Consider the following 65,560-nt stretch of genomic DNA (forward strand, 5'->3'; position numbering starts at 1 on the left):
TGAAAACAAAATAAAAAGAGTGTGTAGATAAGTGTGCTTTATTTTCCTACTAAGTTTAATCTCTAGAAAAAATAAAAAAAGACAAAAAATATGCATGATGGAAATGATGAATAGTTGCTCTGTTTGCTTACTTACAAGTACCTAGCTTTTATATTAGAGTTCTTCCAGGAATTACTAAAGCTAAAATTACTATCTTTGGGAAGCATAACACTAAAGTCTAGGTAAGAGAAAGGCATGATATAAAGTTGAGCTGTTGTTTATCTTGTTCCTACTACACTAAGTTCTGGAGATTTATTTTGAAAACTTACAAATCACATGATGAGTTCCTAGCATACAAAACTACCTACCACAACCATACTTGCTATAACATCTTTTACTATATTTACATTGAGTTTGATCGAGCTGTGTAGACCCTTAGGAGCTTTTCATGTGGTTAAATTAAGATATTCACTTGCACACATCTACCACAGCATTCATCATTAAAATTGCTGAAAAAAATATTATCACTCACTGTCCCGAATATTGTTATTCTCTCTCTCTAAAAAGATTCAATGCAGAAGAGGCATGGGTTATGCAAAAATATACGAGGGAATAAAAAGGGGCAAGTGCCCGGAACCTCGATAAAGAAAGAAAAAGAGTGAGACGAGAGGTAAAAATGGACAAGTGTCCGGAGTAGAATTAGGGGTACAAAGATGCCCACTTGAGCGGAAAAAATGGACAAGTGTCCGACAGTAGAATTAGGGGTATCTACTACCCACCTGAAAAAAAAAGAAAGAGAAAAAGATAGTCCATGTTCTCCCAAAGCAAAGATCAAAGAAGAGGAGAGATAGCAATATAAGGAGCAATGAGAACTAAATTTTATTATTATCACTTATGCATTTTCACCATCACTATCATTTACTCCATCACACATGCACATCTTGATTTCATTATATGCTGAGTTCCTTTGGATCCATGGCTCGATTAGACAATATATGTATGAGCTGTTTTTCCACTCCTATGAGCTCCACTTAAATATTCCATTAGCTATAGGTAAGTGACATTATGGTAAGGATCCACAAATACCACATATAGAGAGACTTGAGAGATTATTGCTGGGAACTCTGAGTTTTATTTTGAAAACTTATGAAAAACTCTAGAACAAAGGTGAAGTATAGACAGGAGGGATAGTGCTTGACTTAACTATTTTGTCTTTCGATTACTTAAGATTTAAGTGCATGTACTAAACTTCATAACACTTCACTTTAATCTGGAAGAGTTTTTATGTAAAAGCATGTGTGCCTGTCAGGAAAGAAAACATCGAAGCAACTCCTGATCCGTCTGAGTTTAGCTGTTTGCTCAGGGACGAGCAAAGGGTAAGCTTGGGGGAGTTTGTTGACGGTCCTTAAGTACTAAAATTAATAATCAAATAAACATGAAAAAGGATCAATATGAAACAAACATCTAGAATTAGGGTTTTATCTGACAGAATTCCACGAGCTTTGGTGTTTATCTATTTCTGCAGGGGTTTATCAGAAAATATGGAGAGAAGGCCCACATGTCATGTTTACAACGAGATAATTACGTGCCGCAAAATTTTCCTCCATCTAGAAGGATCCAGAAGCCACGGGAACGAACGGGAGGCGATTCGGGCTCGGGGGTTGGGCGCCCGCCCACCCCCCTTGGGCGCCCGCCCAGGTCAGGAGGCCAATCAGGACTCTGCTTCGGGACTACGCTCCACCGACCTAAAGGATCAATCTAAACCATACAATCTATGTCGGTTTGATCTGACGGCCCACGCTCACTTGAGGGGACTATAAAACCAGACCCCCTGGCCCCTGGAGGAGAGAGGAGAAATCATTATTCAGAGGTAGCCATCAAAGTTAGGGTTTAGAGCTTCTCTCCCACAGAGAATTAGAATTAGCTACTCCCTAATCCTTCAAGTTTAGAGGTTGATTAGATAGCAATTAGAGAAGTAGAGCACTACGCTCTGGATTCGGATCTTCGGTAATAAAGATTGGTATTATTCATATCTTTCTCTAATTCTTTGTTCTAATTGCATTATGTCTCTAATTATTATGTTCTTAGTTTGCTCTAGTTCTATATTTGATATAGTTCTAATTGATAATGAGTTTATGTATAAGTTTGCAAAGCGCTTAGCTCTTGACGCGAGGGAGTTAGGTGATAGATCACATGTGAGTGTGGTGCTTAGATGTTATTTATCTGCAAATGTATCCTATTGGCCGAGTCGTGTGGTAGTTCGCAATAGTGACAGCTTCGTTGATTCTTATATAGTCCACCCTCCGTTGATAGGACAGGCAGAACCGGTATTGTGGAGTAAGTCATGCGATGTTCTGATTTACTTTATCAATGTTCCTTATACATGAATGAAGAGTCTTTTATGCTATATATGATCTTGTAGATAACTAGAGTAGATTATGACTTAGTAGTTAGTAGATAACTTAGAATCCATTCTCTAGCTAATCCGACATCACCTACATATATGAGGAGTAGTCTATTTTCTAATCGCTGTGCTATCTACCCATGAACTTATAATTCATTATCATTATCTTTATGGTTTACCTCCTGCTAAAGTATGTGACTGTGTGACGAGTTTCTCATTAGTAATCATGTTCTTGCAAGTTTATCTCTAGACTATGCCTTGATAGATTTTTCCCTTTGATTTAATTCCATTTTCTTGAGATCCCTTGAGCAAAATTATAAATAACGATACCTGGAATACTTATCCTGGTGAAATGCTACAATTAGGTGTTTTATCTGTGCGCTTGCGGATAGAATAGATTATTTTCTAGAGAGCCTTAACATTTATAAATACCTTTGCACACTCTGGCGCCATGCTAGGGATGACAACCTAGTATCTAAGTGGTGTTAGCTAGTGTCAACAGCAAGGCTTTAGGTTTAGGTGTGGTGCACACTTGGTAAACCTAGCACTAGGCAGCTCAGAGATAGTCCTTAGATCGAGAGGAACCAACTTTGTGGGGGTATAAACCCCTATACCCTTACGGCTAGACTTGGGTCAGGAGGCTTGGCCCATTACGAGACAAGCTCAAGGCTTGATCCGACAGCTTGGAGTTCCGCGCAAGGAAACAAGACGTGGAGATCAAGCAGGATTCTAGTCGGTTAGAATAGGAATTGATATCGAACTATCTATGGCAATTGTAACCGACTAGGATTAGTTTCCAGATCTGTAACCCTGCCCTCCGGACTATATAAGGAGGGGCAAGGGACCCCCCTAAGGGACACATTATTCTCAATCCAATACAATCAGACGCAGGACGTAGGTATTACGCCCACACGGCGGCCGAACCTGGATAAAAAGCTTGTCCGTGTCTTGCGTCACCATCGAGTTCGTAGTTTGCGCACCGTCTGCCGATAAACTACTACCGTGGGCATACCCCAAGGTAGACTGCCGACTAGCTTTCGTTGACAGTGGCGCGCCAGGTAGGGGGTGTGCGTGCAACTTCTCCGGCGAACAAGATGGTCACAATCCCAGCTTCCGCGGCCGTTCCTGAAGGCCTCACGTTCACCGTCGGCCAGATCACGTGGACGACGCGCGGCGGTGGTCTCATGACCACGGTTTCGGAAGAAACCCAGATCCAATCTGGGACCACGTCGCCTCCGATCACTCCGATGACGGCACCGATCGCCCGACCACCACTCCCACGCTACAAGGGAAAGAAGATCGACTGCTCAGACCTTCTCCGAGCACTTGATCGCGCCAATTCCAAGCTACTCGAAGCTTCCCAACTAGCAGATGGGATCTTACGCCAGCCTGATCAAGCCGCCCCAACGGATTTTTTCAAATCCCACCGACCAACTCGTGTCGTTACACACGAACGTCTGGGAACATCTCTGGCGATAACCTCGACTCCCTCAGGACGATCTGTCAAGACCAAGGTCAACCCGGAGGAGGATTACCCTTGAGGTCTGAACAATTCGGCCTCTCTCTACTCACGGCACGTCTAATCCCTTTTCAACAAGGCGAGTTGGCTGCCAAAACGGAACGGTCGACCAACTCGTCACTACGTCAACATGGCGACGATCCGAGAACTACGGGACGACCAGGCCTCCAGCACAAACTCGAGCACTGGTTCCGTCCCCACCGAGGTCATAAACTCCGAAGATGAGTTCTACGACCTGGATTTGCCTTCGCATCCTCCGGGCTTCCCTCGTTTCCCGGTCTTTCCACCGCGGCGAGGAGACATTGTTTTCAATGTCAGCGCCGACGAGCCGGTCGTCGACGGAGAAACAGACGAGCAGAGGCAGCTCCGCGAGCAGCGTAACACCGATCGCACCCGACGACGCGCGGACAAGGAACATCAAATCCCACCGCATAATCTCAGCGACGCTTTCGACATGGTCGGGGATCAGCCAGTTTACAAAACGCCGAGCGCCAACGTGGCTGTCGCCATGGCCAATTTAGATCGGCTCCCTGATACTCCCGAGTGCCAGGGCGTCCGAACCAGCGTTCGAGCACATCTGATCGCCGCAATGGGACAGACAGCCACTCTGCTCAAAAGAGCCCAACCCGTCTCCTATACGGAGGCCACCTCCGACCAGACTCACCGCAGCCGGACCTCACCGCAGCCCAGCAGGCACCACCGCAGCCGTTCCCCTGGCAATCATCGAAAAGACTCACGGCGTGGCGATGGCGGTTGGGATGCTGGCGGTCGCCGCGAGCAGAATCATGGACGTGGTCAGGAAGTAAACCAGCACAGGGATCTTCGATACAACATCCCTCCCAAAGACGCCCGAGACCGCATCAACAGGCGCGCCACGGATAGAGCAGTCCACGAAAACCTGCGTCGTATCGAATATGACGCAACACACGGCCCCCCCGGGCCTGAGGCAGTTCTCCTCACACCTCCGCCAGGTCGTGTGGCCTCGCAATTTCAAGCTCGAAAAACTCAAAAAATACGACGGCAAGGAAAATCCAGAAAACTGGATCACCCTTTATGAGATCGCCGTCCGATCAGCAGGAGGAGACGAGCACGTCATGGCTAACTACTTTCCAGTAGTCCTCGACCAGGCTGGTCACCAGTGGCTCCTTGGCCTGCCCGAGGACTCCTTCGACTCTTGGGAAGAGCTGCGCCAGGCTTTCATCGACAATTTTATCACCACATGCGAGCAGCCTGGAAACAAGTACGACCTCGAAAGGATAAGGGACAGGAAGAACGAGCCTCTGCGCGATTACATCCGACAATTCTCGGATATGCGCCTTAAGATCCTGAAGATTTCTCACGATGAGGCCATATCTGCTTTCATCAAGGGGCTGCGCTTCCATGAAGCACTAAGGAACAAGCTGTTGCGCAAAAGGCCAACAACGATGGCCGAGCTCCTAGCCACGGCTAAAAATTACGCCGACGCCGATGACGTAGAAAAACTCATCCGGGACGATGCGAGAGGTCTCGACCAGCCTCCCCGGCGAGATGATAGCCGCGGTCGTTTCGACAACAGGAGCCACCGCCGTCCCGACAACCGTGATCACAGGGAAGGTTGGGATAGGCGGCGCGACAATCGCGACGATTTCAAAGGAAAGCGCCCCCGCGACCATGACCACGAAGTGAATACAGTCAAACGCCCCAACGGGCGGCGGGACTACTAAGAAGACTACAACAAAACGTTGAAGGGACCGTGCCAACTGCATCCAAAGTCCAACCATACCATGGAAGAATGCCACGTCCTCAAAAACATCTACACACGGCGGGCCGCCCAAGACGACTCCGCCAAGAAGAATGGGAAGCAAGACGGACGCGACCACGAAGATGAGGACGAGGACCAAGATAGGGACCCACGACACCAGTATGTCAGTCCCACCGACGTGGTCTATTCCATCTTCGGGGGCAAGGTCTCCATCGAATCTAAGCGAGAAAGAAAGCTCCTAAAAAGAGCCTGCCTCAACATAGACAGCTCGGATGACCTGGTCGCAGACCCGAAATTCCCCCCGTGGTCACACAGAGAGATCTCCTTCAGCAGGAAGGATCAGTGGGCCGCTATCCTAGAGCCAGGTCGTTTCCCTCTAATCCTGGACCCTTGCATCAACAGCATCAGATTCGAGTGGGTGCTCGTAGACGGAGGAAGCTCCATTGACATCCTCTTCCGCAACAGCCTGCCCGCTCTCAAGATATCTCCGGCACAGCTAAAACCCTACGACGCTCAATTCTGGGGATTTCTGCCCGGTCAGAGTTCAGTGCCCCTCGGACAGATAACATTGCCTGTCCAATTCGGCACATCCGACCACTTCCGAACAGAGTTCGTCAACTTCGTGGTCGCTGACTTTGACGGGACCTACCACGCTATACTGGGCCGACCATCGCTAACAAAGTTCATGGCAGTCCCGCATTACTCATACTTGGTCCTTAAAATGCCCACGGAGAAAGGCGTCCTAACCGTCAGGGGCAATGTCTACACCGCATATACTTGCGAGGAGGAGAGCTTCAAGATCACCGAAGCAATTGATCTCTCAATCCGCATGGCAGAGACAGCAACCCAGGCTGCACAGCTACCTCCCGACCAGCTTCGACTACCTGAGCAGGAGACCGCTAGGAAGAACTCAAAATCAAAGGAGCACAAGTGCAGCTGGTCGAAGGCAGCCCCGAGAAGACGGCCCTCATCGGGGCCAACCTGGACCCTAAATAGGAAGACGCGCTCGTCAGGTTTCTAAGGGACAACATAAGCGTTTTCGCATGGAAACCCGCAGACATGCCCGGCGTCCCACGAAACCTGATCGAGCACTCCTTAAATGTCTCGAAGACCGCAAGACCCATCAAGCAAAAGCTGCGATGGTTCGCTCGTGACAAAAAGGAGGCTATTAGGACAGAAATAACGTGGCTTCTAGCAGCCAGATTCATAAAAGAAGTGTATCATCCCGATTGGCTCGCCAATCCGGTTCTTGTACGCAAAAAGAACAATGAATGGAGAATGTGCGTTGATTACACTGATCTCAACAAACACTGTCCTAAAGATCCTTTTGGTCTCCCTCGCATCGACGAGGTGGTCGACTCAACGACCGGATGCGAACTCCTTTCTTTCCTAGATTGCTACTATGGTTATCACCAGATCTCGCTAAAGGAAGACGATCAGATCAAAACATCTTTCATTACTCCTTTCGGTGCATATTGCTATACGACCATGTCCTTTGGACTCAAAAACGCCGGGGCCACCTATCAAAGGGCCATCCAGCAATGCCTCCACGACGAGATTCGCGACGACCTCGTTGAGGCCTATGTAGACGACGTCGTCGTCAAAACAAGGGACGCCAGCACCCTAATCAACAACTTAGATCGAACCTTTAAGGCGCTGAATAGGTAGAAGTGGAAGCTTAACCCCAAAAAGTGCATCTTCGGCGTCCCTTCCGGTCTACTACTCGGCAACGTCATCAGCCGCGACGGTATACGGCCGAATCCTTCAAAAGTAAAAGCAGTACTCGGCATGCGACCACCCAAAAACATCAAGGATATTCAGAAGCTCACCGGATGTATGGCCGCACTCAGCCGCTTCATCTCAAGATTAGGAGAAAAAGGCCTCCCTTTCTTCAAACTCTTGAAGGCGTCGGAAAAATTTTCTTGGACAGAGGAAGCCGATGCTGCGTTCACCCAGCTTAAAACTTTCCTCACTTCACCGCCTGTTCTTACAGCGCCTCAGCCTAATGAAGACCTACTCCTTTACATTGCTGCAACCGACAGGGTTGTTTCCACGGCAATAGTGGTCGAGCGAGACGAGCCAGGTCATGTCTACAAGGTCCAGAGACCCGTTTACTTCATAAGCGAAGTTCTAAACGAGTCCAAGGCCAGATATCCACAAATACAGAAGCTTATATACGCCATTCTAATAACATCAAGAAAGCTAAAACACTACTTCGATGGCCATCGAGTCTTGGTAACCACCAGTTTCCCTCTTGGGGACATTCTGCGCAATAAAGACGCCAACGGTAGAATTGTAAAATGGGCAATGGAATTATGCCCATTCTCCCTGGAATTCCAGAGCCACAACACAGTCAAGTCTCAGGCCCTGGTCGATTTCATTGCAGAGTGGACGGATCTCAACGAGCCTCCCGTTCCCGACGTCTCCGATCACTGGTCGATGTTCTTCGACGGGTCCTTGAACATCAACGGCGCCGGTGCGGGGATTCTTTTCGTGTCGCCTAACAAGGACAAACTGCGTTACGTCCTTAGGAACCTTTTTCTGGCATCAAACAATGTCGCCGAATACGAAGCATACCTGCACGGCATCCGACTAGCCGTTGAGTTGGGAGTCAAACGCCTTTATGTTTATGGCGACTCCGCTTTAGTTATCAACCAGCTCAACAAGGAATGGGACGCAACCCACGAGAAGATGGATCTCTACTGTAAAGAAATTTGCAAATGGGAAACCAACTTCTATGGCATAGAGTACAGCCAGGTGGTCTGGGATAAGAACCAGGCAGCAGATGCGTTGTCAAAGTTAGGGTCATCTCGGGCCCAGATCCCGCGAGGTGTTTTCATCCAGGACATCCATGAGCCAAGTGTGGGCAAAGACCCGCCCGAAAAGCAACCTATTGAGGCAATGCTCATAAACGACGTTACTCCGACAACTAGTAACCGCGATTGGCGCACCCCATTCATCAGATATATATCGGACGGGTCAGGCTTTCAGGATAAAACAGAAAACGAGCGCCTCATTCGACGATCAAAGAATTACATACTGGTGGACGACAAACTTATGCGAAAAAATGCAAGTTCTGAAGTGCTGCTCAAATGCATATCCCAGGATGATGGCATCAAGCTCCTAGACGACAAACATGCCGGATCCTGCGGAAATCATGCTGCCTCCAGAACGCTGGTCGGGAAAGCTTTCCGAGCAGGTTTTTATTGGCCAACCGCGGTCAACGACGCAGAAAAACTGGTCCGACATTGTGAGGGATGTCAGTTCTTCGCTAAAAGGACCCACGTACCTGCTCACGAGATTCAGACTATACCGTCGTCCTGGCCCTTCGCCTGCTGGGGGCTCGACATGATCGGGCCATTTAAACCGACCCCTGGTAACTTCAAGTTCGTCTTCGTATTAATCGACAAGTTTTCAAAGTGGATCGAATACATGCCACTGGTAAAAGCAACCTCCGAGAAGGCCGTGGAGTTCCTCAATCAAATCATACACAGATTTGGGATCCCGAACAGTATAATCACCGACCTCGGTACTCAGTTCACTGGCACCACATTTTGGGACTTCTGCGATGACAGAGGCATAGTCATAAAATACGTGTCAGTAGCTCACCCACGGGCAAATGGCCAAGTTGAATGTGCAAACGGAATGATCATCGACGCCCTAAAGAAAAGATTGTACACCGAGAACGACAGAGCACCTAGTCAATGGATGAAAGAGTTGTCGGCCGTGGTCTGGGGTCTCCGAACACAGGCTAGTCGGAACACCGGGGCGTCACCCTACTTCATGGTTTACGGCACCGAGGCAGTGTTGCCACCTGATATAACCTTCGAATCTCTAAGGATTGAAAACTTTGACCAGTCAACGGCCGACAGCACCAGGGAACTTGAAATCAACTGCATGGAAGAAAAGCGTCTAAATTCGTGCCTTCGAACAGCAAAGTATCTTGCGCCAATCAGACGATACCATAACAGGAACATTAAAGACCGTTCCTTCATGGTCGGCGATCTGGTACTCAGGTGGAAAACAAGTCAAGAAGGAATGCACAAGCTATCCACTCCCTGGGAAGGACCCTTTGTGGTCGCCGATGTCACACGACCCACGTCCTACAGATTGGCATATCCAGACGGAACACGCGTGCCTAACTCTTGGCACATAGACAAACTGCGCCGATTTTATCCATAAGTTCTAGTAACTTTTTGCTTGTAAATTACTTATAGCTGTCAATAATAAAGGTTTTTCTTTTTTGCCTATATTTTGTTACACGCAGAACTCGGAAAGTCTTCTGCGACGGAAAGCTCTTAGCGACTACAAAATCAAATACAGTGGCACGTCACTCAGATAATTGTACAGCGCTCAAAATAGTAGTCATGACAAAGGCAAACTTTATTACAAACTTTACATACAAAGTTTACAATAAAAACCCAGACGGGCGGACACTAGTCTACTTCTACAGACTATACTACTGGCCTACTGCTCGGGCTGATCACCCGCCTGGCCTTGCTGCCCGGACGAAGGGGTCGGGGCCACCGGCGCCTGGCTGGTCGAGACCGCAGGCGTCGACCGCCCATCTCCCGCAATAGACGCGCCCGATAGCTCCCTGGCCGCTCTGTCTGAACCCGGCTGGTCAGGGGGAGTGGCCGTTCCGCATATATTGATGTCGCCGATAACCGTCGACGACAAGTCCAGCAGACCACCCCGAAGCTCGTCCGCCTCCTGCGGACCGACCTCCTTGGGATACCCCTTCTCCAGCCTGGTCAAGTCGACCAGGGGGTAGTGGGCGCGCACCATGCTAAGGATATGCGCGCCAGCAAACTCCCCGGCGTCCTTCACAAATTGCTGGAGCCAGTCCCACGCCCGTTGCGCCTTTTCAACTGGCGTCAATCTCGGCGCGCGGGGCTGGCTCTCCGGGAGCTCGGGACTGATCAAGTCCAGGACCGGGGCCACTCCTTTCCAAATCCTACAACAGTTAATCTTCCAGGAGTCCCGATCCTTGATCAGCTCGTCCAGGTGCTTCTTGGCGTTCACCTTGAGCACTGCAAATCAAGGAAGATGTCAGACTCAGCATATCAAAAAGAACGACAGGCGGTGAATAACGGGGGCAGCACGTGATACCAGACAACTCCCGGTCCCTCTTTCCCAGCTCCTCCCCTGCTCGGCGATCGGCCTCCAGCGCCCCGACAAGCTCTTGGTTGAGCTGCTCTTTCTCCTGACGAAGACGCGCGACCTCCTCCTCCATGTCTACACGAATAACCCAGGTCAGCAAAGTCAACCAACGCGGTCACGTACAGCCGCCTAGAAGTACGAGACTAACCTTCTCGCTGCCGATACTGGTCGGCTAAACGTCGGGTAAGCTCGAGACGGTGCTCTTCCTAGGCCCTCATCTCGGCCACCTTCTCTCCAACCTCCGACCGCAGAAGGTCCACCTCTGGGGACAGGGCCTTGTTCTCGGCCACAATGCCTTCTATTTGGTCGAAACACCTCTTTCGGTACTTCGCCGTTTTCATTGCGTCCTACAAGAAGAACATGTGTCGACCCATCAAGACAACACAACAAGTGTTGAGCAGCGCAAAGGATCACTTACCTTGACTTCATCCACGAGACGCTTGGCCGCGCGCTCCACCCTGGCGGCCTCCTCCGTCTCCGCGAGCTCCTCGTGCCCGATGAAGTGGTCCCCGCGTTGGCGCCACACGTATACGTGCTGGCGGCCATCACGGGGGCGACCTTCAATCTCCTCCACCTCGTCGTCGGAGGCCGCCTGGGTTTCCTCTTTCGAAGCACCGCCACCAGGCTTGGTCGCAGGCATCACCGGGCCCTGGGCCAGGCCCGGGGCACCTGCGGACGAAGAGGCCCCTGCCCGGGGTGGCGTTGGGACCCTCCTTTCTTCGGCAGGGGGAGGGGTCGGGGCTCTGTCTTCCCCTTCCGCGACGCTACTCGGGGGAGCGGTCCTTCCTGCCTCCCCATCCCACGGCGGAGTGCTCGCCGCCGCACTCGCCGGGGCAGACTCTCCCTCGACGCCTGTAGCAGCAGCCGTCGCCGCAGGCTGATCTGTGGTCTGCGGCGTCGCGTCCTCAGCAGCACAAGCAGGCTCGGCCGCCCTTTGTCCGACGGCGTGGTCGGGGTTGACGTCCGACGCCGCGCTAAAGAACAAAGCAGCATTTTCAAAAAAAAAATCGCCAAAATACGTAAGTCGAACACTTACAGGTCTCATCGACGGTGGGTCGCAGTGAACCTCCTCCTAGCCCGGCCGGTCGGCGCCTGGGCCCCCATCTCTGTGACGCGCAGCGCAGGAAGGTCGCAGGCCACCCGATCAGTAGTGGCCGGTGCACTGTCCGGATGGCTACGAGGCCTCCGGACCAGCGACGGTGCGGCCTCCTCCTCCTCGTCGTCGTCATCGGTGATCCGGACGAGCCGACAGCGCTTTGGCGCTTGGCTGCTCTCTGTCGGCAGCGTGAAAGCAGGCGAAGGATCTGCTGCCAACGGCCTTTTCCCCGCCACTCTCTCCTCAGTGGTCGGGACAGGGCGGGCCTGGTCCTCCTCACTGCTGGTGTAGCGAGTACACCGAGCAGCGTCTTCCTCAGGCGGATCTTCCCCCGCAGGATTCTCCATCCCAGGTGCCAGTGACACATACACTGTGCACCGGTCAACATCTCCGATCTGCAAAAATAACAAAGACAAGTCAGCAGCAGACAATAACAAATGCTAAGGTGAGATAATCAGTAAGATACCTTGGGTGCCGGTCGCCCCAACTTGAAGGCTTGCACCCGATCACTGCCACGGACGAAGCCCCCGTCCGCAAAGTTGAACAGCTCGTTCAACAGCTGCTGTACCTCTGCCTTCTCCAAGACCTCAGGCCGCATTCTGGTCGGGTCCAGGCTCCCGGCATACTCGTACGCCGAGTGCACCCTCTTCTGGCAGGGCATCACCCGACGACACACAAAGTTGCCGACCACGCCTAGCCCGTCCAAGCGCGACCAGTCGATCAGTTTCATCAGGTCCGCCACTTGGCCGTCGAACTCTGGGCGGTCGGTCCAGCTTATCCTCTTCTCGGGGATGTACCCCACGTCGCAGAACGTGGAGCTGCCCGGTTCTTCCCTGATGTAGAACCACTTCTTGTACCATTTGGTCAGGGAAGTGTTCCAGGGACAGTGTAGATAACGGTTCTTCATCCCGTCGCGAAGGTTGAGGTATACTCCACCTGCAACCTTGGAGCCTCCAACCGCTCCCTTCTTTCTCAAACAAAAAAGATAGCGAAAAAGATCGAAGTGCGGCTCTATGCCAATATAGGCCTCGCACAGATGGATAAAAGTGGAAATGAGAAGGATTGAGTTCGGATGCAGATTGCAAATCCCGATCTCATAATACAAAAGAAGACCTTGAAGAAAAGGATGAACAGGCACCCCAAAACCCCTCTTCAAGAAATCCTCGAACACTACGATCTCACCGGCGCGGGGGTCGGGGTAGCTCTCCCCCTCCGGCGCCCTCCAGCCGCCGAGCTCCGGGCTGTGCAGCAGTCCCATATCGACGAGGTCACCGAGGGACTTCGCGGTGCTGCGGGATTTCTTCCATTCCTTGGCCATCAGCTCGGCCCTCTTCTTGGAGTCGCTCTTCGCCATTGGAGATGCGGGAGTGGTTTCGAGCTAGGAGGATGCGGGTGGTTGAAGAAGGCGAGAGCGAAAAGCTTGAAGGCAATGGCAGGGTAAGCAATGTGGGGTTAATGTTAGGATTTTATAAACCGCAACTCCACCCCTCCCACTTCCCGCATTCTGGGGAAGTGGGCGAGCCATACGGCGGACGAGACGCTTCGGTTTTCAATGATTATCGACAATTAATGCGGCGGAGTTTTCGTACAAATTAATGGTTTCCTTTTCTCAAACCGCGCAAAGGGCGGCTGTACAGTTGCCAAGCGCAACTTTTCATGCTGTCATCTGACATCTCGTCAGGAAGTCTCGTCACGTCAACCTTTATGTGGTAAAATTTTTCAAAGCAAGCAGACAAAAATTGTCAGAGACTCAACAATCCAAGGACTACACCGACCACCGAGCACTCGATGCTCGGGGACTGGTCGCCCGGTCTTTCAACTCGGAACTTCAAGGACTACACCGACCACCGAGCACTCGATGCTCGGGGACTGGTCGCCCGGTCTATCAACTTGGAAATTCAAGGAATGTACCGACCACTGAGCACTTGATGCCCGCGGACTGGTCGTCAAATTTATTAGGGCTGCACCGACCACCGAGCCCTTGATGCTCGGGGACTGGTCGTCCAGTCCATTAGTTCGGGAATCAGAGGGCTGAATCGATCTCCGAGCATTGTACACCCGGGGACTGGTTGACCAGCTCGTCAAATCGATATGTCTATTCGATGGCTAGCGAGCATGAGATGCTCGGGGACTGGATAATTTTAATTTTTCTAGACCTTGCTACAAGGCTCACACTTCGCCTTCCAGCAAGCTCGGGGACTACATCGGTACGATGCATCTGGCGATGCATCCCAGGTTAAAAACTACTTTGGGGAATTTTCTTTTGACCCTGGCACCACGTGCCTACGTCACCTACTACCAAGCTCGGGGACTAAGTGGGCACACTTCACCTTGCGGTGAATATGTTTGCTTTTTTGAGGATTAGTACTTTTCACAAAAGTAAAGTGGGCACACTTCACAAAAAAAAAATATTTTTTCTCAAGAGCACCATGCATTCTTCAAACAATTGGCTTCTTCGATGTCAGTGTTGATCAAATAAGTTTAAATTTAGTCAAAATACCGTCGCAATTGTCTGGGCAATTTTCATGCTGATTGAAGATGTCAAAATTTCAATGGCCGAAGAAGCTCAAGATGGCGTGTTACTTCACAATACATGGTGCTCGGAGACTAGCTGTGGGGGTATAAACCCCTATACCCTTACGGCTAGACTTGGGTCAGGAGGCTTGGCCCATTACGAGACAAGCTCAAGGCTTGATCCGACAGCTTGGAGTTCCGCGCAAGGAAACAAGACGTGGAGATCAAGCAGGATTCTAGTCGGTTAGAATAGGAATTGATATCGAACTATCTATGGCAATTGTAACCGACTAGGATTAGTTTCCAGATCTGTAACCCTGCCCTCCGGACTATATAAGGAGGGGCAAGGGACCCCCCTAAGGGACACATTATTCTCAATCCAATACAATCAGACGCAGGACGTAGGTATTACGCCCACACGGCGGCCGAACCTGGATAAAAAGCTTGTCCGTGTCTTGCGTCACCATCGAGTTTGTAGTTTGCGCACCGTCTGCCGATAAACTACTACCGTGGGCATACCCCAAGGTAGACTGCCGACTAGCTTTCGTCGACAAACTTCGTTTTGGAGCGATCGCGTTTCGACGAAGTTTGGGTGCCCAAAGGGGCACCGGACGCTGCACCGGACGCTCTGTGAGTGCGTCCGGTGAGGTCTTTAGCCGTTGGGACAGTGCCGTGCTTAGGGTTAGGCACCGGACGCTAGCACCGGACGCACCGGGTAGCGTCCGGTCCCATACCCAGGAAGGTTGCAATCCTTCCCTGAGCACCGGACGCTAGCACCGGACGCACCGGGTAACGTCCGGTCCCATGCGCAGGGAGCATGTAAAGTTTCCCCGAGCACCGGACGGTGCACCGGACGCTGGGAGTTAGCGTCCGGTGATCTGTCAGAGAGAAGTACAATTAGCCGTTATGAAGCACCAGACGCTCGGTGCAGTGCGTCCGGTGCAACATAATGTGCGTCCGGTGACCCCGTTTTCAGTGGAAAACGGTTGGCCGACATTGGACTTCGTGGATAGTATTTATACTCCTCCACCTCGTCTATGAGAGCACTCTTGCCCATTTGAACATCAGAGAACCTTGTTGTGGAGCAAGAGAGTTGCAAGAGCATAGAGAGGATTGAGATTTGAGTGATTTCTTGAGAGAATCCTTCTCTAGTGAGTTCCAAGAGTCAAGTGTGCATCCACCACTCTCTAGAGCCTTGTTTGGGTCAAGTGAGAGTTCTTTGCTTGTTACTCTTGGTGATCGCCATCACCTAGACGGTTCGGTGGTGATTGGAGGCACGAAGACCGCCCGGAGTTCTTGTGGGTGGGGCTCGTGTCAAGCTTGTGAGCGGTTTTGGGCGATTCACCGCGACGGAGTGTCGAAGAATCAGCCCGTAGAGAGCACTTGGTCCTTGCGCGGACCAAGGGGGAGCAAGACCCTTGCGCGGGTGCTCCAACGAGGACTAGTGGAGAGTGGCGACTCTCCGATACCTCGGCAAAACATCGCCGAGCATTTTCTTCCACTACTCATTTACTTTCTAGCATTTACATTGTGCTTTTACATTCTTAGAATTGCCATGCTAGAATAGGATTGGAACTAGGTTGCAAAACTTTTATCCGGTAGCTCTCTAGGTCACACTAGGCACAAGGGGTTGAATTGGAGCTTGTAGGTTGCTTAAATTTTTAGAGAAGCCCAATTCACCCCCCTCTTGGGCATCTTGATCCTTTCAAAGATAATGTTAAAAAAAGAGCAAAATTGAAGATCTAATTGACGGGCACCAAAGAGAAGGAGGTTTTTGGGAATTTTTGTTGCTATAACATAAAACGCCCAAAACATGCATGCTGGTGTTGTGGACATGCTAAGGGATTACTGATGGTGCCTCACGTCAAGAAATAATGTTAGTTTGCAGGTCGCAATTTCAATGCAAATGAAGACAACACTTTGAGATGATTTTGTATATGCTATGCTTTCCACTATGGATTTCTTGGGGCTTATTTTTGAAGAGATCGTCTTCTTTATTAGAACAGGAGTTCTAAAACTTACATTAAGGGAAGGGAAAAAAAACATTTGCTTCAACACGTGCAACAGGCAGCTGTTAGTAATGCAACGCGTGCATGTTTTTATATGCTAGCTATATTCAACGAGCATATGCACCGGGATCGGCCATATGTTTCAATGTTTGTCCGCCTGGCGCCTACGGAACCAACGACAATTCCGGGAGTAGGTAAAATTTTACTTTAATACCACTGTATACTAGATAATTATTCATGTAAAAAAATATTTTTTAAGAAAAAAGAATAATTCCGGCCACGTACACAACCAATATCTTAGAAGATTTTTTTAGCATAAATGCTGATTAATAACAAATAAAGTGAAAGATCACACTTTAGAATGAAATTTTTTTGACCGAAGTCAGCAGAAAAACCCAAACCTAATTTAAACATGCATGTACATGTAGCTAGTCATCTTACCATGTAAACTAAATTGATCAAAGGAAAAATTTAGCCAGAGCTGTAAACTAAATTGATCAAAGGAAAAAAATTTAAATGTGCCTGCGACACGTAAGTGCAAAGAGTATCAGGGCACTCACAATGCTAGAACTACATGTAGTTTCTATACCTATTAATTTCTATAGACACTATATATAAAAACTATGGTCTAAGTGGATAGTTTCTACATAATATTTTTTTATCCAATCACATTCATTCTCTCTCCATTCTTAACCAATCATATCACTTCATGTCTTAGATCTCGTATAGACATGGTTTCTGTCGAGGGTATCGGTAAGGGGTACCCTCAGCAATACGCATTATGAGATTACCAGTATGAAGGTCGAAACCCCTAACTCGACGCTCTAATCTTACGTATGCGCCGCCATCGACGGTCGCAGCCTCGAAGACGGAAATAGCCTCGAGCGAATCGGTTCAGGACTCGAGCGACGACTGCCGTCGATGACGGAAGCGGGCTCGAGCGAATCAAGAGGAGTCGGGCGCGAGGACACTGTCCGCCGCCTGACGCGCGCACGCGAGCTGGAGCATTAAATGCACCTGACGCTTCCCACCTAACACACAGGTCATGGGAGGCGTGATAGGGAGCAAGCTTCTGTCCCATCGTTCTTTTTGCAGCTTTCCCACCGAACAACCCAGGGCGTGTCAGGACGCAAGAAACAAGGATGGAACGTCTAATCGGGACCCCCTCGAGATATCCAAGGTCAGCGCTCCAGATACCAGCGTACTACACGGCGTCCGACCCTCGACCAAACAAGGCCCCTACCCAGGAACAAGTTGGGCGTCGACTAACTTCATCACAGCTACGCCGTCGGGTCCGCCACCATACCATACAAGCATGCGACCTCAGGACCGGCACAAGGCGGCTGGCAGGGCAGAACGCAGGAGCACGCGTGATCATCACCAAGCTATCAAGATGGGACGGCTCGAGGCCACGCCGTACGGAAGCCTCGAGTAGGTCAGCGCTCCATGCGGCTATCGATCCCTACTCTAACATCTATGTATGTACCCTGTGTCTCTCCTTGGAGCTATAAAAGGAGGGACTCAGGAATAGAACAGAGACACACACACACGTAGTAGAGCGGCACATTTCATTCCACGCTTGTATTCGCCCCTGTACAAGCACTTAGGTGCAAGATAATACAAACTCTCCCCCCCCACTGGACGTAGGGCCTTCTCTTGCCCGAACCAGGATAAATCTCTGTGTTTTCTCGCATCACCATCCGGAAAGGGGAGCACGCATACAAATTTACTCGTTGGTGTGATCCCCCCCGGGGGAAAAACACCGACAGTTGGCGCGCCAGGTAGGGGCCCTGCGTGTTTTTTACCGATTTCCCACCACTTTCCGGATGGCTACTCCTGCCTTGCCGCTTCCGCGCTCCACGGTGATTTGGTTTGGGAGTCTCGAGTTCATGTCTACGGGCTCCGGCTACGACATGATCTTGCTCTCAGTCAAAGGACCAGGAGAAGTCCGCGTTACGCCAGCACGGTTGAAGACCTCAAGACGCCCTCACCACCACGCCTCTCCGCCTAAGAAGAGGCGCGGGCTCAACCACCGCGGCCCCTCTGCTTCAGCGCGACCAGCAACTCGCGCAAGGCAGGATGTGGGCCACAAGGCAGCGACACCGCGTGACCGAGCAACAAGCACAACGACTCAGCACCACGCAACGACAGGGGGAGACGCGTCTCGCGCGCCCACCCCCACCGCAGCTAGGCTACTTCCACACGGGTTGTTCTTTCCAAGGGCGGCACTGCCGTTCGGGTTGGACAACGCCGCGGCGTCGCTCGCCAAGACGATACGCCCAAATGTTCAGACGCACGCGGAAAGACCAATGGTCATCCCACGTAGCTCTGAAGAGCAGCGGCCGACGTCCAAACTGCCGGACCTTTCCCGAGTACGAGGCCTCCGCCGTCTAGGCCCCGGGCGATACTCGATCACCTCCCTCGAGCAACGATGGTCGGAGGAAGGACGTGAGCGTTCCCACACTGCCGAACCAGACTCCGACTCCGAGACAGACAGCTACGACCCTACGAGGGAATGCTATCACCTCGACGGAGTGGCAGAAACCACCGACGAGATACGGGACGCCGTTGCGGGTGGACGAGCCCCCGCGGCGCAAGAAGACCCCAGGACGCCTGGGAACGACGGAAGGTTCGACCCTCTTCCTCAGGAAGATAGAACTGCGCAGCTCGCGCAGCTGCGGGAGCTCAAGATGAAGCTCGACGAAGATCGCGAGCGCCTCGTCCTGCTCGAGCAAATCCTCGAACAAGACCTGCCCTACCCGCCAGGCGGAAGTGTCCGCAGACGCGCTCGAGAGGTACATCGACAGATCGTCGGTGACACGGAGGCGGAGCAACCTGTCGGCCGTTTCCCTCGAGCAGGCCAGAATGTGGTAGCAGCGACGATGCTGCTGCGTAACATGCCAGAACCATCGAATTCCCAGGCCCGACGAATTCGAGACGAAGTTCAGACGTTGCTCCAGGTGGCAGCAGTTCAACAAGCCGAAAGTTCGGCATCTCGACGACGAGGAGCTGCCACAGAGAAACGCAACGAACAGCCTCTAATCGAAGAGGAGGTGTCTGTCCAGCAACAACCTCCCCCTCGAGGCAGAAAGACCGCTCTCATCCTCCCTGCCGACAACCAACGTCGACACGACGCGCGACACGACGTCAAAGAAAATAGACGCCGACGGCACGGAGACGCGGAAGAACGTGGTTATAGCGCGCATCGCGGTGGGAGGTACGACAGCGACGAGGACAGGGTGGCCCCCGAGCCACCAGGCCCGCGGGTGTTCAGCAGAGCGATTCGCAGCACGCCCCTGCCTAGTCCATTCCGACCCCCAACCAGCATCGCGAAGTACAATGGAGAAACCAAGCCAGAACTATGGCTGGCCGATTTCAGGTTGGCTTGTCAGCTAGGTGGCGCTCGGGGGGATGATCGAGCCATCATCAGACAGCTACCCCTTTTCCTCTCCGACACCGCCCGTCGATGGCTCGAGGAGCTCCCAGCCAATCAGATTCACAACTGGGCCGACCTGGTCAGAGTCTTCGAGGGTAATTTCAAGGGGACCTATATACGGCCAGGGAACTCGTGGGACCTCAGCAAATGCAAGCAGAAGTCAGGAGAGACTCTTCGGGAGTACGCTCGACGCTTCTCGAAGCAGCGCACTGAGTTGCCACACATTCCCGACCACGACGTCATCTTGGCGTTTGTCTCGGGTACCACCAGTCGGGACTTGGTGCGGGAATTAGGCCGCAATCGACCTCAGACCGTCGACGAGCTGATGGACGTAGTAGCAAACTACGCGGCAGGGGAGGAGGCAGTCGGCGCTTTCTTCAGCTCAGAAGGAAGAAAAGGCAAGCAGCCCGTCGATGAAGAAAGGACTTCCAGTCGAGGCCTCAAGAAAAATAAAAAGAAGCAGAAAGTACGGCAATTCCCCCAGGGAGATTCGGATGACGACCTCGTCGCCACGGTGGATCGAAAGAAGCCGCGAGGCCCTCCGGAGGGAGGCATCTTCGACAAGATGTTGGAGGAGCCGTGCCCTTACCATAAGGGGGGCGCTAACCACAAACTCAAGGATTGTCGCATGCTGAGAAAGCATTTCGACGGTCAGGGGCTCAAAAAAGATGCGCGTGATGACTCCAAGAAGGAGAAGGCCGGCGGCAAGGAGGACAACAAAGATGACGACGGCTTCCCCGCCGTCCATGACTGCTACATGATCTATGGCGGGCCTTCGACTCAGTTGACCACGAGGCAGCGCAAGAGGGAGCGTCGCGAAGTCTTCGCGGCAAGGATGGCGGTGCCCCAGTACCTTAGCTGGTCAAGCACTCCCATCACCTTCGACCGAGAAGATCACCCTGACAAGGTGGTCGCCCCAGGCGTCTACCCGCTCGTCGTCGACCCCATCATCATCAACACCCGACTCTCGAAAGTGCTGATGGATGGTGGCAGCAGCCTCAACATCATCTACCTCGAGACCCTCGACCTCCTCGGCATCGACAGAGGACGCCTCCAGCCAAGCGCCGGCGGTTTCCATGGCGTCGTACCAGGGAAAAAGGCACTGCCAGTAGGTCGAATCGACCTACCGGTCTGCTTCGGCACGGCGGCCAACTTCAGGAAAGAAACCCTCACCTTTGAGGTGGTCGGGTTCCGAGGCACGTACCACGCCATCATCGGGCGCCCGGGCTACGCCAAGTTCATGGCTATACCCAACTACACATACTTGAAGCTCAAGATGCCTGGTCCCAAAGGCGTCATCACCGTCAGTTCCTCCTTCGAGCACGCGTACGAGTGCGACGTCGAGTGCGTCGAGTACGGGGAGGCGGTCGAGAGCTCCACCGAGCTCGTTGCAAAGCTCGAAGCCATGGCCGCTGAGGCTCCAGAACCTAAACGTCATGCGGGCAGCTTCGAGGCGGCGGAAGGAACTAAGAAGATCCCGCTCGACCCCAACAACTCCGACGGCAAGGTGCTGACGATCAGCACCGACCTCGACCCCAAATAGGAAGCCGTGCTCGTCGACTTTCTCCGTGCGAATGCTGATATGTTTGCATGGAGTCCCTCGGATATGCCGGGCATACCAAGGGAAGTCGCCGAGCACTCCTTGGAGATTCGAGCCGGTTCCAAGCCAGTGAAGCAGCGGTTGCGCCGATTCGACGAGGAAAAGCGCAAGATCATTGGCGAGGAAGTCCACAAGCTTTTGACGGCCGGATTCATCAAGGAGGTTCATCATCCTGACTGGTTAGCGAACCCTGTATTAGTTAAGAAAAAGAATGGAAAAATGAGGATGTGTGTTGATTATACTAGTTTGAATAAAGCATGTCCGAAAGTTCCTTTTCCATTACCACGCATTGATCAGATTGTCGATTCTACCGCGGGATGTGAAACCCTTTCTTTCCTTGATGCTTATTCCGGTTACCATCAAATAAAAATGAAGGAGTCCGACCAGCTCGCGACCTCTTTCATCACGCCTTTTGGGATGTATTGCTACGTGACCATGCCATTCGGGCTTCGAAACGCCGGAGCCACGTATCAACGTTGCATGCTCCACGTTTTCGGCAAACACATAGGCTCAACGGTCGAGGCCTACGTCGACGACATTGTCGTCAAGTCGAAGCAACGAGGAGACCTGATCCAGGACCTCGAGGTTGCCTTCAGCTGCTTACGCACCAGCCGGATCAAGCTTAATCCCGAGAAGTGCGTTTTCGGCGTGCCTCGAGGCATGCTCTTAGGATACATTGTTTCACAGCGCGGTATCGAGGCCAACCCCGAGAAAGTCTCGGCCATCACGAAAATGGGGCCAATCCGAGACATCAAGGGTGTCCAGAGAGTCACGGGGTGCCTGGCGGCTCTAAGCCGTTTCATCTCGAGACTAGGAGAAAAGGCATTACCATTGTATCGACTCCTGAAGAAGGTCGACCGCTTTTCTTGGACCCCCGAGGCCGAGGAAGCACTCGAAAAACTGAAGAAGACGCTGACCTCGGCACCAGTCCTGGTTCCACCTCAACCTGCGGAGCCTCTACTCCTCTACGTCGCGTCGACGGCCCAGGTCGTCAGCGCGGCGGTGGTGGTCGAAAGACAAGAGGAGGGTCACGCGCTGCCGGTCCAAAGGCCAGTCTATTTCGTCAGCGAGGTGCTCTCGGAGACCAAGGCGCGTTACCCCCAAATCCAGAAGCTGATCTACGCCGTAATCCTTGCCCGCCGCAAATTACAGCATTACTTCCTTGGTCATCCTATCACGGTGGTCTCTTCTTTCCCTTTGGGCGAGATAATCCAGAGCAAGGAGGCCACGGGAAGGATAGCAAAGTGGTCGGTCGAGCTCATGAGCGAGACTCTCACTTACGCGCCTCGAAAGGCCATCAAATCGCAAGCCCTGGTAGACTTCGTCGCGGAATGGACGGACTCCCAGCTTCCCCCAACTCAGGTCCAGGCGGAGCTGTGGACAATGTATTTCGACGGGTCACTCATGAAAACTGGGGCAGGGGCCGGCCTATTATTCATCTCACCCTTGGGCGTCCACATGAGGTACATAATCAGGATTCACTTCGCCGCATCTAACAATGTCGCAGAGTATGAGGCCCTCGTCAACGGTCTCAAGATCGCTATCGAGTTAGGAGTCCGACGCCTCGACGTCCGAGGCGACTCCCAACTCGTCATCGACCAAGTAATGAAAGCCTCGAGTTGCCATGACCCAAAAATGGAAGCATACTGCAAGGAGGTGCGTCGGCTCGAAGACAAATTCCACGGCCTCGAGCTTGTCCATGTCGCTCGACGCTACAACGAGGCAGCCGATGAACTCGCCAAGATTGCATCTACCAGAGGCACAGTGCCGCCTGATGCGTTCTCAAAGGATCTACACGAGCCATCCGTCGACCTAGGCACGGGGGCTGGCGTCGACGCCACCATCGCCCAACCAACCAATGCTGTCGATGCGCTCTTGATGGAGGAAGAGGTGATGGAAATAGAACGACGACCGGGTCGACCATTCGATTGGCGCACACCGTTCCTCGACTGCCTTATCCGCGGTGAGTTGCCAGAAGACAGGACAGAAGCTCGTCGTATCGCTCGACGGGCCAAATCATATGTGATCTACGGTGAAGACAACGAGCTATATCGACGGAGCCCGACGGGGATCTTACAGCGTTGCATCACCATAGAGGAAGGCCGAAAACTCCTCGACGACCTACACTCGGGGGCTTGTGGCCACCACGCCGCCCCACGGACCCTTGTAGGAAACGCTTTTCGGCAAGGTTGGTGACGCCATCCAATCGAGGGGGCTCGGGGGCTCCCTCTGACACTCGCGTCTGAGGGGTCGCATCATGAGTTGGTGGCGGCGGAGTAGGCGCGGGACGAGGCGACGCCGCCTCGACGCCGGCTGAAGGTTGGGTGCTTGACGGGCCTGCAAAACAAAGGGTAAGGGTCAGACGTCATGATAACCGACGTAGTAATATCGCGACACCCAGGAATTAACTACGAACCTTGTTCCGTGGAGGCGGCACCCGTTCTGAGCCTCTTGGCCATCGATGGTTGGGCCTGCTCGAGGGCCCGTTTCAGCCTGAGAAAAAGTAAGCATGTGAGGAAAGGTGAGAGAATGAGGGGACAAAGACCGCAACAACAAAAAGGCTTACCCCACGGGCAGAACGGCTCGCCTTCCGCCACCCCGACCAGCGGGCCTCGAGCCACCCCGCGTCGGGGCGCTAGGCCCCTCGAGGGCAGAGACTGGCCTAGGTACGTCGGGTCCCGCTTGGCGGGCGCCGGGACTCGCGCTCCTACGGCCGGCGTCTCCTTTCTCAGAGGCCGCAGCGCGACCGCGGGTCAGCGGCCTCGACGCCTGGGATCTAGCCGGACCGCTCTCCCTGGGCGCCAGGGGAGGGCGCGGTGCGTCCTGGCCCGCCTTGAGCGCGGAAGGAGCGTCGGGCCGGGGACGACGAGACCCGCTCGGACCCTCCTCCGGCACCTCCGTCTGGGGGGCATCGACGTCATCTCGAGGGGGGCCCTCGAGGAGCCGATCGAGACGCGACGCCATCCCCTCGGAGTCGTCGCTACTCTCGTCGTCGTCATCGTCATCGTTGGGGGATTCTTCCTCAGGCTCCCCCCTCTGCCTGGATTTGGCTCGACGCACCTCCAATGCTTGGCGGTCGAGATTCTTCTTCTTCTCCCCCTTTTTCGCGGAGTCCTTGGCAGACTTCAACTTCTCGGCGGATTGGCGTCGTTTGTCGCGATCGACCTCGTCCTCCTTTACTGGAGGCCTCGAGGACCGGACATCAATCCGACCCTGCCAAAACTAAGGTAGACTTAGAAAAAAAGAGAGGGGAGGGGGGAAATCTAGAATCGAGGATGCGCGCAAGAAGAAAGCGTACCAGATCGATCGAGCCCGCGTCGGGTCGCATGGGGAAGCCGTTGACGTGCTCCGGCTTAAAATCACCGGCGATTGCGGCCCTGACTCGGGCCGCGACTTCATCGTCCGTCGGAGGCTCGCTGGACATCCGACATGCCTCGAGGTCCCGAGACGAGACGCCAGGGCCCATCTCATCCATCCTCAGCGGTCGTGACATCAGAGGAAGAACTCTCCGATGATGGACCGCCGAGAGGACGAGGGCGGCGGTCAAACCTTCCTGGCGAAGCTTCTTCAGGGCGTCGAGGAGAGGGTCGAGCCGAGGCTGATGAGCTTGGACGACGCCGTACGTCCAGTCCGCTGGGCGCTCCAAGATCAGACGGCCCGAGTAGGGAGGTAGGAGGTTGTCGTCGTTCCGCAGGTAGAACCATTGAGAGTCCCAACCGGCATGGTTGGTCGACAACCCTACCGGGATGTACTCCCGCGGCCGGTCCGTCTTCCCCGTCTTCTGCACCAGATTGAGGCAACCCGCTCGCACGGGTTTCCTCACGCCCGTGGTTCCGGTGGAGGCGTGAAACAGCTCGCCCCTGTAGAGGTGGAGCCACAGCTCCCAGTGCGGCATCATCCCTAGGAAGCCCTCACACACGGCGGCGAAGACCGCCGCCACGGTGATGGCGTTCGGGGAGAAGTGCTGCAGCTCCACCCCGTAATGGGAGCAGAGGGCCCGCATGAAGCGGCTTGGAGGCGCGCCCAGACCGTGGCGGTGGAACTTGGCGAACGACACCACGTAGCCTTCGGGTGGCTGAGGCGCCCTGTGGCTCGCTGGCGGCGCGATCCACTCTGGCGACGACAGCGAGGTGCGACGGCGCAGCAGTCCTTCCTTCTCAAGCTCTAACAGCCGGCGCTCCGTCATCGACGACGGGCGCCAGTCATCGGCGGCGACGAGTCTTACAGGCATCTTGGCTAACGGGACGATGGGTTCGCTACGGCTCGAGGGGGCGTGTGCGCGTGAGATGACGAGAAAGCAAAGGCAGCAAAGGAACAAGAGCGAGAAGGCGGAAGAGAGAGGAACGGCGGTGACGAGACGACATATTTATAGGCAGCTGTCCGCCAACGGACAGATCCGAGAAGTAAGGTAACTCCCCCCATAAATGCGCCGCCTGACAGTTCTCTCTCTCACTCTCCTCACAGGCCGGACTCTCCGAATTCCTCGCCGATACGGTGTCGTAACGTCATCCGCCTAAAAAGACGCGCCCAACGGGCAGAAATGCGAACCGCCACGACCGTTCCCTTCCTTCGTAAGCCAAGGGACGTAACCGCAAAAGTCTCGAGAGGTCGATGGCTGGCCCGCCGAAAGGGTTCGACAGCCGATCTCGAGCGCTAGAGTCAGGGATCCCCAGCGAGCGGTCGAAGATCGAGGCCCGCCTCGAGGACTCGCTGGTGATGTTCAAGGTAGGGTCGAGACAGTCGAGAGGTATCCCCCCGAAGGGAGGCATCGAGCCGCTGGACTCTATCGAATGAGACCAGAATCCCCCGACCACGTCGACCCTGCTTTATGAGGACGCCTCCGGGCTACAGCTGACCCCCTCGAAAGGGGCACAGGTTCTCACTTGGACTACCCACTAGGAACTCAATTTGGGATGGAAGACGCTCGCTCTATCGAGAGTACGTCGAAACCCCCGGGCAAAAACGAGCCAGCCAGAACCTTCCACCACTGGTGTCGAAAGCGTTTCTGCGAATTAGAAACATAACCCTCGAAGGAGTCAAAAACTCCCCCGAGGGCTCGGGGGCTACCCCGCGGGGTCGCTCGCGCGCCCCCACGAAAATTCGACCGTAAGTCAAAACCTCCATTCGAGCGCTAGCGCTCAAATGGAGGCTCGGGGGCTACTGTCGAGGGTATCGGTAAGGGGTACCCTCAGCAATACGCATTATGAGATTACCAGTATGAAGGTCGAAACCCCTAACTCGACGCTCTAATCTTACGTATGCGCCGCCATCGACGGTCGCAGCCTCGAAGACGGAAATAGCCTCGAGCGAATCGGTTCAGGACTCGAGCGACGACTGCCGTCGATGACGGAAGCGGGCTCGAGCGAATCAAGAGGAGTCGGGCGCGAGGACACTGTCCGCCGCCTGACGCGCGCACGCGAGCTGGAGCATTAAATGCACCTGACGCTTCCCACCTAACACACAGGTCATGGGAGGCGTGATAGGGAGCAAGCTTCTGTCCCATCGTTCTTTTTGCAGCTTTCCCACCGAACAACCCAGGGCGTGTCAGGACGCAAGAAACAAGGATGGAACGTCTAATCGGGACCCCCTCGAGATATCCAAGGTCAGCGCTCTAGATACCAGCGTACTACACGGCGTCCGACCCTCGACCAAACAAGGCCCCTACCCAGGAACAAGTTGGGCGTCGACTAACTTCATCACAGCTACGCCGTCGGGTCCGCCACCATACCATACAAGCATGCGACCTCAGGACCGGCACAAGGCGGCTGGCAGGGCAGAACGCAGGAGCACGCGTGATCATCACCAAGCTATCAAGATGGGACGGCTCGAGGCCACGCCGTACGGAAGCCTCGAGTAGGTCAGCGCTCCATGCGGCTATCGATCCCTACTCTAACATCTATGTATGTACCCTGTGTCTCTCCTTGGAGCTATAAAAGGAGGGACTCAGGAATAGAACAGAGACACACACACGTAGTAGAGCGGCACATTTCATTCCACGCTTGTATTCGCCCCTGTACAAGCACTTAGGTGCAAGATAATACAAACTCTCCCCCCCACTGGACGTAGGGCCTTCTCTTGCCCGAACCAGGATAAATCTCTGTGTTTTCTCGCATCACCATCCGGAAAGGGGAGCACGCATACAAATTTACTCGTTGGTGTGATCCCCCCCCGGGGGAAAAACACCGACAGTTTCTAACTTAAGTCAATCTCAATGAGAGTTTCATGTGAGTTTCATTTGCATTAAATAGATTGCCACATAGACTTTTTTGATGACATGGTAGTGTATTTAAGAAGAGAGAGAAGAAATATGTTTCATCTAGATGAACCTCTCTTGGCACAATCACCAACTCTCTATGAGTCTTGGAATTAAATGCCTATGAAACTATGAAATGAAACTCTCCATTGAAAGTGAGTGTTTCATCTAAGTTTCATTTCATTTCACATGACATGGCAGTCTTGAAAACAACGTCATGAAATTCTCCACTGAGACTGGTCTATACCTAGTTTCTATAATTTTTGCTCTCTCTTCAATAACTACCTTACCACATCAGTAAAATACTTAGGTGTTACTGTAATTAATGTCTATATAAACTATGATGGTTTCTGCATTGAAAATGCCCTTATTATCACTTCTATTGTTTTAATATGGCATATGACAGTTCGCACGATTATATTGGGTCCAAGTCCAATGAGCAAGCACCGTCACCGGCACCGGCCTAGATGCAGCGGCAGGCCCTAGCTAACTACCTAGTAGCTCGATTCACCATTGTTATCCACCTTTTCAGCCTACAGTACCAGTGTGGCCCTTGCTTGATGAGACGTCGTCGGTTGCGTGCTTCTATCTCTATTAATTTATCAATGAAAGCCGGTATCTTATTCCTGCTGCTGGCCTAAATAAACACCTTCCAAAAGTCATGTTCTAGCTCTAATTTTATCTAATCGCATCGCTCTCAAGCTTGAATGTAATGTCGGCATCAAGCAGCAAGCTTCTACAAGAAAAGAAGAAGGTCCTATGTCCATAATATGCAGTTGAACTGTTTACTCATGAGAGCGAGAACGAGAGCGAGAGCAAGAGCGAGGGAGATCCCAATGAAGCTTTCAGAGACGCGACTGTTGATCCAATGGCCCCCTCAGCAATCAGCTGAAACAAAAGAAAAGGCTTGACATGATGATTATTTCGGTCATAATTAATAGTATCATTTAATTTGTGCATTATATAAGTTTATTAATTATATACGAGTATAATAAATAAAAAGATAGAGTTGGTAGCAAGTCCTGGTGTGTGTAGCAAGACATGATTGTTTGTTCATTAATTCATCAGTAGGTGATGATTGACTAGCTATGACGATGAGACCGACCGACAGACAGGACGCATATACTCCTGGCCTTCTTTAGTTCACAAAAATTTTCAAGATTCTCCGTCACATCGATTCTTTAGTCGCATGCATAGAGTATTAAATATAGACAAAAATAAAACTAACTGCACAGTTTACCTGTAATTTGTGAGATGAATCTTTTGAGCCTAGTTACTCCGTAATTGGACAATGTTTGTCAAATAAAAACGAAATGCTACAGTATCAAAAACAAAAAATTTTGCCAACTAAACAAGGCCTAATTTTTAGACCTTGTTTAGTTCCAAAAAATTTTACAAAACTTTTTAGATTCCCCGTCACATCAAATCTTTAGACGTATGCATGAAGTATTAAATATAAACGAAAATAAAAACTAATTGCACAGTTTAGTCGGAATTGACGAGACAAATCTTTTGAGTCTAGTTAGTACATGTTTGGATAATATTTATCAAATACAAATGAAAGTGATACTATTCCTATTTTGCAAAATTTTTTAGAACTAAACAAGGCCTTAGTAGCAAAGAGAGTCCAGTTGACGTGCAATGTTGTGTGTGATTTGAGACGCAATATTGTTCCTCTGCCTGGCTAGTCTTGTTCTCCAATTTTTCTCCCTGGATTCCCTCTGATCTTTTTGTATTTTAGGTAAAGAAAACACTGAAGGCCTATGCGCGTGCGTGAGCATGACAATCCCACACATGTGTGTGCATTTGAATAACGTTTATCTTGTCTAGCAGACATTAGTTGGATTAATATTTGTTACATGCTAATCATTTGGAGTATGATTGAGATCTAATTATTCTGTCTGTTTGTACTGCTAATGTACTTTTTAAGTAGCGTAGATTATTGGAGTAGACCGTTGATATTTCGTAGGATGCATGTGCTTAGCATGTATTACTCTGGTTCTTTCTTTGAGTTAATAACTAACATAGATACAGAAGGAGTCCAAATTTTAAGTATCCTTTTTTTTTCTAAAATTGCTGATTCATGCATGTTTGATTACACCAAATATTTATATACATTACATATAGTACATCCATGCACAGGAAATTTGAGTGTGATTTTACAACTGCCGAGCACATTTTGATTAATTACTGGACAATACAATATCAGACACGCTAGCTAGTTAAATAATATATTCCACAAATTGCATCCCCTCCATCCAAATTAAGCTTATTTTTAGATAATGACGCATCTTCATCGTAGCCCACATCCTATATACATGCATAGTACAGGTGTAAGCCTTGCAAGGTAGTTTTCGGCCTTGTTTAGTTCTGAAAAAAAATTAGTTTTAGGTGCACTTTTATTTTTATTTGACAATTATTGTTCAATCATAGATTAACTAGGCTTAAAAGATTTATCTCACGATTTACAGACAAATTGTGCAATTAGTTTTGTTTTCGTTTATATTTAATGCTTCATGCATGTGCCGCAAGATTCGATGTGAGGAGAAATCTTAAAAAGTTTTTTGATTTTTGGGGTGAACTAAACAAAGCCTTTATACTAATTATTATCCTTGGAAATTGCAATAGCTACACAGTTTTGTGTTGGCTGATTCTTATTTTGATTTCAAAACTATATAGGATTATCCTTTTCTTTTCGTGCGAACCAAAGTGACCGTGTACCAGGCCAGAAACGGTCTTGTCAGAGCTCATGCATGCAATCCATGGCTAGGCTAACTTCTTTTTGCCTCGGAAAACATATATTTTTGTGCCAAGAAAAAACAATCCATGCATTGTTTGTTGGGTGGACAAGAAAAAGGTGAAAACAAAAGTGGGCAGCACTGTCCTGATCTATCTGGATACTCATCTACTATAACAGAAGAGACTTATTTTTCATAAAAGTCTAGTTCCAAAGAGAATGGCGCCAAAAAAAAATCCTCTTAATTACTGCATATCCTATATTGTTTACAGTACTAACCTACAACACTGCGTACCAAACCTTATTATTATTTCAATCCGTTTATGAAGCTGTAAAAAGTTGCTGCAACAGTGTGTATGATACCTAGTTATAGAGATACAGTGGGGCAAATACAAAGCAGGACTAGATAAAAAATGTATTTACTCAAAAGAAAGGAGATATATTTTCCTTGATGACATGTGAAGTTAATCATCAGCCCATAAATTTGTTTCTAATTTACACTTGCAGTGCGACAGACTAATTTTCTAGATAAAATATTCTCAAAGATTGTGCCTATAACCGTTAGTTCTTTTGTTCTCTATGTTTTTTTCTGATAAAGTTCGTTTCTCATTGCATACTATAGGTCTATATAGCCCATTTCAATTTTTGTATGTAAAACCATTGCATATGCTGAGTCAAGCTAGAGGTACAATCACTTCAAAAACACCTCTATATTTTGGTTGGTTATATAGGGTCCAAGTTTATCCAATACCATATATTTTTTTACAACAGCGAACAGTGTGCATACTATATTTTTTGAAAATTACATGGCACAACGTAGATGCTTAATATACACGCACATTCATCTCTATGAACACATAACAAATCCTACCCCTGTGCACACCTCCAAAGGAATGAGCCGGCAGGTTCTTCCCTGTTGACGGGAACATTGTCTACCACTGAAAGCATAGCGCCGTTAAATCCTAGATTAAATCTAGAAAAATATGAGCACCGGTGCTAGATGGCCAACCAACTGATCTATTCAGTTTGTGTGTGCATACTATATTTGAATAGGCAGACCATCTATCATCCTATAATAAACTCCTTGTATTTGTAGAAGTGATAAATTATCTTTGATATTAATTATCATTCAAGTGCCGAAAGTCATATATAAGAACAAATTACTAGGTGCTAGTACATTATTTCATCTAAATAATTTCTATAGATGTATAACGAAAAACTGTGAGGACCTCTGCAAAGGACATTTGCAATTATATCTAGGTTCCTCAAGGTGCACCTGTAGTAGCTTGAACAACTCTTTGGTTTGGATCACTTATGTTTACTTAGGATGGAAGTTAAGTAGACAACTCCATCGTATAACCTGAACTAAATCCATCCATGTAACTGTAGCCTTTGAATAAAGTTCAAACCTACTGTTTGTACTAGCTTCGATCCAAAAACAAAAGAGGACCACTACAATGACAAAAGAGTCGATCTTCACTCCAGCGCAGCCAATTTAATTTCAGGCGTAGTCAAGGCTTAACTGTAGTCATCATGAATCAAACCAACCTACAGAGGTTGTGCCATCAACCAACTAATCAACTTCTTCCAACTAATTTCTCGGGGACAATAGGCCAACCAATTAGGTGCCCTGTTACCAAGGAGATATATGTCAGCACTCAAATCATATACTACATCACGTACCATATATATATATATATATATATATATATGAAAGTATTTGAACAAATTATTGGAATTTTATTTTTGTTCTGAAACACCTGTGTCAGCGCTCAAATACTGCCATCATGTACCTTGCAGTGATGTAAAACTATTTAACGTAACTATTGGAATTTCTTTCTATGCGGAACTCTTCACGCTAGCTCCTAATAAGATATTATATATATACGGTGGAGAGTTGTCTTTGTTTTTCTCCTTTTTGATTTGAAATAAGAAGATACTTGCAATAGGACAATGAGAATCTTACTATGAATCGTCCCTGTCCCACTACAATGAAATTTCATTAGTAAGCAAAACTCTCCCAATGGTCTCTATCGCTGAGTAAGAATGATCGGTCCTAGATCACAAACCAGAGTATGTGACAATGCTGAAAAACCTCCACGACATCCACTCGGGTGTAAGCAAGGCTTAACTTGCTCCAGACGGGGAATATTAGGAATTAATTGTCAAAAATGCCCGCCAACTAATCTGCCGCCATGAAGCAACTAAAGTAGGGTGCCAGCTGCTTTTTGTGTCATACTGTGCTCTCACGCACACACAGCATTGTTTAGCATGACATACATAATCGCATGTCCATTTCAAACAAAGGAATACCGAAAGGTCTAATATGGCTACAGGGGAATAAATAGTCTATTTAAAAATTCTACAAATTTACTAGAGCAAGAGGCAGTGGCGAAGCTACTTGTGAATTAGGGGTGCAAATGCACCCCCAAAAATTATAAAAACAGTGATTAAGTCTAAAATTTCACCATATATGCACCCCCATGAAAGATGTCTATGCATACACAAGCTAAGTGCATCCCCCTCTAATATGCTCTAGCTTCACCACTGGCAAGAGGTTAGTAAATAACAAAGCAAAACTTTTTACTCTAACTCTAAATAGGTGTTTGCAAGCCACCTATCCAACAATTTTAATTGCTATTGTCACTAGGCACACAAAGGCTATGTCTCTACTTTCACTAGAGAGCTACCGAAAGTTTCTATACAAGTAACTATGCTACTCTAGTTTGCGAGAAAGTAAATGAGATGATTTGATCTTTATACCGCCGCGTAGAGAGGATGAATCAATCACAATAATATGAAGTCCAATCACCGGGAGAAATCCAATGAAACAATCACAATGGAGACACAAAATTTTTCTCCTGAGGTTCACGTGCTTGCCGACATGTTACGTCCCCGTTGTGTCAACCAACACTTGGTGGTTCGGTGGTTAAGAGATGTTGCACGAATCTCGTCATCACTAGGACACCACAAGAACCTAACACAAGTGAAGTAGCTCAATGACACGAATTGCCTTTGGCACTCCGCTGGGGAAGGCACAAAAACCCTCACAATCACCAGGAAATGGCCACGGACAATCACTTCAAAAACACCTCGGCAACCACCGAGAGTAACAAGAAAACCGCAACTAAATCGATCCCCAAGTGCCACTAGATGTAATCACTCAAGCAAATGCACTTAAAATCACTCCCAATCTCACGAAGATGGTTAATCTATGAAGGAGATGAGTGGGAGGTGTTTGCTTAGGCTCACAAGGATACAATGGCAGAGCCAAAAGTCAAAGAGTTCTAATATATAAGAACTTAGTGTAGCTTAATTGATAAGATTTTTGTTTTGAGGTTAAGTTATATTTTTCTAAAATTATTCTAGTATTTAATTATCTTAACATGTTCACTATTTTTCCTATGGTAGATGACTATGTCTATCAATATTAGGGCGCATATGATGATTAATGAATATTAAAATCTATTGGGTTAGTATTTTGAAAATATTCATACCCGTAATAGGTGGCTGTTCTGTCGACAACGTAGTGCATGTGATGATTCGTGAATCCTAAAATCTATCGTCTTAGTATTTCAAAAATGCTCATAGTGGAGTGTAGGATGTTTGTTTGTTCACAAAAGTGAGTGTGTGTTCATATATGTGAGCGTCTACATCTATAATGTGATTCACAATAAAAAGAGATGGTCACCAAATTATTATTGCTAGTCAAGTATGGGTCAGTAAAATATAAAGTATAATGAAATATAAGTATTCTAGTAGAATAAAAAATTTCAATATAAATATATCTCCTAATATGGTAGATGAACAAATTAAAATAAAATCAAAACATTTTATTATAATTGTATTATATTAAATTGTGTTGTCCAGAGGATATTAGTAGATATATATATAACAAAATTTTATTTACTATACTTTTTAATATAAATATAGATTATTAAAATCCATATATATTATAAAATAAGTTTATATTGTTAGGAGGGACCATGGTGCAAGGATGTTATATGCTAGAATGTCAAGAGAGACCTCTTTGAATCGGCCAACTAGTATTTATAAGCAACCCCAAAGAATAGAGTTGTTACTCACTTGTGGGTTGTCCTCTCGGGGGCGCGAACGCTCCGACGCAGGGCGTCGAACACGGCCTCAGCGTCCGATGGTCCCCTCTAACAAGCCCACAGATTGCTGCCACGTGTCATTAGTCAGATGTGACCGGTTGATCTCCAATGGTTACTAAAAACTTTCGAGTTCTCAGGTACAATGCGTCGGATGCATCAGGTGCAACACACCAGATGCACCACTCACTCACCAGACACTACTCAGGGAACCCTACAAGTCGCACGGGCGTCGGATGCGTCCGACGTCTGCAGCTAAAAATGCTCGATCGTATGCTCGCTGACGTCACTACTCACCGGACGCTGGAACAGTGTTCGGCCCGCGTCCGACGGTCACCTGTCGGACGCTCTGACGCACCGTTCAAACACGCGTTGAGTTTCCAGAATGCACCGGATGCTGGGCCAGCATCCGACGCCTCCATGGCCAGCGCCCGGTCCGCAACTTCTCCAAACTTTCCACCAGTGCAATAGAAAAAATACATTTCATTTTCTCAACCCAACTCTTCTCCACCTCTTCAACCCTTGCTCAAATATGCTAATCACCAAGTGTTTCACATTGTGCACGTGTGTTAGCATATTTTCATAAACATTTTCAAGGGTTAGGTTAGCTCACTAGGTTCTAAATGCATCTACATGAACAATGACACCTAGTGGCACTTGATAACCATTTAGCCAAAGAATCCTCCTCTTTATAGTATAGCTATCTATCCTAAATATGATCACACCCTCTATGGTGTCTTGATCAACAAAACCAAAACCATAAGCAATACCTTTGTCTTGTTTTCCAAAAAAGTTTTGTTTTTCTCTTTCTTCCTTTCCAAGTTGAGCACTTGATCATCTTGTGGTCATCACCATCATCACCATGATCATCTTTTGCTCCATCACTTGGCATACACTAACATCGTCTAGTCTACACACTTAGCATAGAGGTTAGTACTAGGGTTTCATCAATTATTCAAAACCAAACTAGGACTTTCAAATACTCCCTCCAAGTTGGTACAAGAAGTCATTTTGAACAAGATTTGGATCAAACATTAGGAATATAAATTATGAATAACTTTTAGTTTGTTGTGTTTGAAAATTGAAAACCACATGAACAAATTTGTCTTGAAAATCACTTTGATAAAAATATACATACATATTATATATATTATCACTTTTCAATAAATATTTTTATAAAAATAAAATTCAAAGTTATGCTTTGGAGACCTGTCCCTACCCAAAACGACTTCTTTACCAACCTAGAGGGAGTATAGTTTTGTACTCGTGGAATTCCAAACCCTTCTCACTTATTGTCAATAGTTTTTGTGAGAACACTAGAGAAACAATGACTAGCAGTAGAAATCTGTTGATCAACCGCCAGATGAAAGTATGAAGGTCGCATCCATAGTTTTTTTAGCAATCCATCCATAATCCTATCTCTTTGAAACCACTGTACAAGAAAGAAGGAGAAATAAAAAGAAACAGAAAAAAAGAAAATCCTCTACAAGGAGGATGAAGCATCCAAGCAAGCACCACAAAGTGAGCAGCAACAGCTGCAAGAGGAGTTGCCTAAGAGGGAAGGGCTTTTGGCGACGGTGGTGTGTCGCCCAACCCTAATGAGCTTTACTGTCGGAGAGAGTTTTTTTTTTCGTTTTTTTCCTTTCTATTTGAAATAAAGTGATACTTATAAGAGGACCGTGAGAATCTAACTATATATGAAATCTAACTATATATGAATGACTATCCCCGACCACTACAATGGAATTTCATTAGTAAGCTAAACTCTCACAAGAAGCTCTATCACCGAGTAAAGAACAATCAACCCTTATTACATCTCAAACCAGAGTACGTGAGAGGCTAAAAACCTACACGACATCCACTCGGGGTGTGAGCAAGGCTTAACTTGCTTCTAACGGAGAAGATTAGGAGTTAATCATCAACAACACTCGTCAACTAATCTCCCGCCATTGTAGCAACTAAAAAGTACAAGTTATTTTCTTTTCCTCTCATCTATTACTATGCTCTCATCGTTGCATGACATACAGAAATCTCAAGTCCATTTCAAACAAAGGAATATAAATTTTGTACTTATAGAATTTTAAATCCTTTCTCATCGTTCACCGTCAATATAAACAATCCATATGACAACAATAGAGAGACAACGAGTAGCGGTAGAGAACTATGGATCAACTGCCGGATGGAAGCCCTCAAGGCCCATCCACAATCACATATCTCTCTCTCTCTCTTAATAAAAACCACTAGTACTCTACAAGAATTCAAGAAAGAAAACAAAATAAAAAGCAAAAAAAAAATCCTCTGCCTGCCACTCTGCCAGGAGGGATGACGAAGCAATGCAAGCAAGTACGGTAGCAACCGCCAGGAAGCGAGGAGGAAGCAACGAGAGAGGAGTCGTCCCGGCGGGTGCGCCGTGCGTGTGGCGCTGGCTGGCGCCCAATACGTTCGAACCAACCAACCGTGTGGTCCGTACCGCGCACCGCCACGGAAACGAAAGGCAGGCAGGGGGAGGGCGGGGACCCATGCGAAAAAAGGAAGCCGGGACGGGACGAGGCGAGGCGGGCGGGCCACGGCGGAGCAGGAAAAGGAAAGCTACCGCCGAGCGAACCCCGTTCAAATCAACGAACCCACCACCCTCACTCACTGTCTGGCTCACCACCACCACTGCCACCTTCCTCTCCTTCCTCCTCCTTCGCCGCGCGCCCGCCTACCTCCTGCTCCTGCTCCTGCTCCTGCTCCTGCTCCTCCTCTTACAAATACCCACCACCACCACAGTGACGCCGCCGCCCCGTCGTCCCGGTCGAAGCCACCACACAACACCAGCAGCGACGCTTTGCGTTGCGTAGCTATAGCCTATAGCACTGGAGACCGCCGCCGCCGCCGGACACGCCGCGCCAGAGCAGGTAATTCGCCTGCACCTCCTTCGATTCGATCCTCAATGCTGCAGCCACCATGCATTCTTCGCCTGTTCCCCCCACAAACAACTTCGCCTGTTCCCCCCACAACCACAAACAAAGGGATAGGCCGGGTATAGCATCGTTGCCGGTTCCGGGAGTTTTATTTTAGCAACTATATACTATATCTATAGGACTGTATATATGTTTAGGCTCTGAATCTGTGCCTGCATTCTTGGTATTTAGCTTACGGGAACTGCAGGATGTGCGTCAGGTAGGTGTCTGGGTTTGCTGCCCCTGCATCTCACATGAAGCAGAGCACCACTTACTAGAAACGAGGAAAACAAAAAAGAGAGAGTTTTCTTTTTCTTTTCTTTTCTTTTCTTTTCTTTTCTTTTTTTGGTTCGTTTTTAAGATAAGCTTGGCTGAATTAACAGAGTAGGTGTAATAACAAAAAAATTCTCAAACAATAAAACAACAGTTACAACACATAACAATGCCACCAACTCAGTACGCACCTTGAGTTCTCATCTTCTTTCCTCATGCTGTTAACGTGATCCAGTAGACACACGATTTTCAGTTTGCCTTGGTGTGCCAACGCCTTCTCACAGATGAGATGGGATTTCAGTCGTCCCGGTGTCACTCTCACTGTCAGTCACAAGAGGATATGCATCTCGGACTAGTTCGGGAAACTTGCTAGGTGATTACGTATACAAGGGATCAGCTCTGGGTTGGCACGCAGTGTCTCTGATTACTCGTTGACCCATTGTTTATTAAAATATCAACTGAGTAATATAAACTAGTCTCGACATGTTTTTTCTGGTTTGTCGTTGCCAATACATGTTCAGTTCAGGTATGCCTATCAGCAGGATATCGGCCCTGCATGCGGTTCAAGTTGTGATCAGGTGCCTAGTAGATATGATAATGTATAATATTAGAGACAAGCGCAAAGCCAACTTCCTTTTGGGAAGCCTAATTCTTTTGATTGATCTAATAAAAAAAAAGGCTTTTAAGGAAGTTGTTATCATGTCCCCTTTCCGGATCAGATCCGTTCCCAGCAAACTCTTCAATACAGTTTTTTGTAACTTTAACTTGATTGGATCATAACAAATCCTAATTAAAATAGCACAAGCAGTAGTACCACTTAGATTAGAGGTGAGAACCGTTCTCTTTTTGGAGTTCTAAAGGACAATAGAACACTTGAAAACACTGGCGCACAGAATAATCTTTTTGTCTTTCCCACCGTATAGTAGTCCAACTAAATCTTCACATGTTCAATAGTAATAGTATTCTGATTCCTTCAACTATTCAGTCTGCACCGGCACAGCTCAATTTGTTCATATATAATTTTTTTGTTTGTCGCCTTTGTTCCCTGCTCTTCTCTTTTAGTACTAGTTTTATCATCTTATTATGGAGTATATGATGCAGCCAGTTCTATACTAATACCATCAAATAAGTCTAACCGATAACGCCATACCGACATACAGGATCTCAAGTAGTAAACAATTAATTCCCTTGATCATTGTCGACGGTCATGCTGGCAGATAGCTTGTCAAAGTACATGACAAATTCTATCCGCCACTACCATGTCATTTTCCTGGTTGGTAGTGACTAGTGACGAAATAATTTTCCACATCATGGATAGATAAGATTTTCCTACAGTTGGCCTTTCCATGTCGATTCTTCAGAAGATAGGAACACCCTGTTTCCCTGTGGGTGGTCACAGTTTTGCCAGTTTGCACGTCCTTGTTCTTTGACAAAATGGTTCCGGTTTGTTGTGATGTTTAAAATTGCGCTGGACACTTTCGAGGTTACCCATAAGTGCTTATTGCAGTAGTATTACTTTCTGGGAATCAGTATGAACTATGGATGCTAAAATTGTTCTTCAGTCTTCTATACAGGACCTTGATTCTGCCGTTAGTGATACCATGGATGTGTCTTATGAGAAGTTTGCTGATCCATCAAACTCGGACCTGCCTAGCGCTGTTGATGTTGAGCAATCTGAAAATGGCAGCTCTGAACATTTGGGATCTGCAGTTGTCAAGGGAGCTACTGGAAATGAAGGTTATTCAGGCATCGAAAGTTCTGAGCAGACCGATGATGGTGAGTTTGCTGTGGTTGATGCCTGTATCAATTTCAGTCAAAATTTATCTGTTGAATTTGGTGGTTTGCCTAGTATTTATTGAGTTAGATGTGCAATGTATTGAGTACTGACAATGGCTCTATGAATTCAGAGTTGGCTGGAGATGAAGGCTCTCTTGTTAATGTTGAAAATAGTGCTGATAAACAAGAGAACCAGGAAACGGTTCCAATGGAAGAAACAGCAATGAGTGATGGCACTTCGATCACATCGATGGAAGATGCACTGGAACCGAATAATGATCTCCCATCAGAGCCTGAAGATATGAGCAACCACACTCCTGATCCATCAAATGGTAAATCTGTCAATGGAAATCGTAATGTATTCCAAAGTGCAAAGAGGGTGTTGACTTCAACGAAGACGGTGAGTATTCCATTTCTTTAACCTTTTTTTTCATGTATGATTCATGAATTATCTAGCAAAATTATACGAATGTGTTGCGTAGTAGTTTTGAATTTCTCTGCATTTTTCTTTACAGAAAACTCCATCTGCAACTACACGGAAGCCACTACAATCTACTAACAGAGGTAATCAGGATGATGCGAAATCATCAGTTGGAAAGGCCACAGTTCCATCAGGCCCAGTTTTCCGTTGTACTGAACGTGCCGAGAAACGCAGAGAAGTATGTGTTACATAACTTTTATTTTCTATAAATGTGAATCTTGGTAAAGGGAGAATGTGCTCATAATTGTTGTTTCCATGCTTTGGTTGCAGTTTTATATGAAGTTGGAGGAGAAGCATCAAGCTATGGAGGAAGAGAAGATTCAGTTGGAGGCTAAGTTGAAGGTAATTTATCTGGCTGTCATTTCTCTCGAGTTGCATTGCAACCTGTGTCTCCGATCCCAAAGCATTGCATTTCTGCTCTGATCCCCATTTGGTATGTTCAGACTGTTTTAGTTGAATATACGAATATTCAGTTAACTGAAAATGCGTAGGATGCATGCTGATTGCTGGACAATTTTGAGAGCCGAGTCTTGATTGTTTCTTCATGCACTTCTCTGAATCTGCAGAAAGAGCAGGAGGAGGCTCTGAAGCAGCTGAGAAAGAGCCTGACCTTCAAAGCCAACCCGATGCCAAGCTTCTACCACGAGGCGACGCCGTCCCCCAAGGCCGAATTCAAGAAGCTGCCCACGACCCGGCCCAAGTCGCCGAAGCTGGGTAGGAGGAAGACGACGACGACGACCTCCATGGAGACGTCCAACTCCTCGTCGGAGAGCGAGGGCGCCACGAGGCCGTGCTGCCGCGCCAGCCGCGACGGCCTCGACAGCAACTGCAAATGCAGCGGCGCTAGCAGAAGCAAGGCCGGGCCCAAGAAACAGCAGCAGCAGCCGAAGCACCGCGCCCACAAGATCGCCGCCGGCGAGGGCGCCATCAACATCGCCGTGCACTAGCCGCGAGTTTCTTTCCGGTGATGGCGATGGCGTGCAAATTTTCTTCTAAGTTATGAGAGTGCTTTGACGGCTTGTGGATTTTGTGTAGATAATAATAAGTTATGGTGACGATGAACGAACGAACAGGGGCTCGATCTGCTGCCACGAGTGAATTGAAGCCGGTCACTCAGTCAGACAGAGGTGGTTGTGTTTATTGTTTGTGTTGTTTATTTATGCTAATCTTATTTAAGTTGCTGTTGAGGATGGCCATGGCCTGCACATTGTCACTGTGCAGTGCTGTTTGTTTTCTTAATGTAATTTATTATGGGGAGTGGTAAGAAAGATTGAGTGTTGGATGTAACTTGTACAAACGAAAACAAGGGTTTGTTGGTGGTGATGGCAGTACTATTTATCTGAATGAATGAACTATGCTCACTCGCTGCACTTCTGTGCTGAGTTCTTCAAAAGCGGCATTATTTGCTTTTCTCTAAGTTTTGGTTTGGATGGTACTCTGATTTTGTGCTGTGCAAAATGCAATGGAAGAACAAAATTTAACTGAAACCTTCTGAAGAACATATTCTTGCAATGACGGTAAGAACATTTGGCGTGACAAAACGGGCTTATTTGGATTGTGACGCAATTAGTCGTCATATCAAATGTTGGCCATGAAAATCTAGTGCATGGCAACATGTTCGTTGTTCGAAGGCCTTGTGTCGTTGTGCGTTTGCATTGTAACCACACAAGTTGTGGAATTTTTGCAAAAGAAAAGGCAGAGACGAAGCAAAGAAAAAATTTAGGAGGGACTGAACAAAAGTTCTACATCAACTTAGTTCTACTATTACTTCTTATAAATATAGATTAATGATGAAATTCACAAAATATATCTAAAAAATAAAGTGTTCAGCCCACCCTACCTTATAAATTTATGTCTAAAATTAGAAGGAGAGCATTAAAAATTCCACTGGGCCATCAGCCTAGATTAACGAACAAAGCTTTAAATAGATGTTTTGGGCAAATTTAAAGGTTGAAAAAAAATGCTTTTTTTTTTCTTGTTTGCCACTGGAGCTCTAGGCACATCTTTGATTTCACGAACAAAGCTTTAAATAAACTCGAAGTTTCACAACCTAAACCAAACATTGCGCGATCCAAGGCTTCCAAAATGGGGTTTTGCTAAAATTTGCCCAAAGCATCATTGAAGTCTTTTCTTGCCGGACCCAGCAACAAAAATCCCGATGCACGGGAAGATGTTTATGCCACGTCACGCCGCGCCAAGCGGCTTGCGTCTGCGTGTCAAATACACCGGTCCCACAGCATCAACAGAAGGGACCAGTCCACGTCATCATCGCCTCCCTCGCCTATCCACTCGTCCATTGGCGCTCACCACTCAGAAGCCTCCACTTCACTCGCTCTCCGCCCGCCGCGCCATGAGCGCCGCCGCCTGCCTCTTCGCCGCCGCCACCGCATCCCTTTCCCTCCCCTCGACCTCCGCCCCCACTTCTTCGGGGCGACGCTCCGTCCGGAGCCCCACTGCGCTCCTCCGCTGCTCCCTGACTCGCCGCCGTGGGCAGCCGGTCCGGGTCCGGGCACTCGACGAGCGGCTGCTCGAGGCCGCGCCGGCGGAGACCGAAGAGGCTCAAACCGGCGTTGATGTAGGGGATGGAGGCGGGGTCGCTGAGGGTGATGGAGTTGGAGCAGAGGAGGAGCTGGAGCTGGAGCAGCAGCGGCCGTCGCCGAGGGCTTTCATGGAGAGCAGGCGGCAGCGGCAGGAAGAGGAGGAGGCCGCGGCGGGGCAAGACCGGTTCAGGCTAATCAACGGCAAAGAGGTAGCTGCTTGTGTACCTTCACCTGCTTTGCTTTTGTGGGTTGGCCGGCCTGGTTGACAGATTGAGCCGTTTTCAACTGACTGCTGCGTGTGCAAAATCTGATAATTTAATCTGTAATGATCCATCAAATTGACCGGAGAGAACTTTTGATTGTTATCTCCGCTCGATATTTTGAACCGTGACATGAACATTGGAGCTGTGAATTTGTGTTACCTGTCAATTTCAACATGTCTGATTTTCTGAACCTGTGGACCTGGATCTGGCTACCTGCAGATATTTCAAGAGAAGGCTTATCTGGTTGGTGTTGAGTGCAAACGGACAGGAGGGAACCTCTTCGGCATAGTGGAGTCTCTTAAGGAGCTGGAGCAGTTGGCTGATACCGCGGGCCTTGTGGTAGTCGGCTCAACCTATCAGAAGTAAGCTTCTGTTTGCCTGGAACATCTCTACTGAGCCTGCGCTGTGCTCCATGGCAATGGTGGTTGTATCTTCTCATGATAGATAAAGATGGCTCAACTCCGATAGATGAAATGCTGTTAGTTCAAATTTCAAAATGTATTATGCGGCATTGACACAATTTAACATACATATAGCTCAAATTTCCCTCTTAATTTTCTGTATAGACTGTATTGTTATGGTTTTTATGTGAGGTTGTAAGTCTATGGCATGCTATACAAACCGCATGTCACATGCCTTGCTTCTTATTTCTACAAAATGCAGTGGTCTTCATGCTTTCTTTCCCATAGGCTTTCTACCCCAAATCCAAGGACTTACATTGGTTCAGGAAAGGTTTCTGAAATCAGGAGTGCAATTCAAGCCCTTGATGTTGAGACTGTAATTTTCGATGATGAGTTATCCCCTGGGTAATATTCTCACTTATTACTCTGCTATGTGATTCGATCTGTTTTCCTTGTTTGTCATATCTCAGACCCATCAAATGAACCCAAATGTATGATCTTTACCTTGCGCTGATCATTAACTATTATGGTCAAAATATTGGTTACTCATTGTACCTGTTATCGTTAGTAAATCTCATAAATGGATGCCAGTATAGTCAATTTTTCCCATTTTTCCTCTATACCTAACCAGGATATAACTGAAGAATTTATCTTATGCTTTTGACACCATGTAGTTGTGTCAACCATACAATGTTTTCAACTGCTTCCTCAAATCCTCATCATATTTTATTAAACTGCTAACCACCCCAGATTGACCTAATAGTTGCTCTGATAGCTCATATCCCCAATAATGATTTCAGACAACTACGTAACTTGGAAAAGTCATTTGGTGGGAGTGTCCGAGTCTGTGATCGAACTGCTCTTATTCTTGATATTTTTAATCAAAGGGCAGCAACACATGAAGCTGCTTTACAGGTAAAAATAGCGCAGAGCTTTATTAACAGTAGTATCTCGTGGTATCATTTATTGACATTAAATTTACAGTTTTAAGTTGAATGAACATGTTTGTTGTCTGCAATTCTGTTTGCCTTTTTAGGTCACCTTGGCACAGATGGAATATCAACTTCCTAGGTTGACAAAAATGTGGAGTCACCTTGAACGGCAGGCTGGAGGTCAAGTTAAGGGTATGGGTGAGAAGCAAATTGAAGTTGACAAGCGCATCTTGAGAACTCAAGTAATATTCTTTCTGGAAGTAATATATTTTTTTTTGCTCAATAAATGCACACAGGACTGTGTTATTAGCTACAATTATTGGTCAATGACAGGGCATTCTGTCTCTAATGACTGTTGAATAAAAAGTAGATGGCTGTTAGACATTTCCTAATAATATGACAAACTCCTATTGATAGTTCATTTATAGGACTTATATCATTTCCTTGTCATATTCTACATTGCTGAATTTGTAGTGCTGAGATTTTTTTTTTTGGAACTTGTGGATCTCAAACATAAGTGTCATTGACAGATAGGTGCCTTGAGGAAAGAATTGGAATCTGTTCGGAAACACCGAAAGCTGTACCGCAACCGTCGCCAATCAGTTCCTATTCCTGTTGTTTCTCTGGTATAACCATGTAAATTTCCTTAGAGTGATCAAAAGTTTCCTATGCTCTCTATTCTACAAATGTATTCAGTTCCAAATATTTTTCAGGTAGGGTATACAAATGCTGGAAAAAGTACACTCCTGAACCGCTTAACTGGAGCTGATGTACTTGCAGAGGATAAGTTATTTGCCACGTTAGACCCAACTACAAGAAGGGTCTTGGTATGTTATCAGAAAACTCTCCTGATCCATAAACAATGAAAATAAGAGAATTTTTAGTCATGTAAATTGGATAATGGACATGAATAATCCTCTATTACTATCATTTTTATGCCTTTGGGAAGGACTTTTTTTTGGTAAAAACTACCCATCATTATATCTACATATGACCATGACTTAATGTTATTGTGTATTACTTTGTAGATGAAGAATGGGACTGAGTTCCTTCTAACTGACACTGTCGGATTCATTCAGAAGTTACCCACTATGCTGGTACATATCCACAAAGCATATTCCTCTTGTTTACATGTCATGCTCCTGGACAATAAAACTTCAAATATTGAGAGTTTTTCCTATCTTTATGATGTCAACTTTGCATATATCGTTTACTGATAATACCTATCCAGGTAGCAGCATTTAGAGCAACACTAGAAGAGATATCAGAATCATCAGTCATAGTTCATCTTGTGGACATTAGGTATGGAACTTATACTAGGGGTTCTCTTTGTTGTTGATTCAATTTAATACATCTATATGCACTGTACTAATATTGTGTCATGTGTTCCAGCCATCCATTAGCTCAACAACAGATAGATGCTGTTGAAAGAGTATTGAAGGAGTTGGATGTAGAGTCAATCCCCAAATTAATTGTGTGGAATAAGGTTCGTTTTGCTCAAATATTTGACTTGTTTAGTAAAATTTTCAACGTTTTCACTTTATTTCATATTTTCAGAGAGTAGATATGAGATCTTCTGATAATAGTCATTCTATGCTTGATTTAGTATTAATGCCTAATTGGCTAATTGCTTATGCTAACGGTGAATTAAATAGTGTGGAAACACTTTTGAGCAAAAGTTGCTGCTGAATATGAAAGGGTTCTCATTTTTGTTCTACCTCTGTCACTCACTCTGAATAGATTATGTTCATATAAAAATTTAATGTAGTAGTAAATCCCTAATATTTATATAATTGGTGCAGGGTTCTGTGGAGCTTTGATTTGCATTTGCTCATTTTGTTCTATCTAATCTTCACATTCAATCATAATCGTAGTCAGAAATTTGGAATAATAGTGCAAGCAAGACACAGTTATACATTTCCAATTGGAGCTGATTCTTCAAGTGTTTTTTTCTTTGAACTGAGCCCAATTTATATGTCATGCAGATTGACAATACGGATGAACCATTGAGAGTAAAAGAAGAAGCTCAGAAACAAGGAATAATCTGCATATCAGCCATGAATGGTGATGGTTTGGAAGAATTCTGCAATGCAGTTCAAGCAAAGTTGAAAGTATGTGTTCCCCCCTTGTAGGCAGAGTTGTTGTTTTTCAGACATGCCTTTTTGCGCATCTAGTGCACTTAACTAATTTGGAATAAAGGGCCTCTGTGTTCCAGATCTAAGTATTTTTGGAGCTGGTCATTTCTAGCTCTAGAAATTATTGGAGCGAGAGCTGTAGACATATAGTTTTTTTTTTTGAATAGATGACAGGAGTTCTGCCCGACATATATTAATAGAGAAGAAGGGCATATAGATGTCATGGTGCGTCAGTCAAGGGGCCAGGAATCCTAAGGTTTAGTTAAAGAGAGAGAGGATTAGATAAGGTTGTTAGGAAATAAAGTTTTGGGATTTGTTAGGGGCCGGCTATGTATAAAGAGAGGCACGAAAGTTAGTTGGGGCAAGAAATGAAGAACAACAAGTCCAATTCCTCCCAAATACTCTAGTCACCCTCAAATTTGACTTTGCCCAGCTATCTTCCTGGCAATGTTAACTCTAATGATATAAGCATCATAAACATAAGAGGGTATTTAGCTGAGGTATTTCTTATTTTGGATCAACCACAGATGTCATCTCAGTGCTGAAAGCTCCCACACACGAGGTGGGGTATGGGGAATGGATTTTCCAAGTATTTCTAGTTAGAGCTGCAGAAGGGATTAAACACAGATGTTTAAAGCATCTATTTTATCCTACAAGTTTCAAAAATCTGCACCTGAGCTGGAATTTTGTCAAACATGACGCTAATCATACATATTTGTCTTCTACAGGACTCGATGGTTCCCATAGAAGCTATTGTTCCATATGACAAAGGAGATCTCCTAAATGACATACATAAGGTTGGAATGGTCGAAAAAATGGTGAGTATCCTATTTGATTTAAGATGCAATTTCTTTGGCAGTGGTGTTTTGAACTTTTCTTTCCTGTTGTCAAATTTATACCTTTGTAATTTTGTTCTGAGTTATATACATGAGTTAACTCTTTCAACTACTGCCAAAGAGATAGTTTAGTCATGGATACTGCAAATCTGCAAACCTAGATAATATCTGGACATAGTCAAGTGAAATCTATATTAATTTCTTGAGAAGCTCCCGCTTAATAGAATATTTGTAATTTTTTGCTTTCTTGTTTGGAGTTAATAATAACTCTCCTCTTGCAATATTTACAGGAGTACAAGGAAAATGGGACATTTGTAAAAGCTCATGTGCCTCTGCCCCTTGCAAGACTTCTCACACCTCTACGACAGCAGGTGGTGGCCACAGTGTGATGTGCATGTCCTCCATTCCTTGATGCCATTGGCACTCACATAATTAGCACGTCTTGTAGATTCACAAAAAGATAGCTTTGTTGTAGAAAATTTAATCATAGATTATCTTCATTGTCTTCTATCAGCGTAGGACATCAACACGTGCACAGGATTAGATAGCTGTATATACGCACAACAGAATTGTAAATATTCTCAGCTGAATTTTACTCTCTTTTCCCAGTCTGAGAATCATTCACTCTACAAGATTGTGTAACTATGCCATCTGCTATACACATCCCCATGAACATTGAACAGGAACTGTGAATCCTCTGGTCACAGATTTGCAGATTTAGTCAATCTGGGTCAGTATTCCTGCAGTAAAAGGCCATCTCAAGCTGAAGTTTACAGTAACAAAAACTTTGTCAGTATTGTTTGACCTTTACATGGCAATACAACCTCAAAAAAGAGGAGTAATTCACAAGACCAGCAGACTTTTATGCTAAAAATTTTTTGGGCTTCTGCTGATAAAAGCAGTGCACCATGCTACCGTATCAAAAACTGAACCACCAACGCTTAACCATGAGGCTGACATGCACGTACCGAGTTTCTTCTCTATATCAAAAATTGTAGTCATTTGAAATATCACTACGTATAATCCATAACTACTACAAATGTAACTACTACTTATGCAGCGACAGCCTGCGCTTCAGATGCAACATTTTTGTGGAACACACTCAAGCTTGTGCGTGCAATTGGCTCCCCAAATAATGTTGCTGTCGATGACCTGAGAATTTTCACCTCAACGAAGTCACCAACCACTGGCTTACGTGCTTCTTCACCTTCGAATGTGTGTGGTATAGGGACACTGGCAAATGACACCTTATGCCCCCTATCAGTCTTCCCTATCAGCTCTGTTTTGGGAGCACGCTTATTGGGTCCCTCGACAAGAACAAGCTGCACTGTACCAATCTGAGAATCGTAGTTCTTCTTTGTGGTCTCGCGGAAGGTGTTGATTAGTTCCATGAGTCTCCTCTGCTTGACATCTTCAGGGACATCGTCCTCGTAATTCCGGTGAGCATGAGTCTTTTCCCTCATGCTATATGCAAACATGTAAGCCATATCATATCCAACAGCCCTTACAAGGCTGAGGGTCTCAGCATGGTCATCCTCTGTCTCTCCACAAAAGCCTGCAATACATCAGAAATATACATCCCAAATTAAAACAGAGTAATGTAATGAAGTGTATTAAGGACAAATCTGCAGGTCAGATCATAGAAGATGAAACTAACAAAATTGCATGCCAATATGAATGATTCAAGAAATTTGGGACACCTAATATGTTGACATAACTACATAAATATCACCAAATGCTAGTGCTACTGTTATAACTTAATCAATCAAGTAATCCCGATCTCATTTAAACTGGCATTCATACTAGCGAACTAGCAAAGACTCCATGACCTGTGCCGAAACAGCTTTGTAGCATCATGATATAAGAGCTGTCCACATCTCCAAAGTTACTTGCTAACTATTGTAAAATTACTGTCGTATTCCAGCTTATCAATATATACAATGAGATAAATGTTAACTTTTTTTCCTTCATATATAAATATGCCATTCCACTCAAACTATAAAGTAAACTAGTCTTCAGCAAGAGCAGGAGAAATAAATGGAGGATTCAGATTCAATTAAGGCAAGCACAGCACATGATCTGTATCATACCTAATTCTAAATTGTAAACAAAGTGTACCATTGTTATAAACATATGAAACTTTAACGAAAATGGAAACAAATTGGTCAAACAAGAATCAAGATATCGCCTCAATGCAGCATACCAATTTTATCCTCTTTTATAAGTTTACCAATTTTATCCTCTTTTATAAGTTCTTCCATTGATACTAGATATAAAGTACATCTATGAGGTTATCTTGCTAGTTGAGTAGTAAATACTAAATACAAATTGGTTCCAAATTCGAATTGGTCTGTTATAGCTCCTTACCGCATGAGCCACTCTATAGTCTATATGGACATATGATCAATTCTCACTCTTTTTGACACAGCCATAGAAAAAAGAAGATATCCATTCTAGGAGTACTTTGTTCAGAAGGGCTATGGAAAATCAGGAAAAACAAATAATTTAATCTAGTTAAGCCAATGCAGACTATGGAAAAAGAAAGCTTACCGGTTATGAAATCACTGCTTAACCCAACATCAGGAATGACATTACGAATTTTGTGCACAAGTTCTAAGTATGCTTCTCGGGTGTAACCCCTCCGCATTCGTTCCAGCACTGCTGTACTGCCTGTTTGTGCTGGTAAGTGAATAAGATTGCAGATGTTATACCTATCCCGCATCAAATACAGTAGCTCGTCTGGGAAATCCTTTGGGTGTGGTGAGGTAAACCTGAACCGCATCTCAGGGTATTCCAAAGATAATCTATCCAGAAGATCAGCAAAACGCAACCCCATATTCTTCACCTTGCACATGCTGGAAAATCCTTCACTGAGTTGCCAGTTCTGGCCAGGCTCCAATTCTTCTACTTCAGAAGTGTCATTATAACTGTTAACATTCTGACCAAGAAGCATTACCTCCTTCACGCCAGCTTTCCACAGTTCACCAACCTCGCGGACAATAGAAGACACTGGGCGAGACCTTTCCCTACCTCTAGTGAAGGGAACTATGCAGAATGAGCACATATTATTGCAACCTCTCATGATTGACACAAATGCTGTAACTGAATTGTCAGAGATCCTTACTGGGGTGATATCAGCATAAGTTTCCTCGAGTGATAGAAGTGTGTTCATACCCTTGTGGCCGTAATCGACTTCCTGGAGCAACCTAGGCAAATCCCTATATGCATCAGGTCCACAAACAACATCAACCATCTTATCAGAATCAAGTATTTTCTCCTTCAGTCGCTCTGCCATGCACCCCAGGACAGCAATCTTGGGAGGCCGCAGAGATTTTGATCTACCTTCAGCAACATTAGCTTTCCATTCCCTTTTCAAAAACCAAAAGTAATTGAGACGCTGCCAGACTTTCTGCTCTGCATTGTCACGAATGGCACAGGTGTTGATAAATATTATCTCTGCACTCTCAGGGTCAGGGACAATTTCATCATAACCATCATTTTTCATGATAGAAAGCACAATCTCCATGTCATTTATATTCATTTGGCAACCATATGTCTCGTGGTAGATGCGTCCCTTGCTTGAAGTTGTTGAACCAGGTACTAAACTAGACAAACCAAAAACATTAGGATCGTTATATTCTACGCTAGTAGCAATCACCACAGGCAGACATAGATCACAATGAGAATAACCAATTGAGCATTGGAACAACTAAGGTTTTCAGCTCTTTCAAATATGCTTCTATAAGAAACAGAACTACCAATGATCGGAGAAAGTAGTATAGCTTGGAATTGGTGGAAACTTATTCCAAACTACTTCCTCCATTCCAAATTATAAAACATTTTGACTTTTCTGGATACATTGCTTTTATTGTGTATCTAGACGTATTGTACATCTAATTGCATAGCAAAAACTATGTCTAGAAAAGCCAAAATGTCTTACAATTAATTTGGAACGAGGGAGTACCAATTAGTCTATCTTGCAACCTTCTTGAACACCAAAGGCAATTCAAAAGTGCTTGAAGAAATACCAAGCTGAAGAATCATACTATATATATATTATATCCTTAGCACCAGTCAATGAATAATCTATCAGAATGGCTATTTAAACTTTGAAGTATGTTTTAATAGTTTTACTAATATTCCAACAAATAATTTTCCACTGATTAACATCTTTCATACAGCCTCTTACTGTACCATGAAAACTAACCTTGGAAAAAAAAGGTGGCGCCAAACCTGTAGAACATATCCACAGTCCTTACCTCCTAAGTTCCTCAACAATCAAAATAAATTCAAAACCAACATTATTGAGTGCCATCATGCTACAAGGAATTTCCATACTCCATAACAAGCCTATAGCAAGATAGGCACCCAATATAGAGGAACCAGATCCACACAGCACCAGTCGGTTCTTCTGAAAATCTAGTGGAAATTCAACCTAGTAATTCACACTACCCACTGCCACTAATACACATTTCATGCAGTTTTTACATGAGAACTCACCCTTCCATTAGTTGACATAAGAAGCAAGTAGTACCAGCTTAAGTGCTTAACCACACTGAATCACACGATGTCTCTCTACCACTCCAAGAAACAGTTACTTATTCTTTCCTATGGCTATACTTTCCCTTCTCCTTCCTTTGGCCTAAACCCGACTTGTATGAATTTGAGGCCCCACTTCCACTAGAATCCCCCAGCACGAGCACCAAATACTTCGACCCGGAATCACATTGCAATGCACTACAAGCAAAAGACTGGATTTTTCCTACTACAACACAATTTCGCAGTAACGAGCAGAGTAGAAGAAGCCTTGAAGGTGGAGAGGACGGGGAATAGAAATAGAGCAGAGCCTTACTCTGTCTGGCCTTTGGAGACGACCGTGGCCGCAGAGGCAGCAAGAGTGCGGGCGAGGCGGCGAGGAGCCGGCGGCGGGGGCGTTGGGAGCCGGCGTGCAGCGGCGGCCGGGATGGCGGAACGATGGGGTTGGGGAGCGGAGGAGCAGGGGCGGAGCGAGGCGAGGAGGAGGCGGTGGCGGTGGCGGAGGCCTCGGCTCCCGAGGCGGAGCACGGCGGCGGCAGTGAGGGGGGCGAGCGGCGCCGCCATCGCGTTCGTTCGGGGGGTGGTGTGGTGTGAGGCGGAGGCCAGAGGAGAGGGCTGCGAGGATAACCGTATGGACTCACGGCGTCCGTCTGATCGACGAGGAGCGGCCAGGAAAAATCGATGCTCCAAGACTCTTGAGTTCATCAGGATACACACATTCTTCAGTTCGATTTTCTTGAGCGTCATCGCATCTATTCAATTTAAAATTATAAGCTACTCAATGCATCCCAAATTATAAAATATTTGACTTTTTTAACATCAAATTTGATCACTCGTCTTATTTAAAAAATTATACAAAATATCAATTTTTTTATCGTGGCTTAGTTTATTAATTAAAATTCTTTAAGGATGACTTAAATTTGACTATTTTTGTATAATTTTTTTGGATAAAACGAGTCCTGGAGGGAGTAGTATATAAGATTGCGAGTATGCCATCTCAACTGAGACTATTTTAAGGCGGATATCATCAAGCTATGGTCGCTAAACTCAACCCAAAAAAGAACAACTGCTTTTGCACCAACTACAATCTGTACCACTAATCAGCTAATAAAGAATTGACGTATGAATGTTGCCCATTTTCATGCTTGCACAACAAAATGCACATTCCGAAATTTTTTCTTTGCCATTACAGATCTTGCTCAGGCATCTGGGCTTCGTGACGGAGGCGCACTCTGGTTTACTTCCCGTCCGGATGGCTGCTGCATCTTCAGGAGATGATGGAGACCGGCGATAACGTGCTGCCGGCTGGTTGGTACTCCGGTCTTCGCTAGAGCTCTGCCGTGCTTGTCCAGGAGCACAAAGCAAGGGACGTATCTGATATCATAATGCAGAAGCTGCAAGTGGTTAAAAACAAATTGACTGTTAGAATTTTGAAATCATTTCAGTTTTTACATAGATGCTTGGAGCAGTAGTAATGATCATCCTATGCAGAGTTGCAGATGCACATACAAGAAATAATAAGGTCATAATCCAAACTAGGCTGGTAAACAAGGACTGATATTTTATGGCAGAAGAAGCACAACTCAGTGCTTATTCATTGCTCTATATGGATTAGCTTCAATCAAGAACTATTGAAATGTTGTGAAACTTCTGGTTACTTCAGCATCCTAACATGTTCTAATTGCCTCAGCTCATCCAAATAGGGAAATGATAATTTCAAACTTGCCATTTGCCAGTATCTCTAAAAGAAAGAGATAGCAGAATATAGGTTACTTGTACAGTTAATAAGTTGACATAAGTCCATGTTTTAAATAACTAGCAGCCCCACCAGAACTATCACACATCCCTACACATGAAAATTATCAGAGCAGGTTTTCCATCAATCCTCAAGTAAACCTATGTTGAACTCTCTACCCACACTCTTCTTCTGGAAAGTAACCTAACCTACAGGCCTATTTAAAAAGATAATACTCTGGCCTTGTCTTTAAGTCAGGCTTCACTAACTTTAACTGAATTTGTAGAAAACGTATCAGCACCTACAAGTTCAAATAAGTGTACTATCAGAATATATTTCATGGAAAACTTAATGCAACTAATTTGATGTTGTAGTTGTCAGTACATTTTTCTAGAAGCTTGGTCAAAATAAAATAAGTTTCACTTAGGACAAAGCCTAAGTAAATTATAATTTGGAACAGAGGGAGTACTTAATAGTTACTAACTACTAAATGGCAAATGCACATATTGCAACATTTTCCCCTTGGACACCAAATGACTGTATCATAATTAATTAATTACTTGAACAGTTAAGTAAACCATATACACCACAGCAATTGATATAATGCTTCATTGGTGAAAAACGGGTGAAGAAAGTAGATGTCGCACTGAAATGCCTGGTTGTAATTCAACACTCTTGACAGCCAGCCAGCTAGCCATGATAAAGTTGAACAAATTATTGCTTCCACCACCAAGGATTCATGTTTAACCAACTTACAAATCTTCAACCAGTCATACTAATCTCTATGTGACCATTTCTGATCTGAAAAATCTTCAGAAACCATATTTACTTGTGTAACAAAACAACAAGAGCCATAGCCATGTCTGTGGTATCAAGCTCCTTCTCACCCTTTCACTGTCCTAAAAAGTACTCATACAAAGGTGACAATCTTCACAATGTCCAAGAATCAAAACAAACCAAGCTGTGCATTGTCATGGCATTGTCCCTCAAGCTGCACAACACATGACTTTAATGCAATATTTGGCCCAAATGGCATGATGACCTAACTGAAGGTCTTGTTTGGTGCCGCTCCCAATAACCTTATAAAAAGTAAAGAAGTAAAAAAGAACTCATTTGTCATGGAACCTACTGATTTTGTAATTCTCAATATCTCAACATCAAAGCACAACATAACATCTATTCACCATAAACTGATCATAACAAGACCAATATGGCTAAATTACCGTTGCAAAGGCAAAATTAACAGAACAAGACCAATCTGGCTAAATTACTGTTGCAAAGGGCTTTTTCCTCTGTATAGAGAACGCAGCACCCAAATCGACATCACAAATCTGACGAATTTTGTCTGAATTTTCCAAGAAGATTGCAAGGGGCGCCCTCACCTCAGGGAGCCACCGGTCGTCCTCGGCGTCGGCGAGCACGAAGCTAGCGGAACCACCGGCACCGTCCTCGATCTCGCGAACGAGGCCCTGCAGCGAGGCGCACAGGCGGCAGCGCGGGGAGTAGAACTCCAGCACGGTGGCGGGGCTCCCGGTCGCGAGCGCCGCCGCCAGGGCCCGCTGCTCCGCGTCCCCGCGGTCCGCCTCCACCACCACCACCGCGGCGGCACCCGTGCTGCGCCTCTGACGGCCCCATAATCCTCTTCCGCCGGCAGCAGAAGAGGCGGGGGAGGGAGGGAGGTCGCCCGCGATGAGGAGGCCCTGCGCGAGGTTGCGGATGGACTTGAAGAGCCAGGGGAGCTCGAGGTCGCCGCAGGGGCTGGGGCTGGGACTCGGCGATGGGGTAGGGTCAGGGTTGGGGCTCCATGGCCATTTGAAGCAGACGAGGGGAGGAGGCTTCCCGGTCCTGGCGGCGCCCATCTCCGGTGGGTCGTCGCCGGCGAGGGGGCGGCGGCGGAGGGGCAGATGTGAGAGAGACTTTGTTGCGGCAGAAGGGACGATAAGTGGTAAGTGTTGGGCCGTCTGTCAGTGACGATGACAAAGCCCACCAGACGTAAATGTTCATTGGACTGGGCTTCCATGGTTTTCTAGCCCGCGTCTTTCAAATCCTGGGAGTTGAAGTGGCCACACTTGTACTCTCTTGGATTGTATAGCACGAGCTTGTTTACTTGTCTTATAAACCGTAATTTTTTTTATCAACCAATAATATTTTTTCTCACAGTAAATCAGCGAACAATATTTTTTTTCTAAAAATATGTTCAGTACCACGTGAAATATGTGCACCAAACACGTTCATATCAGCAGTCCTTTCTTATTGATCACTTAACAGTGCGAATTGCGAAACACGAACAATCGCCACACACATACTACCTACAAAACCAACCTTTCCTTTAGGAAACACATCAGAGTAGCAGACGTACAAAAGAGCAAAACAAATCACGCAAAAGCGAAAAACGTACGTAGATCGACTTACAATACAAGGCAAAACATCAGAAAGAGCCCATCGATAACGTCACAACGCATGCATTCCTCCTACGACGCGCTGAAGCAGGGGAGGCAGCCGCACAGCTTGGACGCCGTCGGCGGCGGGAGCGCCGGGACGTGGCACTCGTCCATGCCGCCCTCGTGGCACCGCTGGCACTCCTCCCGGAACCGAGCGAACGCGGCGCGGCAGTAGTCGGAGGCCTCGGCAACGGTCATCCCCTTGACGAGCTTGTCGCTCTCGTAGGCCTCCGTGGCGTGGTCACCGTTCAGCGCGGCGCCCAGCTGCACCAGCTCCGCCTGGAACTCCGACACCTCCCGGCGCTGGTCCTCCTCCGCCTTCGCCTCCCGCAGCCGCACCGGCTCCGGCAGCGTTTCCGGGCAGTCGGTCCTCGGCGTGGCGCGCGTGAGCACGTGCTCGAAGGTGCCCGCCCAGGCGTCGCGCTTGGTCAGGAACTCCTTGAGGCCGAAGATCTTCTTCACCGTCGCCGGGATGGACGAGTGCTCGTACTGCGACGTCGGCTCCGGCCCCGACGGCGGCCGGTGGATCACCGTGCCGGGCTCGATCCATGGGGAGATGAACATGGCCGGGACGCGGACGCCGAGGCGGTCGAAGGCGAAGTTGATCGGGGCGGCGCTGACGATGCCGTCGGGGCTCGGGACGCCGTCGACGGGGGTGGGGACGTGGTCGAAGAACCCGCCGTGCTCGTCGTAGGTGATGACGAAGAGGATCTCGTTCCACTGCGGGCTGGACCGGAGCGCCTCGTAGACCTCCTTGACGAGGCGCTGGCCGTGGGCGACGTCGTGCGACGGGTGGTCGTCGTTGCCCGGGAGCAGCTTCCAGTCCAGGTACCGCTGCTCGATCACCACGTAGTTGGGGAGCTTGCCCTCCCTGCAGTGCCGCTTGAAGTGCAGCTCGTACTCGTGGAACTTGCCGATGTACTTGAGCTGCCGCATGTTTCTTGATGCGTAGAAAATGTATATAGCACGTACCACAATGAAAGTTAAATGATATTATTCTAAAATATATAGAAAATGATTTATAATTTGAAATAGAGGAAGTACCCATTATAAAAGACAAGAAACGGAATAATTCTATGTTATGTTCTAAAAATAATGACCGTATAGGGTTTAGCAAAGTTAAACTATCATAAGTTTGGCTCAGTTTATAGAAGAAAAAAATATCAACATTTGTGATACCGAATTAGGACCACTCAATTTATCATGTTATATAATTTTATTTATAGTATACCTATATAGTACATACGTGAGATTTGAGCTATTTATGTGTTTGTTTGTCACGACTTCTCTCCTGGAGCCAGAGTTGAAGGGAGGAGAGCCACAAATTATAACTCTGGCTTCTACACAAAAAAGGCTCTGTTGCCTTTTGCATGCACTAAAAACGATTTTTTTTTTCTTGAGATGTTTGGTATGGCTACTCCGGCTCATTTGTCGAAACTATTATTGGAGCTTGATTCAGAGTTGTGCCAAACAACATGACCTAACACTAGCAGCTTAAATAAGGAACTTGACAAGTGAACTGGAGTAAATAAAGAAATAGTAGCACAGCTGGCTTGTGCACAAAAAGACATCCATCATGCAGGATGTGTGTGTTAAATTAATTAAGTAGTACCATCTCCTATTACGATTATTGTTTTAAATATTTTTCCTGGCTTGTGCAGATCACACATGCAAGCAATGGTAGACGATGCCATTGTGCATGTGCTACGTTGTAGATGCTTCCAATAATGCGTCAGGTAAAACTGAGCAAAATTAAACATATAATAAAATTCAGGCTAGTTTTGTCACTGCACATTGTGTCGATTTTAACAATATCTACTGCAATAGAATACAAGTGTTTGTACTAATCAAGCGACTATGACTCGGCCATTGTTTGGATCGGATCGATCATGAGAATATCCATCTAAAATGCCCCATTTGCAACAGAGCTCAGTGTCAACGACTTGCCGCTGCTTATATACATATCTATCAACCGTATATATACGCGTCGTTACCATATAACAAGTACCGATTAACTAAGCTATCAACACTACAGCAAGAAATTCCTACCTACTACTTGGAATCCAACTAATTAATCCCTCAATTTTGTGTGCTCTAAATAAGGCACAACGACTTGACTGTGTTTTGTACTCTTTTCTGAGTGTGGATACTACTACTATACCATGTGTAGCCTGTGTATACTAGGTCAGATGACCAATTGAACATTAGTCTTCTTCAGTGGCCATCCTCATCCCATTGATCTACACTAGGCAACATGCATGTATACAAGTCATATATAGTAGTGACAAACTAATGATGCTATGACAGTGACATGATTAAAGCTTAGTATCTTAGTTTGACAGTGACAATATGCTATGACAGTGGCAGATCGGTGCCAATTTCCATTCCCTACCTACTGAGTTATCGAGAGCGTCCAAAGGTCCCAAACTTTGCATAGATCGTGTCGCAAAATTTGAATGTCAGCATCAACGATCATTAAACAAAAACTATACAATAAAAAGGTCACTCAAACCTGCAGCAAGCAACACGGACGACAGCCTAGCTAGTCGATCGACTGGTATAGCTAGCTACTGTGTTGCTGCATTATTGCATACGTGGACGCCGATCGACGACTGACCTGTAGAGGAGGACGGCGGGCGGGAACTGGTAGTAGATGCCGAACGAGTGGCCGGCGTCATGGAGGGCGTCGAAGATGGTGCGCTGGGGCATCCCTTCCCGGAGCAGCTTCTTGTCGTTGCCGACGAGCCCATGCGAGGTCGCCGAGTGCACGAACATCCGGTTGGGCTGCGTGGACGTGGGCACGGACGCGAACCACCGGTCGCAGACGGCGAACTCCCCGACGAGCTCGCGGTACACCGGCACGGCGTCGGGCCGGAACCCGTTCATGACGGCGTGCGGCGTGCCGGGCTTCTCCGCCTCCGCCTGCTGCGCGAACCCGCTCATGGGCGGCACCGTCACCCCCGGCTTCGTCGCCGGCGCCGTCACGCCCCACGTGAAGGCGTCGCCGTAGATTTGCTCGTAGATGGCCATGAACGAGTGGCCCGGGTCCGGGTCCACGTACTGCGAGGCGTTCCCGAAGTGGACGGCCGTGGAGGTCGCGTCGCCGGCCACCGTGTAGTTCACCTCGGCGCCCGTCACGCCGTCGATCTCCGAGTTTAGCGACTTCATCCACCCTAGCATGTGGTCGAAGGAACGGTTCTCCTGGACCAGCACCACCACCGTCTTGATCTTGTCAGCCATGGCGGCACCGGCGAGAGGCAGAGGAGATGGAAGAGAAGATAGGCACTAGTATTGGGAGATGGTTTAGCGCTTGACGCTTTGTTGGATTGATATGTATGTACTAGCTAGTATGTGTATTTATCTATCTTTGTCTCTCGCGACGGATGCGTGCGGAACATGGTAACATGTTAGGTGGAGTTCACGGAATTGTTTAGTTTTCGTTACGGCAAGACTCGTCCTCTCCAAGTTTGGGATTGGCAACGCACTTTGCAGAACCGCCAAGGCGACAATCTTCGTAGGTTTCTGATCCTGGCTTTGCTTGGGTAAATTCGTGCTAAGTTTAGTTAGAGAAATTTTACGGTGCTTGGAAATAATGAGAGCCTTTCATTCCATTAGATCTAATGGTCTTAATAAGAAGAACTTAAGTCGTGGACCGAAACTTAGGTTTAGTGGGTCCGGAACTGATTTCTATTTTCTTCTTAAAGGGTATAATGGTATTTGCATTTCGAACACACTCCGTCCACCGCAGCACAGGCTTCCTTCCCGACGCTCACGCTCGAGGAGCAGTTCCCCGTGGTACCCGCCGTTCGTCGACTCGGTGCCGCAGGGTGGACTCTTGGCTATGGTAGCGGCGCCGCCATGAACGTGGCTGTGTGGCTGTGCTGTAAATATGAGCAACGGACTGAATGTATTAAAGCGAAATGTCTGAATCCACAAATTCAGTATTGCCAATTACCATCTCAGGCTTTAATCGTTGATTGGTTATGAATAATCCAAGAACAAACACATAGGCCTTGTTTAGATGCACCCAAAAACCCAAAACTTTACAAGATTCCCCATCACATCGAATCTTGCGGCATATGCATGGAACATTAAATATAGATAAAAAAATAACTAATTACACAGTTTATATGTAAATCACAAGACGAATCTTTTAAGCCTAGTTACTCCATGATTGGACAATGTTTGTCAATACAAAACGAAAGTGCTACAGGGTCAAAATCCAAAAAGTTTTTGATCTAAACAAGGCCATAGATAGTTGACGTTGAGCATCTAATAAATACATTCCTCAGAATTTCCACAGGTCTAAACCAATATCAGTTTTGGTTATTCAAAAGCAAACACCAAGTCATCAATCTTATCGTTGTGAATGTGGTTCATCTGAAACGGTTACATTGGATGAGGATGGCAATCTCATTGCCAAGCAGCCCCTGCTAAGCTCAGTGCCCTTGAGCCCGGCGGGTGCCGGACTGCGAGCGGCATCGATCCCTTGCAGTCGGCCAAGCCGAAGGCTCTTGCAGGCGGGCGCCGACGAGCCCCTGGAGGCAGGCGACGGTGAGCCTGGACAGGCCTGCGCCATTGCGCCTCGTGCAGAAGGTTAGTGGCGGCGGCGACGAGCCGGTGAACCATCTCCGGCGCTGATGCATGTATGCGTTCCGTGCAAAAGGAAAAGATAAGAATGTAGATCAAAGGTAATGCTTGCACTAAAATGACAAAACTATCCTTAATTACATTTAATTAATTACTTTTAAATCATACGGCTGATAAATATTTTCATAGAAGGAACCACCAGTTCCTCCCAAGCACCGTAAAACAACTCTTTTAGTTATACTCTCACTCCACATCTCATATTCGACGGGTCAATAAATCTTAAAATTTGAACAAATGTATACAAGAGAATATTAATGTTTTGTGATGCCAAATAAGCGTTATTAAATCTTCGTATATTTTTATATAGTAAATTTATTTAGATATATAAAATATTGATACTATTAGCAATAAATTTTGTTAAAAAAGATTAGTTATCCCTAAATAAAAGCACACCTATAGTCCTTGGGGGCCTGTCATCAGCGTGTACATCGATTGGTGCCAACTACCGAGGAGAGACCATGGGAGAGAGGAGTTAGCACCGGCTCGTGTTAAAGGATGTAAGCATGGTGTGTGCCAAACGTTATATATGCATGACATCCTGCTAAGATTTGCTACCGATGCTAAGACTGTTTTTTAGTGTGTTATAAAAGTTATAATTGCAGATACATATGCAAATTTGGTTGAGTATGACGCAGTACTTGGTAACTTTCAAATGATTGACCCCCGTATTGAGCATATAGACCTCCGAATGGACTTGACATAACACGAGGCACGTGGCGTGACATGGTAAGGCCAGGCTCCAAATGGGCTCGACATAACATGAGGCAAGTGGCGTGACATGATAAGCGTATCCTTTCGTCATCTTATAAGCCGTACTGTCTCAACGAAGGAATAATGTTTTTTTTTCAAAACAAATCATACAACAATATTTCTAGCCATAGTTTTTCAGAAAACGTACGATGCTTCAGGGCGCTGTATGATAAGGCCAGGACTAAGCACATTTTGGTCTGCAGGCCATTCACTACTACACAAATGATTTTGCAAGACGGTGCATTTTTATTAACCGAGGCGGTCACACAATCCAAATGCCTCAGTTAATGCATACAATTAACGAAGGTGGGCAATTTTTATTTACCGTGGCGGACAATTTTGCCCGTCTCCAAAAATTGATTTACGGAGACGGGTGCGTTATGACAGCTGCCTCCGAAAATCCTCTATTTTTGGAGGCGGTCGCCTAAAAGCAACCGCCTTCATAAATCCATTTCCGGAGGCGGGCACACTAAAAGGCCCGCCTCCAGAAATACTGGCCCAATTTTGACCTAGGCAAAGCTCAAATATTTTTTATACCGGGCTGATATATAAGCCAGACACTTAGGCCCCTCCCTAGAGCAGCCGATGCCTGCCCCTCTCGACTCCCTTACTTCCCAGAGCTCCTCTCCCTCCGTGAGCCCGTCCTCTCCCTCCTCCCCCAAGCTCCTCCCTGGTGGTGGCGGAGGGCCCTCTCCCCCTGAGCCGCTCCACCGGTGGAGGCGCTCCCCAGCAATCGAATCTGGCAACCTCGATGGCGGCGCCCTCCCTCAAACTGCTTCATCGGTGGCGAGGTGCAGTTCTCCCTAGAGCTGCTTCCTCGTCGATGATGTGCTCTCCTCCCTCGAGCTATTTCTCGGCAAACGGTGCGCCCTTCCCTCCCCCATCTCCTTCTCCGGCGACCGTAGCGGCCGGATCTATTGTTAGTGGCTGGTTCCGCCACCGTTGTGGCCAGATCTAGCGGAGGTGTGGTGGTGCGAGGTGGAGATGCGACGCCCCCTGCTACGGCGAAGGTGTGGTGGCCAGATCTAGCAGACGCACACACGGCAGATCAAGCTTCCCTGGTGGTGGATCGAGCAATCTCGGTTGTGGCGCTCACAAGGTGGGGCCTACACCCACGACGACAGCGACGCGTAGGGGTGGCAGCGCGAGTCCCAGATCCAAGTCCATTAGGTCTAGGTTGTGGGTTTTTTCATTGTTTTTGATTTTTTTCATACTGATTAACCGAGGTGGGCAAAGTACCCGCCTCCATGGTATGCCTATTAATGGTATTAATGGTGACCTTCAATTAGAGGCGGTTGAGATGCCCGCCTTCATTAACCCATTCTACCCCCTTCAATAAAATTTTTGTACTAGTGATTGTGCCCTTGTTGGCATGGCCCATAGACTAATGTCTTATCTGACCTTGAGGTTCGGCCTGTAGTGTGGGCACATGCATGACACGTTTAATAAGGAAGTCTGTTAAGGGCTTGCTCTATAGCAACCCTAGCTATAAACGTAGCCCTTATTCTTTCATCATCTAAGGGTTTGTTTAGCAGGTTGTGTTTCCAAAGCAAATTCCAAACTGGATTTGAGTGACCGAATGGTTTTTCTTGTGAAGTGATTCTACGTCCATTCTGTAAAAATGATTTTCTAAAGTGAACTAGGAGGCAGAGGCGAAAAAACTACTTTCTCCTAATCACTGTACACAGAATTTATCCTCGAAAATCTTAGAGAAATATTTCTAGACAGAAGATTTGCCTTCATAGAAAGTTTGGGTAGGAGGAGCTCTATCAAATAGACCCTAAATTCCATTTGGCTGCTCTTTCCCTACTCTTCTCTTTCCTCTCAAGACCACCAAATACACATCACTGTTTGCTCCTCCTCCCTCATCGCTGAGGCCATCCAAGCACTGGCCCCTGAGGCTCCTGAGCCACCGAGCACCACTCCCCTCCTAGCCTCCTCTGGACTATGCTCCCTTGGCGATAACTGTTTGCTCTTCCCCCACTGCCCCCGAGGTTGCCAAGACAGCGAGTGTCGCTCCCCTCCCACCTCCAGGCCTTGCTTCCTTGGCAGTCATGATTCACCTCCCTAAGCGAGCATGGGATGCGCCAGCGTGGCCGCTCAAATAGCAGTTTGGGAATCTGATCCGGCCCCATTGCACAATCAATGAGGCGTGGTCAACACACCTCGGTAAGCCCACTTTGAGTTCCTTGGCATGGTAGCGAGCTTCTCTCTCAGGTCCCCATCCCTCTCTGATTTGTGTGAAGTTGTGATCTCTAATCTTCGTGGCCGTGTGAATGTGTATTATTTGTGACGAACGTGAAGTGAATCTGTGATTTTTGTTGATTTTTTCTGATTTTTTGCTGTGACCTAGTTTTTGTGGGTTGGGATGGGCTTTTGGGCCGTTAGGTTTAGTGGGTTGGCACCACACATCTATGGAGTATAAGGGTCGTGTTTGGGCCTTTCCTCAGCAAGAAGGTATGACACATCACTACCAAATTGGTGGAGTTCTCCTAGTGTTTTAGTTAGTAGTAAAGCACTACCACTAGTCATAACACTAGAGAATCCTCACTAGGAGACATTTACTAGGAAAAATCTGTACTAAATTTTGAGTGCTAAAACACTAGAAAAAGCCCACATTAATAGGAGAAGTTGAAAATTTTGGTTATGCATCACGACTAGCTAGTTGTGCCTATTCTCTACTAAAAACAAAAAACCTAATTGTGCCTATGCAGCTATGCTCATGTCTAAACGTGCTCATGTCACGACATCTATACTTGAGTATCGCAATTGAGGCTCTAAGAGCAACTCCAAGAGATTATGTAAAACTAGATTCTAAAACTATCGATTTAGCCATTGTCCAAAATAAAACATCCTCCAAAAACACAGAGTAATGCAACAGCCTTTCTAAATCCATCCATCTATTTGTGAAACTCACACGAGTCATGCTCACAATGGCTCACTTTTATTGTTTCTCTACTCCTGCCATCTGCTTGCATGCCATCAGGCGGAGCACCATGCATGAATAGGCACAGATGGGCCGATGGCGAGCCTCTACGGCTTGCTATCTTTACCCAGCGACAAACACGGAATAACAGGCTGGTTATTTTGGTTTGCAGGATAGAATAGCTATTGAAGACCTTTTTTTTTCTAATAATAGCTAAATTTAGCTTTACAAAATATTTTAGATCATCTCTTGAAGATGCTCTAAAGCCGTACTTGAGCATCACTCTACCCAAAGTTCTTGGTACTCATCAATTCAAAAGATTTCATGGTGAAACTGATATTGCCTGCCATTATCATAGCTTAGTAGCTAGACCTTCCAATAGTGAAATAATGGTGATACAGCAGCAGTAAACATCCCACGGTTTGAAGCATCAAAGTTTTACTACCATCTTGACTAGCTATAAAAGGGAGGGTTTTATCCAAATAGGAGATGGCCAAGTTAGCCAAAGGATAAACAACCGGCGAGACATCAACAAGTCGGTACTGTTTTACTGGAGTCCAGAGGGCATAGCAAAACTGTACTACTGCCTCGTCTGAAACGACATGTAAATATATCCTTACATTGCAACGAGATAAAAAAAATACTTCATTGCTTCCATTCCAGATAAATCTATGACAAATGAGAAGTCCTCTATCTTAAGCCTAATACTCTGGGGCACATAGGTATGCTATCCCCCATGGTCTGATTTTTTTTAATGTAATAAAGCTAAAGTACAATTCGTGATGCACATAAAAGAAAAATCAATGCCTAAAACTTGTTTAAGGCCTGAGAGATATCAGGAGCCGGTTTTCCTTCCGCAACAATCCCTTGCGATAACGCTTCTAGAAATTCACTTTTTTCCAATAAAAAAATGGACTCGACTTGCCAATTAGCTGAGATGTTTTTCTTGCCGGATGTTGCTCCATCTAGGACGAACTCAATTGGCTCTCCTCCTCTGTAGTCCGGCCGTGACTTGTGGGGTATACATATATGATGAAATTTTAAATATAATTATAGTTTTTTTAATTTTTGGGGGGTGTATTTGTAGCCTCTAATTTACATGTAGCTCCGCCCTTGACACGTAGACCCAGCAAGATGGAGTCTCACTGCATAACGTGAAGCAAACCCAAAATATGAGCGCATATTTTGTTCAACACCTTGTCGGCTAGTGGTCAAAGTATCAGACATTTACACCAAAGGCCAAGCCTCAGCACTCCCCCTAGCAATACGGAAGCTGAGAAGGAGTAAACGAGCCAGGAATAAGGAGTGGAGATCTAAGTTAGAAAGAGCATCTTCAACAGTTTGCTAAAAGTTATTTGTCATATTTTGAGTTTTGAT

General features: G+C 46.9%; 5 protein-coding genes across 6 annotated transcripts; 2 read left to right on the plus strand and 3 right to left on the minus strand.

Annotated features, from left to right (window-relative positions):
• Positions 37,218-41,408, plus strand: LOC110435292 (protein WVD2-like 1). The gene is made up of 6 exons (XM_021460724.1): positions 37,218-37,463; positions 39,344-39,557; positions 39,689-39,957; positions 40,073-40,216; positions 40,309-40,380; positions 40,605-41,408. The coding sequence occupies exons 2-6, from the start codon at positions 39,383-39,385 to the stop codon at positions 40,983-40,985; spliced, it is 1,041 nt and encodes a 346-aa protein (XP_021316399.1). The 5' UTR covers positions 37,218-37,463; positions 39,344-39,382; the 3' UTR covers positions 40,986-41,408.
• LOC8071991 (GTPase HflX) lies at positions 42,182-47,831 on the plus strand. Its single transcript, XM_021461207.1, has 13 exons — positions 42,182-42,787; positions 43,061-43,203; positions 43,531-43,647; positions 44,043-44,157; positions 44,279-44,416; positions 44,705-44,800; positions 44,888-45,001; positions 45,203-45,271; positions 45,406-45,476; positions 45,567-45,660; positions 46,160-46,285; positions 47,038-47,127; positions 47,436-47,831. The coding sequence occupies exons 1-13, from the start codon at positions 42,197-42,199 to the stop codon at positions 47,532-47,534; spliced, it is 1,863 nt and encodes a 620-aa protein (XP_021316882.1). The 5' UTR covers positions 42,182-42,196; the 3' UTR covers positions 47,535-47,831.
• On the minus strand, positions 47,915-52,302 carry LOC8062684 (CDK5RAP1-like protein). Its single transcript, XM_002450990.2, has 3 exons — positions 51,998-52,302; positions 49,696-50,750; positions 47,915-48,700 (listed from the first exon to the last, which is right to left on the minus strand). The coding sequence occupies exons 1-3, from the start codon at positions 52,243-52,245 to the stop codon at positions 48,198-48,200; spliced, it is 1,806 nt and encodes a 601-aa protein (XP_002451035.1). The 5' UTR covers positions 52,246-52,302; the 3' UTR covers positions 47,915-48,197.
• On the minus strand, positions 52,692-55,551 carry LOC8071992 (thiol:disulfide interchange protein TxlA). 2 transcript variants are annotated; one of them, XM_002450991.2, is made up of 2 exons: positions 54,799-55,551; positions 52,692-53,075 (listed from the first exon to the last, which is right to left on the minus strand). In XM_002450991.2, the coding sequence occupies exons 1-2, from the start codon at positions 55,273-55,275 to the stop codon at positions 52,881-52,883; spliced, it is 672 nt and encodes a 223-aa protein (XP_002451036.1). In that variant the 5' UTR covers positions 55,276-55,551; the 3' UTR covers positions 52,692-52,880. The 2 variants fall into 2 exon arrangements, with proteins under 2 accessions (XP_002451036.1, XP_021317429.1); XM_021461754.1 differs by lacking the exon at positions 52,692-53,075 and adding an exon at positions 54,114-54,495.
• Positions 55,720-59,214, minus strand: LOC8071993 (non-specific phospholipase C4). Its single transcript, XM_002450992.2, has 2 exons — positions 58,475-59,214; positions 55,720-56,797 (listed from the first exon to the last, which is right to left on the minus strand). The coding sequence occupies exons 1-2, from the start codon at positions 59,095-59,097 to the stop codon at positions 55,888-55,890; spliced, it is 1,533 nt and encodes a 510-aa protein (XP_002451037.1). The 5' UTR covers positions 59,098-59,214; the 3' UTR covers positions 55,720-55,887.

The sequence above is a fragment of the Sorghum bicolor genome, chromosome 5, assembly GCF_000003195.3.
Source record: "Sorghum bicolor cultivar BTx623 chromosome 5, Sorghum_bicolor_NCBIv3, whole genome shotgun sequence".
In the NCBI taxonomy this organism is placed as follows: domain Eukaryota; kingdom Viridiplantae; phylum Streptophyta; class Magnoliopsida; order Poales; family Poaceae; genus Sorghum; species Sorghum bicolor.

Excerpts from the sequence above, each read along its gene's own strand:
- LOC110435292 (XM_021460724.1), top strand. The coding sequence starts at position 39,383 with ATGGATGTGTCTTATGAGAAGTTTGCTGATCCATCAAACTCGGACCTG. Across the intron at positions 39,558-39,688 it reads TTCTGAGCAGACCGATGATG|AGTTGGCTGGAGATGAAGGC; the intron begins GTGAGTTTGCTG and ends CTATGAATTCAG. Across the intron at positions 40,217-40,308 it reads GTGCCGAGAAACGCAGAGAA|TTTTATATGAAGTTGGAGGA; the intron begins GTATGTGTTACA and ends CTTTGGTTGCAG.
- LOC8071991 (XM_021461207.1), top strand. The coding sequence starts at position 42,197 with ATGCACGGGAAGATGTTTATGCCACGTCACGCCGCGCCAAGCGGCTTG. Across the intron at positions 42,788-43,060 it reads GGCTAATCAACGGCAAAGAG|ATATTTCAAGAGAAGGCTTA; the intron begins GTAGCTGCTTGT and ends GGCTACCTGCAG. Across the intron at positions 45,661-46,159 it reads AATTAATTGTGTGGAATAAG|ATTGACAATACGGATGAACC; the intron begins GTTCGTTTTGCT and ends TATGTCATGCAG.
- LOC8071992 (XM_002450991.2), bottom strand. The coding sequence starts at position 55,275 with ATGGGCGCCGCCAGGACCGGGAAGCCTCCTCCCCTCGTCTGCTTCAAA. Across the intron at positions 53,076-54,798 it reads ACGACCGGTGGCTCCCTGAG|CTTCTGCATTATGATATCAG; the intron begins GTGAGGGCGCCC and ends AACCACTTGCAG.
- LOC8071993 (XM_002450992.2), bottom strand. The coding sequence starts at position 59,097 with ATGGCTGACAAGATCAAGACGGTGGTGGTGCTGGTCCAGGAGAACCGT. Across the intron at positions 56,798-58,474 it reads CCCGCCGTCCTCCTCTACAG|AAACATGCGGCAGCTCAAGT; the intron begins GTCAGTCGTCGA and ends CTACGCATCAAG.
- LOC8062684 (XM_002450990.2), bottom strand. The coding sequence starts at position 52,245 with ATGGCGGCGCCGCTCGCCCCCCTCACTGCCGCCGCCGTGCTCCGCCTC. Across the intron at positions 50,751-51,997 it reads GTCTCCAAAGGCCAGACAGA|TTTAGTACCTGGTTCAACAA; the intron begins GTAAGGCTCTGC and ends TGGTTTGTCTAG. Across the intron at positions 48,701-49,695 it reads AAGCAGTGATTTCATAACCG|GCTTTTGTGGAGAGACAGAG; the intron begins GTAAGCTTTCTT and ends GATGTATTGCAG.